The 70,041-nt window shown below is 41.7% G+C and overlaps 2 protein-coding genes across 6 annotated transcripts; one reads left to right on the top strand and one right to left on the bottom strand.

Annotated features, from left to right (window-relative positions):
- The first annotated feature begins 10,367 nt into the window (after nucleotides 1–10,367).
- Nucleotides 10,368–18,535, top strand: dnajc19 (DnaJ (Hsp40) homolog, subfamily C, member 19). Its single transcript, XM_080015337.1, has 6 exons — nucleotides 10,368–10,506; nucleotides 10,863–10,914; nucleotides 12,248–12,321; nucleotides 14,856–14,935; nucleotides 18,134–18,204; nucleotides 18,444–18,535. Exons 1-6 carry the CDS (start codon nucleotides 10,504–10,506, stop codon nucleotides 18,512–18,514), a joined length of 351 nt encoding a protein of 116 aa, XP_079871463.1. The 5' UTR covers nucleotides 10,368–10,503; the 3' UTR covers nucleotides 18,515–18,535.
- A 149-nt stretch (nucleotides 18,536–18,684) lies between these two features.
- On the bottom strand, nucleotides 18,685–51,460 carry fxr1 (FMR1 autosomal homolog 1; the record flags this gene model as incomplete). 5 transcript variants are annotated; one of them, XM_080015304.1, is made up of 18 exons in its annotated part: nucleotides 18,685–20,948; nucleotides 21,254–21,339; nucleotides 22,552–22,629; nucleotides 22,913–23,122; nucleotides 27,343–27,458; nucleotides 30,000–30,093; nucleotides 30,600–30,831; nucleotides 32,123–32,218; nucleotides 32,683–32,792; nucleotides 35,478–35,556; nucleotides 37,164–37,334; nucleotides 37,888–38,004; nucleotides 38,767–38,860; nucleotides 41,433–41,581; nucleotides 42,668–42,739; nucleotides 42,871–42,964; nucleotides 44,875–44,927; nucleotides 51,383–51,460. In XM_080015304.1, the coding sequence occupies 18 exons, from the start codon at nucleotides 51,449–51,451 to the stop codon at nucleotides 20,784–20,786; spliced, it is 2,085 nt and encodes a 694-aa protein (XP_079871430.1). In that variant the 3' UTR covers nucleotides 18,685–20,783. The 5 variants fall into 5 exon arrangements, with proteins under 5 accessions (XP_079871430.1, XP_079871427.1, XP_079871428.1 ...); XM_080015301.1 differs by having other exon boundaries at nucleotides 32,123–32,215; nucleotides 51,383–51,451; XM_080015302.1 differs by having other exon boundaries at nucleotides 32,123–32,209; nucleotides 51,383–51,451.
- Between the last annotated feature and the right edge of the window lie 18,581 nt (nucleotides 51,461–70,041).

Raw genomic sequence — 70,041 nt, 5'->3', positions numbered from 1 at the left:
TATACAGTAGAGGATCACATTCACAAAGAAAACACATTGAATGGCTGTTTCCCAAAAGCCATCTAGTTTAAAAGTATAAAATCTGTGATTAGCAATTATGATCTTTCAGTATGATTTTGTAATTTATTTGATTGCCCCATGAAATGTTAGTTTCGTAAACAAAAAATGGTACAGGCAGTATCATCAGAGCTGCTGTCAACACGTCCTTTTAGCAATTGATAATGATGTTGCAATCAAACTATACATAACTAAAACTCATAGCGAGTGGCGACATTAAAGGTATTGCAGTTGATGACAGTTGAGGAAAAAATGTTTTGTGATAATTCCCACAGAGCTGCTGTAGCAGGTTAAACACTTCTCAGCTCCTATAGAGGTCCACTCGTCACGAAAGGATTATATTGGCCCTTTAATGCATCCCACTAGAGCCAAGTGCACACTCACAGTAGCTCATGCACTCTCCCGCCTTTGGTTGTCACTCTCAAGATATAGAGCAGTAAAATGCTGACAGCAATGAAAATCATGCACACATCTACCACCCCGGAGATTTACCTACAGGCAGAAATGGCTGTCCGGTTTCCACATTACACATTGTGTCCTGCCTTCCCCTGCTCGCACAGCTTTGGAGACAGGCCCCCACAAAATGAAGAAAGGAAAAAAGGCCAATTTGAGTATTACTGATGAGGGCTGAGATTTTCTAATGTGGTCAGAAGACATCTTGGTAATCATCCCTAGGGATACCTCCTCCAACCTAAAGTAATTGTTGTCTCCAGATAAAGCATCATACGGGACAGTTTTTTTAAGAGTAGGAGGAAATAAACTACAGATAAAAATGACCTTAATAATATTTCACTCTCTGGGCTTCCCTCCCTCCTCCACCAATAAGAGTATTTCATCAGTAGGTTTGATAAAAGGATTATGCAGCCAGCTTTGTGCAGCTAGGGTCAAATCTGGATATGGAGGGAGAGCTGTTTGATTGAATAATTCTTGTTTCGCCTTCTGCAAAGCTAGCAGTCTTCTTAGGGTGGAGAAAAAAAAATGAAAAAATAAGCATTATTCCAGATTTATATATGAGCTCAGTCTGTGGTCTGTATGTCCTTTCCTGTCTCGCAGCCCCCCACCCCCTTCTGTTATCTGGTCCTGTACAGTGAGATAGAAAATAATGGCAACCCACACACAGGACTTAAGTAAGTTCTTTAAAAAAAGAAAAAAAAAACCCCCAAAGGTTAGTTTCACAATATCAACAACTTGTCTGTAACTCCCGGTGCGATGTGATCAACTGACCTATTTTATACACAGTACAACCACATTTGTTTGAGCCTCATTCATCTGAACTTACTGGCCAACCAAATCAGCTCTCTTACCCGAAAGCACTCAAAAATATATCTTTTGGAAAATGCTTCATTGACTATTGACTCTTGCACACACCGGCTAAAGTTAGAATTACAGATGTATTATCAGATGTTCAGATGTTTGTGTCTGACAAAGTGAAATGTATTGAGATTAAATAAACCACATGAAACCACTTCTGATAAACGAGGGTCTACTGTCATTTTGGACAGTGTCCAGTCTTTGACTTGTATACAGCTTTACCTACTGCACTGACAAACAAACAAACAAACAAAAAGACACTTATTTTAAGTTGCATACCTATATTTATTGTTATATTAACTATACATATGCATTTTTGGCTGCGCATGTTTTGCAATACTTTTTTCTTATTTTAACTTACAAACTTAACTAAACGATAAAATAAAGCTTTTTGGCTAAATCTGGAAATTGGTGAGTAAGCAGCAGAATAATATGCACCATTTTGCAGAGGTGATGTGGATTATTATTTCTCACAGTGTACAACCAATACTGTTGTTAATATATAACTGATTCTCGAGACTTGGATAAACAATTGTATAAATTGTCTGCATATTTTATTGTATGAAGTACAATATGTGTCCTCTTACAAGAAATGCTAATTTCAGTTTGATCTAAACATTCTTTAAGATATATAATATATATGTTGCAACTGATGGAGTACAGTGCATCTCTTGTGTCACAAGTTAATGTCTGCACCGTCTGATATTAATAAAAATGTTAAAAAATCAAGCAACCTTATGGTCACCTACATTTCAAAGGGGCCTTTTCTCTACCACACATTTGTGCTGAATGCATCAAGATCATAGAGGTTCTTGTAAGTTTTTGCTATTTTCAATCATTGTGTCACATCATATTGATGTTGGTGCTGGCAAAACCATGCTGGGTCATCAGCTTGTTATTAAATTATTAAATAAAAGCATATATTTTGAGGGATGGTAGCTCAGGAGGTAGAGCTGGTGGTCTAGTAATCTAAAGGTTGCTGGTTCGATCCCAGGCTCCTCCTGCTAGCATGCTGTAGTGTCCTTGAGCAAGACACTTAACCCCTAATTGCTCCTGATGGCTGCGTCCGTCGGTGTTTGAACAATTGTAAGTCGCTTTGGATAAAAGCGCTAAATGTAATGTAATATATTTTTGGTTCTGATGGCTAGAAAGCAGCTACCAGAAGAGTAACAAAGGTGAAGAAACTGGGAATATGAGAGAGGGAATTAAAGTCAGCCAAAGCTAAAGGATGAATTGTTGAGAATGGAAAGGGAAAGGTGGAAGAAGAGAGTACAGGATGCGAAGAAACTATCAGGGAATTCTATGAGAGGCAAAAGGGGAGAAAGTGAAAGGCTTGGAAACATATGCAGAATGAGTCAAGAGAGCTCAGGAGAAAGAGATGACAGCCAGAAACTCCCCCTGATAGTCTGCTGGATCAGAACACAGGAGCCAGGTTGCAGTAAGCAGTATTCAGCAGGGCAAAGGAAGAAGATGAAAACCAGAAAAGACGCTCAAGAGAGAGCAAATCTTTGAAATATCAACTTAAGAAGACAGCAAACAAACATAATCAAAAGCACACAGTGACCACCAAGAAAAAACGGAGAACATGGGACAGTAGTTTTACTCTTATTCAAGAATGTCAGGAACATTAGCATGAGATATTTTTTCTTGTAAAAGTTTTTGCATAAATTTCTGAGTGATAATTGAATTACCAATTTTAATGAGGTTAATTGTCACCACCGTCAGAGCTGTGTCGATACAGTATGTCAACTCCATCAGAGGGACTTTTCTGTCATTTTTAATTGATATGCATAGTTGATTTATTAAAGCAAGTAAACTAAAATGTCTTTAGAATGTAGTATACTAAATTAACAAATGTGAATATTTAACATTTCACATCACAAACATGTACCTATGTTCTAAAAACAATATTTTTTTAAGCCCTAAATGTACAAGACAAAATAAATAGGAATAATGTATTGTGGGGTTGCAAACTAAGTAAGGAACGGGAAGTGGGGGGGTAGGGGTGGGGGGTGCATTCCCTGTCAAGAATGCAAAGATCATGTGCAATAAGCGAAAGGCAGCTGTAGTGAATTTGATAAACCAGTGTAGCTGGTCGTTAAACTGTCGACATACATGAAAGAAAAAGAGCAAAAATATCTCCACCATTCTAATAACAAAATAACAACTATGTGGATCAGAAGAAATCATACTTTTCGAGAAAAGAATGATTTCTTCATCTTAAAAGGAAAGGTTTTCTGACAGCAATGTGAAAATACATAAAAAATAAATAAAATGCCGGAGTGGCAAAGTAGTTAGTGCTTCTGCAGTTTAAAGGACTGGCGATATCTCCCCTACAGGTGTATTCCACTCTATAGAAAGATAAGAAGCATGTAATAGAAATGTGTTTTTATCAGACAGAAACCTCAGAGAAAGCAAATGGCCTTTGGCCATTTGTCAACATGTCAAAGTTATTTGTCAACATTTAATTAAATATGATAATAAAAATGATAATAATAATAATAATAATAATAATAATAATAATAATAATAATAATAATAATAATAATAATATTAACCACCATGTCAGGAATACATGCATTGATGCATCATTAACAAGTTGTTGATGCATTGATGGATTGTTTATGCATTGTTAATTCATTGTTGATGCATTGATGCATTGGTGATGCACTGATGCATTGGTGATGTATTTGGAGCTCTTTCAGTCACTTAAACAAACATACCTTGTTAGACATTTTCGGGCTGCGACACCCTCCTGTGCCACAATAATATTAGGTAGCCTACATGAGAGGTGGCCTTAAAACAGGCTTGACTGTATTTTGTCAAATTGTTGGCTGTTTACAGGCTGGATGATTCAGGATGTTTCTTATTTCTGCTGGGCAAAAAAACTAACAAAAAAAAACGAAACAGGTGGTCTGCTCCAATGAATAACCTCCGGGTCTAACAGCTAACTCATACTTCGAATTTCAAGTTTTTGCAACATTTCAGTCGTCTGTGGGAAGCATAGAATAGAAACGGCAGTTACAGCAAATCAAAACCAAGATCAGTGCTTCTCGTCAAATTTATTTTCTTATGAGAAATCCAAAGCAACATGTTCTCTTTGGCTTCAGGAGACGATATTGATTTAATATTGACTTAACGCTCATCAATGACTGAATGCAAAGAGCACATTTTTAATTTCTACGTAGTTCTTCAGTGTTTGAGAGTAAATGGCAGCAAGAATAACTGTCGTCATGCCATTCTATTTAAATTGAAAAAGATTGTTTTAAGCCGAGAAGAGACATCTCTGAACTCTACTCTTTCCAGTCGAAAAGAGTTTTAAAAAGTATTGTTTACCAAATAGCTATTCTATCACAAAATCAAAGAAAAAGCAATGAACAACAGTTCCATAATTCTCAGGGAAACGGTCTGGGTGCTGATCAGAGACTCCCAAACTGGTGGATGAAATATGAGCAAGTGTCAAATGGCATGGATTAAAGCAAGAGTTCCACCCCCCCCAGCCCTAATCCTATTGGTAGAAATACATTCCTCTCATCGACTCGGTGCAGCGAGTCATTGGTCAGAAGAAATAATCCCCATGCGGCCGTGCGGGAAGTCACTGCACCCTCCGACACCCACGACTTGTTTTAACTTTTACAACTTTTTAGCATCAGCTAATTTGTGCAAGTGTCAGGCTTCTGTCAACCAACAACTACAGCAAGTTTCCGTGACAGCTTCTCGCCAACTTCTGATCGGCAAAGGTCAAAACTTTTCTCTTAAGGAATAATAATTACATACCGTCACTAACATGCGTTTTATCTTTTCTCTTTTATTTTATTTCTCTCTTTTTTATTTATTTTTTATTCTGATAACACTGTGAAGTGCAGGTCCACAACTCAGACCACTTCACACTTGAAATGCCACATTGCTGACGATCAAAAGTTAAGTCCTTCTCTCTTCATATCCTCCATCCTTTTCCCCCAAAGTGCATCGTTTGTCATCCCTAATCACCCCTCACAATCAAAAACAATCTCACAACTTTTTTTCTTTCTTCATATTCAGCCTCTCCTATTTATGCAGTTCCCAGCAGGCAGCCTCCTTTATGTTTCCCTCTCTTCAAACGGCAGATGGAGAAAAAAAAAGAAAGATGGCAGAAAACACATTATAACAATAGGCAAACAAAACAAAGTCTCCTCAAAATACCTTTGTGGAAGCCCAGAGGATGGTACTGGATGGACAGATGCGCAGATAGACTCTCCCTCTCTCTCCCTCTCAGGCTGCCTCCTCTCCTCTGCGTGTTGCAGAGAGTGACTGCACGGAGCTCGCCTGGCATATCTAATTAGAGTCAGGCTGTTGCCACTATCGCTGCTGAGGATCTACCTCTCCAATCTCTCCTGACTCAATCTCAGCCACCCCACCCCACCCCCCGCCCCCCATCTCTGATTTTCTTTTATATTTATGCCGGAATATTTAATTGTAGACAAAAGGTTACTCTGGGTGCTATTCATCACGCACAGGGAGAATAATCTGCTTTAAAAGGCTTGACATTTCAGGCTTTTCAAAAGGGGGCTGAAAAAAAAAATTATACCCCCCCCCCCCCTTTTGTTAATCAATGAAGTAGAACTCCCCTGAACAAAAGAATTAAATTGCTTGGTTGGGTTAATAAAACACACAGAAATAGCTGCTTCCTGTGGGCTTTTGTGCCCACAACTGCCCCCCCCCCCAACACACACACACACACACACACACACACACACACACAAGCGCGTGCACAACGGCACTGTAATTCCATATGATTTGGGGGAGAAACTCTCATTTCTCCACACAGTTGGCTTTTTAAATCCTATTGAATGGGCAGCCTGAGTGGCTGCCTGATTGGAAGCCTCTCGCATCGAGCTTGGCTTGGCTGGCCTTGGCTGGCTAACAGAGCGGACTCTTTCCATTTGAACTTGACTCCAGCTAAAGAAAGACAGGCAGGTCCACTACAATTTAAAATTTCTATACTGCCCCTGACTCAGGAAAAAGAAGAAAAAGAACACATTGTAATTATGCAAATGATAGGGGCAATAATTAGACGCTTTGCTGTCCCATTGTGTTAGCTGCTGCAATGTTCTGTTCCAGTGCAATAGGACAGACGCAGTGGGACGCGTTCTGTTTCAAATTGCTCCTTACAGATGCACTCACAGTTTGCAGACGTTAACGCCAACTTAGGTCTTGTGGTCTGTAGCATTTAAAAAAAGAGGGAAGCACGCAGCAATATTACTTGTTCCCTCTCGCTCTGGAGGACTCATCGCGGGCTTCTATAACTCAGTCTTATCTGCGTCAAAATCTCTCTAAGTGTCTCCAATATATTAAAGTCACTGTCAGCCACACATTTTAAGCTTCAAAAGCACATGACAATTTGGCTTTCTGCTAAATCATACAGATGCAAACATGCATGCATGCACACATATGCCATCTGCAGATGTCTGTGTGAATGTGGATGGTGCATACGCAATTATCCTAGATCCATTTTCTGAACAGGAGTGAATGTGATTTCTCTAAATAAATATTTAGGTTAAAGGAAACAGGAGTTGTATGAAGTACAATGGAATACCGCTAAAGAACTGCCTAATACAAAAAAAAATACGGCCCAATTGGGCAAAACTAGGTGGCAATAATATACAGTATATGGACTTAAATGGAGGTGAGGAATATTTACAAAAAAATGTTCTCCAAAACCTCAATGCTGCTTGATTATTTTTTTTATGAGCAAACAAGGTACTGCCTAAAAGCTGGGGCCACATTATTAGATTTTTTCAATGGGGAACGACAAGGAAAAGATTGAGCAGCGCACATTTAACGAAATTTGCAGATTTTCTGTCTCTTCTTCACATACACATAACAACTGCTGTCTTTGAGGAGCAAAAGTGTAAAGATGGAGAACAGACAAACTGAGTTTTGTGGTTCTCCAGCACTTGCTGGAGCTGTAAAATATCTTGCAATGTTTTTTTACACCGAAACAAACATGAATGCTATACAGCTCGTGACTACAGTTGTTTGTGAAGCGCACTTGCAGTGCTCCCCTCTACGTCGTCCTCAAACGAGCCTTCCATCGGCGTCTCCAGTCATCCCTGTTCTCCATACATCTGGCCAGCTCCTTTGTGCTTTCCGCACCAGCATCTTTCCTTAGCACGTCCACATAGGTAGATGCGTGACGTCCTCTTGATCGATGCCCGTGTGATGGTTCCCACAGTACAAGCTTTTTGGCCTGGAGTTCTCGGTGGCGGTGGCAATGGCCTGCTAGTCTCATCCTCCTTACTGCTATCTTCTCTGATACGCTGGTTAGTGCCCCAAACAGACTTTGGTTGGTAATGTGTTCATCCTGGTTGATGTTCAGTACCATACGTAACATTCTGGTGTAGCACCCATCCAGGGACTTCTGTAGGGCCTTTGTTAGTGTCCAGAACTCGCAGCCGTATAGGAAAACGGACTCCACGGTGACAGAGAAGAAACTGATCTTGATGTGTCAGGGGAGGTTGTATTTCCACACACTGGTCATGCCATCAAGTGCTCTCCAGGCAAGTGCTTTCCTCCCATTAAGGTCCTTTTCCGTGGAGCCGACCCACGCGCCCAGGTATTTAAAGTCATTGACCTCTTTAAGCACTGAGCCTTCTGTTGTTATTAGGGGTGGGTGTTCCTGGGGGATGTTGTAGGTCATGACCTCAGTTTTCTTTGCATTTAGCATGAGGCTGACCTTAGCACACTCTAGCTCAACTTTGGTCAGGAGATCCTGTGCCTGCTTCACATTGTTAGATAGCAGGCAGATGTCATCAGCGTAGTCCAGGTCTGTCAGGGTGTCTCGTGGACCTTCTGGGTGCGATAGTGAAGCCGAGCTCCGGCTCCCTTCCTTTGATGGCTTGTCTCAGAGCATAGTCCAATACTATAATGAAAAGGAAGGGGGCTAGGGTGTCTCCCTGCAGCACTCCGGTTTGGATGTTGAACTCCTCACTGTTACCGTCCGGCATTGTCACTTGGGCTCTCGTTCCCATGTACATGGTCCCTATGGCACGGAGTCGGTTGGGAGGAACATCGTAGGCCCTGAGTATTCTCAACATCATTCCTCTGTGGATGGTGTCGAAGGCCTTCTTGAAGTCGATGAAACACATCACCGCAGCCAGGTTGTTCCTCTTTACCTCTTCAATGATCCTCCTTAACGCAAGAATCTGGGCTAAGGTGGTTCTACCCTCTCGGAACCCGTTTTTGTTTTCCCTGAGGTGAGGGTCGATAGCACTCCGTATCCTGTTTAGTATCATGCGGTTGAACATTTTTGCAATGATACAGGTCAGGCTGATAGCACGGTAATTGTCAGGTCTTGAGAGATCTCCAGATTTTGGTACTGGGATGATGTGTGAGGGTGACCATATTTCCGGCATGACATTTTCCATTAGAGCCTGTAAGGTGTAACTGTCAACCCTGCAGTATTTGATGTCGATTTCGGCATGCACCCTTCTGTGCTCCTGGACTCCCAGGATCTCCACTCCTCTGCTCTCCACACAGTGTGAGAGTTGGAGAATTGGGGAGAGATAAATATTGGCTTTAACGGCTGAGGGGACTCTCCCAGCGGTGAACAAACGGAACGTTGTGAAACAAGCTGCTGCTTTTCAGCAGACCTACATAGTGCAGGTTTAATGTATAACTTTAAAATATAACTTTTGTTTGGAAAAATCCTATTGTATAACTGTGCAGGCTTTCAGAAAATCATCTCACCTCATCACCTCATCTGTAGTTGACAAATGAATTGTAGGGCTAAATGTCCACAAGTAGTTCAAAAGCCCTGTAAAACCAAGCCAATTATATGTACTAAAACTTTATGAAATACCCTTATTTTAAGCAGTGTTTATTATTCCCAAGCATGTGTTTGCTTCAGCAAATGGATACAACACATTTGATGATATATTGTGCATCCCGAATACCTGATAACATATATTGTATATATCTCACTGCTTCCAAAAGAAATGTCCTATGCCAATTTTAAAAATAAAAATAACTTGTTTGACCTTGTTGAAAGTCACCAGAATAGCACCAATATATCAATGATTTTTTAAATCAGATTCAGTAATTTTGCATTTTGGCGGGAAAAAATTAGACCATTGAAAATAACTATTCCATCAAATAAAATCTACAAATTATTATTTGTAGATTTTGTCTTACAACTTACTGAAGTGTTGAAATAGTATATATACACTGTATATATATATATATATATATATATATATATATATATATATATATATATATATATATATATATATATATATATAACTATGGCATATTTGTAATTAAAATTATCTTAATTAATTATAATATATATATATTTTTTGCTGTTTATTTTTCTGACAGCATTTCATAGTTCAGTTAACAAACTGGCTTGTCGCCACAGTTAGCTCTGTGCTGCATTCAAATACAATGGGAATTAAGGGCGAGAAACAAAGGTGGTTTGTATATAACTTCGAAGTCGTTTTACAGTGTAGACATGATAGCGGTCATCCGTTTTTACGTTTATATGAACATCCTACATATTAGGTAATATTTTATGACGCAATAATATGTTTTATTCAGGCTATTCTTTTTATTGTCCAGAAATAGACAGATGCTATTTCCACGTCCTTTTAAATGATAATATATATTTTTTAATTATTTCTAAATTTTGATAGAATTTCTACTTTCGGGATTATTCATAACTTTGACAACTAAACTTTGGAGAAATTCTTTAAATTCACAAATAAAACCAATAACATTGAGAATAATTTTGGTTGCTCTGCATTAGTCGATAAAATTTACCACATAAAATAAATATATTAACAAAATATTAAACACTATATTTATCATAAACAACGTATGTAATTAAATGCTTGCATTCAATCGTTATAGTGTAGTGACGTCACGAAGTTGCGGCGAACGTTATTTCCCAGTCGGAAGCTCGGAATTCCCTTCTCTCCAGTGTGACTTGAATGCCGCTGGAGAGCAGAGACGGTGGCCAACATTTGCGACAACGTGGCAACTTACGGCAAATTCGTCGGGACACGAGTGATCGTAACGTGAAAGGTCAGTCGTAACAATAACGCGACGAGCGACGACCGTCGGCTGCGTTTGAGACGGACCAACATAGGAAAACATGGTAAGCTAGCCTTCTTGTGTGCCTGGCCTCACTCTATGTTTTTGTCTTTCAAGGTAATGCCAAAAGTAAGGCAGTTGTGCCGAGGCTAGCCTGCTACCATTAGCCGGATAGGTGACTTGGTGAAATGGTGATTGCCTTGCTTTTACTTTTTTGTTGTCGTTCGAATGAGAAATTAAGCTACCCCACGTGCTTAATGTTGACTGTCATTTTCTATGGCGTTCTGTAACTTTTCAGTTAGAATACGTATGGCGATGACCACTATAGTGGTTGTGCATACAGCCAAAGCAGCTTAAGTGCTTGGATTTCCATGCTGATCATAAAGGTGTTTATATTATTATTTTTCTTCACCTCCATAGGCCAGTTCAATGGTGGCCGTAGGGTTAGCACTGGCAGCAGCAGGATTCGCAGGTAAATAATCCCATTGGCACCATATGTAATGTCTGCCTCTCAGTGGGCCTCATTTATGAACAGTGCGCCGCACAGATTTGTGCTTAAATCGTGCGTACGCACGGGTTAATCAAGAAAATCGTGATTCAACAATATTTCGTACTTCAATTTGTTCTTACTTTAGGGGCAAATTGAAAACTCCCTCGGACAGAGTCCTGCGAAATGATATTGCCGAACTTTAACTACATGCAAGTGGCTTATTAGAACCAAAATTAGAAAAATATTAGAAGTAAATATTCAATATTACACCATATCTAATATTAAAACATTTATTTACTACCAAAAATATTCCAACACCTAATATGTAGTGTGTGTGTTTGTTTAAGTCTAGGATCCTTAAATTAACTCAGTTGTCCGTGCAGTTAGTTAACTTTACACAAGCTGGCTATAAAGCTGTCATATTAATCTCCAAGCAGGTTTGAAAATAGATTATTTGGCTTTATGGATATTGATGTGTGGCTTTGGGAGAGAGCGCATCTATAGAGATCACCAGATCTGTTAACTGAGAGTGATCAATGGTTGATCACCTGGTTTCCACTGGTGATAGAAGCCCTTATTTTATTATTAATTATTTGTGTTTCGTTATATCATTATATAAGTAATAACCGCAACCAGACCAACCTTGGACCAACCAGGCCACCACATCCAAATCATCCATTGACTTCCTGGCTATAAGAACAAAACAGCCTCCATGCAATTAATGAATAGAGAAAAAAAAAACGTTTATATCAATCCACTGTTTTTATTTAACGCATTTAAGTGTGATATTCCGGAGAAACAGGCATTTAATGGCTCCGTCACTGCAGCGCAAAGCTCCGGCAGCCGCAGCAGACATGCGCAGTCGAGTTTGCTCCTCCTCTTTGTTTACCTCTGTACTGAAAGCAGGAAGTTCCTTATATTTGAGCACGCACCTGTCAATTTAGAATGGTTCAGATTTATCAACATACGCACATTTTGAGGAACAAATGTGGCCAATATTTACGGGTCATGAATCCGGTGTTGGCTTTGCCTATCCATTTCTACACACATATCATGAGGTCTACTGATGCCACCAGAAGAGTTAAGTGGAAATATACCCTTGTGTATGTATTGTAAGGCTTTTAAGGAAACTCATGAACGTGTTTTGCAACACTTAGTGATATGGTTTTACACACTGCCGTACTTGCAACAACTAGGTTTTAAAAAGGAAAAAAGAAAGAATTGTTGAATTGGAAAAGTTTAGGTGGGATTCCCTTATGCACAATGCTTATTTTATTCTTTGTTTTTTTAACGTGTTTCCTTCCTGTTTTTTCAGGCCGCTATGCTCTGCAGGCAGCAAAACACATGCAGCCCCAGATGAAACAAGCCCTACAGATCTTCCCTACGTCTGTAAGAATGAATATGCTTTCGCAAAACGCTCTATTTTGGCGACATTTCTTTAATTAAAATAGCTTTTTGTCCAATATAAATATTGTCACAAAGGTGGGAATAAAGGGCAGATTTTTCAGTACTTCTGAAGTAAAGAAATTTGCGAGAAGTATAAATACTCAAATTCACTTAAAAGAATGAATATTCCTAAATTCAGTGTTCTGCTGAGATACTTTAATTGATCCCCGAAGGGAAATTGCAGTGTCCCAGCAGCTCATATCAAAAACAATAGGCAGTAATAACAACAACAACCAAAGAATAAAATATGAGAAAGCCAGTGGCAATATGTGTGGAAACAATTTAAATATACAATAAAAACTCAGTTAACTGTACAAAAGAAATAAACATTTACATTTACATTTAGTCATTTAGCAGACGCTTTTATCCAAAGCGACTTACGAGGGAGAATAACATTCAAGCTACATTGCGACAGAGATTAGTGTAACAACAACATTAGTGTAACAATAAATACTGCAAGGTGGTGCTAAGTAATTGTAGGTTAGGACAGGAGGTACTCACTGAAGAGCTGGGTCTTCAAGTGCTTCTTAAAGACAGAGAGGGAGGTCCCTGCTCTGGTCATTTTACAAATAAAGTGAAGGAAATAATTATTTGATCCCTCACTGATTTTGTAAGTTTGCCCACTGACAAAAAAATGAACGGTCTATAATTTTAGTGGTAATTTTTGGTAGGTTTATTATAACAGTAAGAGACAGAATATCAAAAAGAAAATCCAGAAAATCACATAAGAAAAAGATATAAATTACTTTGTATTTGATCCCCTACCAACCCTAAAGAATTCTGGCTCCCACAGATTAGTCCTCTAGCTTTGAAAGTATTCCTAATCTCAACTCGTTACCTGTATAAAAGACACCTGTCCAGAGAATAAATCAATCAGACTCCAACTTCTCCATCATGGGCAAGACCAAAGAGCTGTCTAAGCACATCAGGGACAAGATTGTAGACCTGCACAAGGCCGGAATGGGCTACAAGACCATTGGCAAGAAGCTGGGTGAGAAGGAGACAACTGTTGATTATTCCAAAATGGAAGAAACACAAAATGACCGTCAATCTCCCTCGGTCTGGGGCTCCACGCAAGATCTCACCTCGTGGGGTATCAATGATCATGAGAAAGGTAAGGGATCAGCCCAGAACTACACAGGGGGAGCTTGTTAATGATCTCAAGGCAGCTGGGACCACAGTCACCAAGAAAACCATTGGTAACACACTACGCCGTAATGGATTAAAATCCTGCAGCGCCCGTAAGGTCCCCCTGCTCAAGAAGGGACATGTACAGGCCTGTCTGAAGTTTTCCAATGAACACCTGAATGATTCAGAGAATGCTTGGGAGGATGAGCCCAAAATCGAGCTCTTTGGTATCAATGCGACTCGCCGTGTTTGGAGGAAGAGGAATTCTGACTGACACCAAGATCACCATCCCCACCGTCAAGCATGAAGGTGGAAGCATTATGCATTATGCTTTACTGCATCGAGGAAAAGATGGATGGGGCCATATACCGTGAAATCCTGGGTGACAACCTCCTTCTCTCAGCCAGGACACTAAAAATGGGTGGTGGATGGGTCTTCCAGCACGACAATGACCCAAAACATACAGCCAAGGCAACAAAGGAGTGGCTCAAGAAGAAGAACATTAAGGTCATGGAGTGGCCTGGCCAGTCTCTGGACCTTAATCCTATAGAAAATCTGTGGAAGGAGCTGAAGCTTCCAAGTTGCCAAGCGACAGCCTTGAAACCTTAAAGATTTTGAGAGGATCTGCAAAGAGGAGTGGTCCAAAATTCCTCCTGAGATGTGTGAAAACCTGGTAATCAACTACAAGAAACGTCTGACCTTTGTACTTGCCAACAAGGGTTTCTCCACCGAGTACTAAGTCATGTTTTGAGAGGGGATCAAATACTTATTTCACTCAATGAAACGCAAAATAATTTATATCTTTTTCTTATGTGATTTTCTGTTTTTTCCTTTTGATATTCTGTCTCTCACTGTTATAATAAACCTACCAAAAATTACCACTAAAATTATTGACTGTTCATTTCTTTGTCAGTGGGCAAACTTACAAAATCAGTGAGGGATCAAATAATTATTTCCTCCACTGTATGGCAAGATAATGGAAGCAGTATAAATAGTATAAAAAAATGTAAAGTATTTAAGCAGTAAGAACAATGAATAAACCTAACAAAAATCAACATTGAAAAAGTCAAAAGTAAATCAAAGTAGTTAAGTACTTGATATTAAACTTGAGTGTCAAAAGTGAAACTTTTTCCTCTTGTTTCTTGTTACCAGCAAGTGCAAACTCAAAAGGTTTATAACCCTTTCAAGTAACTGTCCAAATTTGCCATCCAGTGTTTTTTCTGATTTTTTTTTTTTTTCTTGTTTTATTATTATTATTATCATACTTTGATTAAAATGGAATCAACTGAATTGGAGGTCCAAAAACATTATTGCAAATAATGTTTGTGCGGCCTTTTGTGCTGTTGCAGGCTTTTGGGAGTGGATACTATCGAGGTGGATTCGAACCGAAGATGACGAAGCGGGAAGCATTGCTTGTGTTAGGCATCAGGTACGTAGATGCTTGTTGCCATGTTCGGAGGGGGGGGGGGTGTGTCACAGTATCTTTATCCTATATTGTACCTGGATATTGATAATTTCACTTTATTTTGGGGATGACTGTTTGCGCTTTCATAAAATGTTTACACAACGACAAGAACATACAGTGGGGCAAAAAAGTACTTAGTCAGCCACCAATTGTGCAAGTTCTCCCACTTAAAAAGATGAGAGAGGCCTGTAATTTTCATCATAGGTTCCTCAACTATGAGGTGGCACGGTGGCGCATTGCACTGCTGCCTCACAGCAAGAAGGTCCTGGGTTCGATTCCCGCCTGGGGCGCTGTTGGCACCGTGCTCCGGCGGGTTATCTCCCAAATAGGAGCCTTTCTGTGTGGAGTTTGCATGTTCTCCCAGTGCTCACATGGGGTTTCCTCCACCTCACGTCAGTAAGGACCCCCCTCAAAAACATGCACACATCATCGTCTGACCAGCGATGGACACTCGTCACCAGGTCCCCGGGCGCGTCCACGTATGCTGCCCACTGCTCCTGGCTGTGGCCCCGGAGGAAGGACAAGCCAGGATGGGTTAAATGCAGAGGAACCATTTCACCGGCCACCATCCAAAGCATGTGCATGTGTGTGTGTGTGTGTGTGTGTGTGCAAGCATGTGTTGTAGTGTGGTGTGTTGCGTGATGAATAAAGACTGTTTCTTCTTCTCTTCTTCTATGAGGACATGAGAAAAAAAGAATCCAGAAAATCACATTGTCTTTTAAAGAATTTATTTGCAAATTATGGTGGAAAATAAGTATTTGGTCAATAACAAAAGTTCATCTCAATACTTTGTTATATACCCTTTGTTTGCAATGACAGAGGTCAAACGTTTTCTGTAAGTCTTCACAAGGTTTTCACACACTGTTGCTGGTATTTTGGCCCATTCCTCCATGCAGATCTCCTCTAGAGCAGTGATGTTTTGGGGCTGTCGCTGGGCAACACAGACTTTCAACTCCCTCCAAAGATTTTCTATGGGGTTGAGATCTGGAGACTGGCTAGGTCACTCCAGGACCTTGAAATGCTTCTTACGAAGCCACTCCTTCGTTGCCCGGGCGGTGTGTTTGGGATCATTGTCATGCTGAAAAACCCAGCCATGTTTCATCTTTAATGCCCTTGCTGATGGAAGGAGGTTTTCACTCAAAATCTCACGATACATGGCCCCATTCATTCTTTCCTTTACACGGATCAGTCGTCCTGGTCCCTTTGCAGGAAAACAGCCCCAAAGCATGATGTTTCCACCCCCATGCTTCACAGTAGGTATGGTGTTCTTTGGATGCAACTCAGCTTTCTTTCTCCTCCAAACACGACAAGTTGAGTTTTTACCAAAAAGTTCTATTTTGGTTTCATCTGACCATATGACATTCTCCCAGTCCTCTTCTGGATCATCCAAATGCTCTCTAGCAAACTTCAGACGGGCCTGGACATGTACTGGCTTAAGCAGGGGACACGTCTGGCACTGCAGGATTTGAGTCCCTGGCGGCGTAGTGTGTTACTGATGGTAGCCTTTGTTACTTTGGTCCCAGCTCTCTGCAGGTCATTCACTAGGTCCCCCCGTGTGGTTCTGGGATGTTTGTTCACCGTTCTTGTGATCATTTTGACCCCACGGGTGAGATCTTGCGTGGAGCCCCAGATCGAGGGAGATTATCAGTGGTCTTGTATGTCTTCCATTTTCTAATAATTGCTCCCACAGTTGATTTCTTCACAACAAGCTGCTTACCTATTGCAGATTCAGTCTTCCCAGCCTGGTGCAGGTCTACAATTTTGTTTCTGGTGTCCTTTGACAGCTCTTTGGTCTTGGCCATAGTGGAGTTTGGAGTGTGACTGTTTGAGGTTGTGGACAGGTGTCTTTTATACAGGTAACGAGTTCAAACAGGTGCCATTAATACAGGTAACGAGTGGAGGACAGAGGAGCCTCTTAAAGAAAAAGTTACAGGTCTGTGAAAGCCAGAAATCTTCCTTGTTTGTAGGTGACCAAATACTTATTTTACTGAGGAATTTAGCAATTAATTCATTAAAAATCCTACAATGCAATTTCCTGGATTATTTCCCCCATTCTGTCTCTCATAGTTGAGGTACCTATGATGAAGATTACAGGCCTCTCTCATCTTTTTAAGTGGGAGAACTTGCACAATTGGTGGCTGACTAAATACTTTTTTGCCCCACTGTACCTAGAAAGTTGCATTAGGGGCGTTCTCATGAAAACCACCAGAAAACATGTTCCAAATGAATTGATGCACATATTCAGAGTGTGAACTAATTTCTTTAAATATTAAAGTACACAACACCTAACTATGATATTATGAAACTAAATTATTTTAGTTTTTTTTTTTCTGTGGTTTTCTTATAAAACTGTATTACTGCAATATATCATGCAAAAATACATTTTTAAAGTATGTTCAGCGGTATTACTGTAACAATGTAATGTGTTCTGTTTTGGAAAGAAATATAAATTGTATTAATGTTGCATATGACATAGTAGTGTGGAGTATACATTTTTGCACTGTCATTGTGCCATTTTAAGCTGTGGTGTGGGGATGGTCTGGTTGAGCAGGCACACCTGACCTGGATCTGGGTTATTAGCATCAGAGTGGCTGCATACCTGTTGCTCGTTGGTTGGTCTAACGACCAGCAGGTAAGACCCCCATCCTCACACACACTCAGGATAGGAGCCCTTGTTAAACTATTTGCTCCTGGCTAATTCCAGCTAGCCCACTCTACAATAAACTGGTGTTTACAACCCCCCATCTTCTGTGTCTCTGTGCCGGAGGTCCCTGAACACCCCACTTGGCTGGCGCTTGGTAGGCGAAACGGTCACATAAGCTAAAGTGCGTTCATTACTGTAACAGCTAACAATTGTCTGGACGTGTTACAGTAATAATTTTTTTTTTTTAATAAGAAAAGTACAAGAAAAAACATTGAAATAATGTCATAGTTTAAAAACAACTAAGTGGGCCATATATTAGGCATTGTATTTAAATGAATTATTTCACATTCTGCATATTTGTATCAATTTTGGATATGTTACCATGGTGGTTTCATGAGCATGACCCATTACTGTCCTGTAATGCAGAATTAAACAGCAGGAAAAGGCACAATACCCAGCCTTACTTTCGCCCCCTCATCGGCAGTGTTGACGTGGGTTTTCATTTGGTCTTGTTTCAGTCCCATGGCCAACAAGAATAAGATCAGAGAAGCTCACAGAAAACTGATGATCCTGAACCACCCAGACAGAGGTAAAGAGACTTACAACCGCAACAGCTGTTCTTTCAATGCTGGATCAATTTAAACGATTCTGACACTGACCAGTTAAGTGGACTCCCGCTGATCGAAAAAAATTTAGTTTCGATTACAAATTAACTTTTTTGAAAGAATAGAAATTGAACTCAAGCACATTCATAAGAAAAATTATCTTCAGTCTGCATATCACAGATCAGAAATTGTTTCCATACAGTCTTTTGTTTTCTCCTTTCAGGTGGATCTCCTTACCTAGCAGCAAAGATAAACGAAGCAAAAGATTTAATGGATGGCCAGGTTAAGAAATAAACATTTGTGTGGTAACCTAAACCTGCATGTGTTGTTAATAATACATTTGGACTCTCTAGCTATCTATCGAGAGATATAGATGTCTATCTTTCATACAACTGTACAATAATACACTATTAGTTGCATTTGTTTTCTAACTCAATTCTTTGGTGCCTATTTTAAGAGGATGGAGGGGGTTGTAAGTAATGAGGAATACTGAACAAACATTTGTGGCAGTTTCTTAGAGATTCTTCTTCTTGGGTGGCAGCTGAGAGCATGTTCCTTTGCAGCTCAATGATTAAATAAAAATACTCCTATCAGTAATCTATATCAAAAATTGTCCCATGGAAGGATAGCATTCAAAGGATTAAAGATCATTGATCTCAGTAGGCAATATTTACACCATTTTTCCTGATGTCATTAAGAAAGCCAGAGTCAGATTATAGATCTATATGACCATGTTTATTAAGAACTACCTGCATACAAAACATATTGCACATCAACCAACCAGAACGATCCTTTAAAAAACAAAAAAAAAGGTACTGTAGTCATCCCAAAAGAAATGCTTGGGGAAGTCACAACTGTCAGTAGTTCCAAATTATATCTTTAAAAAAAGAAAGGGGAAAAAAAACCAAGCTTGTTTTATGCCAGTTTTAGTGTCGAGAAAAAACTGCCTTTTTTAAATTATTTTTTTAAATACTGTACATTTGTTTTTTTCTTAAATAAATAAACCAAATATACCTCCTTTCTCAATGAAAACAGTTGTGACTATTTCCCGCCAGCTGGCCAGTGGAAGAACCATGAAAAGTGACATCATCGTGACCAGGCCTCAGTTTCCCAGAAGCATTTTAATGCTGTGGGGGTTAGTTGTCTTTGGACAGAATGAAGAACATCTTATTAGAAAGGGAACGGTGCTTCCATGTTTGGGGGGGGGCGGAAAAAAGGCTTCCAGTGCACTTGGTTAAAAAAAACAAAACATATGAATTATTGAAAACAGCCCTTGAGCATCTCCATTGCCTAGCTTGTTAAACCGGAAGCGCTTTGCAGTCTATAGCGCTAAGATGTCTCGTTAGGGGAAACTCAGGCCCGGCGGCTACATATCTGTCCAGCGCACAAAAAATAAAAAATAATAATGGGCCAATATTTTGGACTTACTGACTAAAGTTATTCCAACAGTAACAAAAGAACAACAACAAATACAATTCAGTGCAAAGAAAATATAACTGTCTTATTGTTTGTTTCTTATTTCCAGTAAGTAACATTTCCTCCTATGACAGAAAGTGGTTGCATATAGAAAAACAAACAAAATGCAAGGGCAAAATAACAAGGTAAACAGAACGCAGCTAACATTGCACTCTTAAAACAGACATTTACAGTCAGGGCTGGGGTGGGGGTAACTGGACTTCTCTTTGCCCGTGAGTAATAAGAACACGCACCTGATTTTCAAAAGATATGCCTGCTGAAATCCTTTCAGTGCTGCTCTCGCCGTGCCAATTGGGTTTGTATTTGTGTGTCGGTGTGTTTAAAGGTCGGCGGTGTAATGCGGAGAACTGGAAGGATTTCAGACGGTACAGTATGACATGTAGCCAGGTAACGACATGTTGAAATCTACTCTGAAGGCACCGACAGCTGATCGCATGTATGTTGTAACATACCTCTAGAACGGGGATTCTGAAAAACCCTACCAGTACCGCGGTTTCAGTTTAATTTGTGTGTTTTGCGATTGGGGGTGGAGAAAGTTTCTGATAAAGGGTTCCAAGATGAACGACCTCTGTCCCAATAACCGTGGCACGGGTTTGAATCGTATCAAATCCTTATCTGAATCTCTTCATCTTTTTATTATTTTATTTATAATATATATGTTTTAAGTCTTGTCTTCAGTCCAAAAGAGGGAGGGGGACTGAAAAGCGCAGGAAGTGGAGATATCTGCAAGTTTGTTGGACTATCTTTGGCAAGCTTGTACAAGGAGAATAACGGTAATAAAACCAATGGGGTCGGACGTGGAGTGTCCGGGGGCGGAGTGTCCCTCTGCTAAATGTGTACGTGAATACATTTCAAATATTTCGAACAGACGAAAAAATGGAAAAAAGAATGACACCCCCCCCAAAAAAAAATTAAAATGTCATAACCCCAAAATGACGGTGCCAGCCATATTGTCAATGTCAAGTTCCTCTGCCGTGGGACCGTTTGAAGTGATTTAAGATGTTAAATCAACCATAGAAACCTAAAGAATGTTCCAACATTTGAAACCATTTTCTTTTCCATTTTGTTACTTTTGCCAAAATCCTGATTAGGAGAGTCCATTGACAACGGCCTGGGGTGTGGACTCTCCCTGGGGGCAGGTTTTGGCGACAGTCTCTCTGGCGGGGCTATCGGAGGCAGCGTTGCTGCTAGTGCCGTTGGCTGCTGCCGGGGACAACTGGGGGCTGTGCTCTGCAATGGCATCCACCTGAACCTGGGGGTGAGCAGGTTGACTTTATTATGCAGGAAAAGTCTCACTATGCATCTCTCTTCCCCTCTGTGTTTGATTGAACAGGTATAGGGGTTTGGTATTGGTATTAAATAACTATTACAATCTATTGCCACCCAAGGGGGAATTCAAGAAATAAGTTAGTAAAAGAAACAGACTTTAGGCCATCTCTAGTAGAAGCACATTTTAAAGATTAGTATTTCCCTCGTGTCAAGATTGGACTTTTTGATCCAAGAGAGGAAAACAGCTTCAAGGTTCCCTCAATCATCAGAAAACTATAAGATGCTCACCAAATCCTTGTTCTTGTTAGTGTCGTTGGTGGTCTCTTTCTGTCGGCTTTGGGACTCTGCTCTGGATATGTAGTCAGCCACGGTCACTAGAACAGGAGGAGGAACAAAGAGAAGCCAGTAGGGTCAAATGGAGAAGCTGAGTTTATTGACTGCCTGGGATTAGGGCTGGAGTATCAAAGAGTACAAACTGAATTACATGGAGAATTGATATATGTTATTATTATATTTTAGTGAATCACAGACCAACTTACAAGACTTGCATTGATGTTGGTAAAGACTGAGATGAACCGATGAATGAGCAAACAGTGCTCAGGTGGCAGTGAGACACGTGAGAAATTGAAGTACCGTATTTCCTTGGATAAAGACCGGGGGAAAAACTGATTGGAGCTGTGGCGCTGTTCCATTGCGGAGCTCCGCTTCGTAACAAAGCAAATAAAAACAGTGTTTTTATTGCAGATGTATTTAATTTATTCCATTTCCTACTGCTGCATAACAGATTGCTTCTTGCGGCAAATGCCACACTATGAGCACTCTCCCGCATGGAGTGGTCCTTTCAAGGCGAACTCGGAAAACTGTAATTCCCCCATGCACCGCAAGTGCAACTTTTAGGGTAGCTCCTAGCTCTCTCTTTTTTCCACCATACATGTGTTTGCTTGGCACCCAGACGGAAGTTTGATTTAAAATTCATACTAAAATATGATCAAATATAATTATTGAACAGAGGGAATTAGATATAAAAGCCTGCCTCAAATATAAGTCTGCTTCCAATAAAGGCCTGGTACCCTCTGCAGTTGAGGTAAATAGAAGCCCCGGTCACTATTTGAGGAAAGACGGTAGCTTGGCTGCTTCCGGAACATGCGGTTTCAGGGTTTTAGTTTGTTTTGTGGGGTCTTTTTGTCAGTAAAGAAGGAATGCAGCATCATGGACACATCAAGGAAGACTTGCTTATACATGCCATGAGATTTCATACCGCACAGGACTAAATTCTTTCGATGCCTAAATTAGGTTTAAGCTAGTTAGTAAAATAATACAAAGCCTGTGAAATTAACTAGGGAATGTACAATGCCCTTCATTAACAAAGTAAGAACTTCAACCATAACGTAGACAGATTGTGAGATTATGTTCCTTGTGAGGAGCCAAACTACAAATTTGCACTCCGTCATAAACGCAAGGCAACCTTGCAAGCCACACCCAACCAATAGCTTACAAATCAGGTAATTAAGTGCAGTATAGGGGGGACAGTTAGTCAAGTAGCACTTCTCTTGGGCGTGTTGTGGTTACCAGATTGCCGTGGTTACCTGGCTGCCTGCCCTCGGGAGGGCGTGCGCGGCGACGCCGGCTGCGGTTGCGGCGTTCAGTTTTAGCCTCTGGGTCATCTAGTGGGGTGGGCGGTCAGATAGGGGGATGGGGAGGTGTAAGGCAGCTCATACAACACAACCTTCACCTCACAACAGGAGCAAAGCACAGATAGTGGGAAAACTCTAGTACGCCAGTGTTTTCCCAACAACTGCGAACCAGATGAGATGTAGGATTTCCCTACATTCTGTGGTGAGACGCTTTCTTTTTCACTTTTTTTCCACTGGCTGTGAAAATTGGTGTGAAAAAACAAGGACGTGAACTTAGTGTCTTATATATAGATAGCTTTCTATAGATACTTACCTATTCCGTTCTCGCTCACGGAAGCATTGTCTGATTCGCTCATGCCGTCCATCATCGTGGTGTCCTCGTCCGTCCTGCGTCTCCGTGAACGACGGCGGCGATTGGCGGCCATGTTGGACTCGCTAGCGTCAGTGTCAGCCGTCTGGTCCGTCTCCGTGTTTGTCTCCAGGGTCGCGTAGCCATGGTTACTATCGTAGTCGCGTGGTCCAGCTGGAGGCGATTGGAAAAGATGGAACGATATCAATGCATTGCATCTTCTCAAATTAGTCACACTACAGGTGGAGCCTGGAAGTATGGCTGTATGTGTATGTGCGTGTTTATAACATAATAAAATGTGCTCTAACACTCATTTACATCAGTGAAGCGTGTCGAAGGTTTTAGAAGGAGTAGTAAAAATGGGACGCTCATCATTTAATTGTTCATAGCGCAACCTTACTGAATACTATTAGGCTATTAAAAAAAATGTAGCACCCTGCTGCAGCTCCTCACTGTGCTTAAATATAGTCCTATGGGGCAAATGTTTAAGCCTTGAAAATGACGTTAAATCTCTTAAAGGGGACCTAATATGCTTTTCGTTATTTTCTGTCATATATATATATATATATATATATATATATATATAATGTTACAATGTCGGATGTCAGAACTAAAATTTTAATTACGTCTTGTAGATTTAATACAAAGCAAGATTCAGCAAATGATTGCTTATTTCTCGCCTCAAATTTGTTCAGAAACAGATTTTAGTGTACCGATAACATGAAATCAATGAAAGTTTACAGAGTAAATAAAACGGAGCCCATAGTAAATCTCAAACTCCATTGGCTCACAGAAACCCGGAACTTGTCCTCAATACCATTAGTTCAGAACTAGGGGCTTAATTTACGATTAAAGATACACACTGAACCAGCCCCTTTTGGAACACTATCGTATATAGGCATGTCACAATGGCTCAAATGCATAATAGGCGATCGCTCGGAGGTAGCGCTTGCCGATTTACGATTCTATTGGGGCATAGAACGTAATGTAATGGGGCAGATGCTGGACACCCCGTTACAGAAGTACAGGATTTATTATTTACAAGTAAAGTATTTACACAAAACATCCAACCTTTTACTAAATTGAGTCTGATAGCAACAGAAGGCAACGGGGAGACGTGCTGATACGGCACAGGACAGTGGGGACAGTTTTTTTCTTGGGATGGAACCGTCCATCCATGGACAGTCCATGGACTCAGTCCTTAACTCAGTTGTGTTGGAAAAAAGTTTTATAAAAGGTGGAAACAAACGGAAATAAATAGATCCAAAATAAAAACACGCCTGTGCAAAAAACTCAACTCCAATTCTCTGATACCTTTTTTCCACTGCGTCGTCGGTGCGTAAATAGACAGGAGGGTCTCACGAAACCCCGCGGCGCAATGAAAGTGATGAACGATCCCATGAATCAGAATTAAAGATCAGCCTCAGCAGGCAAGCGTGGGGGCCCGCCACTGTGTCCGTCCGGTCTGTCGGTAGATTTACTAATTTCTATTTACATTTATTTATTTCAGGATTTATTTCAGAGGTATATTTATTTTTATTTGCGCGCTACGTCTACATACATCCTCTTTGTGCGCGCGGACCGAGACCGCACCGGGTGACTTCTGCTGGACTGTCCCCTGCCCCATCTATTCTGGCATTATCATTGCGTGTGTGAAAAGGTGCAAGACAGAAATTATCTGGAATGTAGCTGCATGTGTGAATAGTAAAATCGCTAGTGGTGCCGGAAAGGTTATTCCAGTAATTTACCGGGAACTGTGTGAAAGGTGCTCAAAACAGCTCTGAGCGGAGAGGGCAAGGTGCAAAGACAGAAAAGGTGCAAAAGGTGCAAGACAGAAATTATCTGGAATGTAGCTGCATGTGTGAATAGTAAAATCGCTAGTGGTGCCGGAAAGGTTATTCCAGTAATTTACCGGGAACTGTGTGAAAGGTGCTCAAAACAGCTCTGAGCGGAGAGGGCAAGGTGCAAAGACAGAAAAGGTGCAAAAGGTGCAAGACAGAAATTAACTGGAATGTAGCTGCATGTGTGAATAGTAAAATCGCTAGTGGTGCCGGAAAGGTTATTCCAGTAATTTACCGGGAACTGTGTGAAAGGTGCTCAAAACAGCTCTGAGCGGAGAGGGCAACCCAGAAGAAAGAAACAAGAAGAAACAGTCTTTATTAGTCACGCAACACACCACACTACAACACATGCTTGCACACACACACACACACACACACACACGCACACGCACACGCACATGCTTTGGATGGTGGCCGGTTAAATGAGGCCTCTGCATTTAACCCATCCTGGCTTGTCCTTCCTCCGGGGGCACAGCCAGGAGCAGTGGGCAGCATACGTGGACGCGCCCGGGGACCTGGTGATAATTGTCCATTGCTGGTCAGACCATGATGGGTGCATGTTTTTGAGGGGGGTCCTTACTGACGTGAGGTGGAGGAAACCCCATGTGAGCACGGGGAGAACATGCAAACTCCACACAGAAAGGCGCCTATTTGGAAGTTAACCCGCCGGAGCACGGTGCCAACAGCGCCCCAGGTGCGAATCGAACCCAGGACCTTCTTGCTGTGAGGCAGCAGTGCAATGCACTGCGCCACCGTGCCACCGGCAAGAGCTCTATCTCCGCCCTTTCTCTCCTTCTCCATTCCCGCAATCAGTTGCAGAACATGGTGAACTGCATTTACATGGTCAGAGTCAATGGCTGATTGACGATTTAATTGTCATTCTTCCCAAGCCTAATGTGTAAAGGAGCATTATCGGTTCCCTTTAAGCTCACATTATAGTCACATTTCAGGATTAAATTTTTTTTTTTAACATATTTTCAATAACAGTAATACCACATTTTAGCATATTTTTGCAATTGCTGAAGTACCTTCATAATGTAACGTTAGCTAAGTAGATTGTCAGTAGAAAGCAGAAAACTTCCTGTTTCTAGTCTCTAACATTAGCACAGATGTAATTAGGGATGCGCTGATCTGATACTATGTATTGGTCCGATACTGGCAAACATCATATGGAAGTATAATCCGATCCCAATACATTAGCCTCACATAAATGCCTAACTAAACTTTGAGCCACATGCTATAAAGAGGGATGAGTCACAACCGGCGCCACAGCCAGCGCACACTCCTCCGTGGAACATGGGAGAGCAGCGGCGCTCTTAACGCTGTGCTTCTGTGTCAATCTGGTGAAGTCCGACATCGCTGCTGACCCACACCACCACCCACTGTATCTACACACCACAACTAATAAAAGCAATACCCGTCACCAAAACAAATTGTAAACATAAAGGTAAAAAAAAGTTTTAAAGGCACAGACTCCGTAGATACAGCGACACACACGCACACGTCCCACCCCCATTCACTCAGAGAGGGGGGGGGGGGGGGGGGGGGGAATTCAACGTGCATAAAATAGATAAAAGGTCAACAGTATACAAAGATAAAGAAATTAGAAAAATTAAAAGACATAAAAATAATACAAAGTCAGTGTTTTAAGTGAGTTTGCATGCAGAACAATACATCCTTTTGGGTACTCCTAATTACATAATTTGCTTATATTAATGATTATGCCTACAATTAAACAGCAAATATCAAAATATATTATTGATATTTTTGACAGACAGTATTTAAATAGAAATTCTACATTGAACTTGTTTAACTGATCAACGGACCAATGTCTTTGAGGCTGGAAAATGAATTCTGTGTTAAGAATAGCAGTGGAAGTGGCAGATTTCACACCGCCTGTGTGTTCAGAGACGTAGTTTCAGGTCCCAGAGACCAGAAGCTGAATGAGAAGATAGGTACTCTGACTCTGCATAACTGAGTCGTGTGTTGTGGGATATGTATTTCTTCTTTTAGGGGAGTACAATAATTTGTGTCACAGTTTCAGCAGGATGTGTTTTTAGATGTCTAGGTTAAACGAAAAGCATCCAGACAAATTAATTATTAACAGCTTATTTGTTTAAGCCTGGGAAAATGATTGGTATTAGATTGGTAGATACTCAAGGTTGCGGTATCGGACATGAAAAAGTCGTATCGAGGCATCCCTAGTACTAATGCCTGATGAAATGCACAGTTTACGAATTTTCCTTTATTATTATTCATTTATGGGATTATAACATCTATTATTTTTAATATATAAAAAGTATGAAAATATTGTGAGTTTCCTGTTTTCGAAAAAGATTAAACATGCTCTAAACCTTTTAAGCTTAAACGTCTGCCCAATTGGACTACATTTAAGCAGAGGGAGAAGTTGCAGCAGAGTGGTAAGTTTCTCAATAGTAAAGTGCTGAGTGAGGTTGTGCTATGAACAATGGGAACAAACATTGTAATCATTTTATTTAGTCATTTTAAGACCTGGGTTAAAAAATGCCAAATCGTATTTAAAACATTTTTTACCAGAGCTGTTGTTGTATCCTCCTCTCCCTCCTCGTCCTCTCCCTCCGGGTCCCCCCCTGCCTCTGCCAGCCCCTGGCCTTCTGCGACTGTCCCTTTGGGACCGTGGGCCCCTCTCCCTGTCAATCAGGGAAAACATTAATAAATCGATACACTAATCGATATGCAGACAGGTGAGAAAACTAGATCAAGACTTTTAGTAGATGAAAAAATAAATCGATCGTACCGGGTGCTCAATGACGAGGATCGAGGCGACATCTACTGAGTTATAACGGAGGTAACATGATCATATAAAGTTTAAAAAATTCCAATATATTTCCAACTATTACTTACAACTAAATTAATAACACGTTGAAAGTTTTGCCATGAGATTAATTGCTTCTGTGATGAATACATTTTAAAACTTTTCATCTTGTCTATCTCCATCGCCAGCAACAGCAAGCCAATGTATAAAAGCATGCATGGTGAAGACCAGACATCAAAATGGGGAAGAAATGTGTGATATAAGTGACTTTGACCTGGAATGATCGTTGGTGCCAGATGGAAGTGAACCGCACGACTGGTTAAAGCTGACAGGAAGGCAACAGTCACTCAAATAATAACGCACTACAACATTGGTGTGCAGAGGAGCACCTTTGAACACGTTGGACCTTGAAGTGAATGGGCTACCGCAATAGAAGACCACAACCGCTTCCACTCCCTTCAGCTAACAGGAAAGTGAGGCTCCAGTGAGCACAGCATCGCCAAACCTTTACAGCATAAGATTGGAAAGACGTCTAACGAGTCAACATCTGCAACATGACGATGGTAGGGTCAGAAATTGGAATAAACTAGGGATGGGACGTCTGATATTGATGCACCAATGCTTGATTCACTCTGGGGAAGCGCGCTGGTTCTGCACAGTGCGTTGGAGCTTGTATCTGATTACCATTATCACGTGACTTAAGACATCAGAAGCTTTGAAAGCGAACGAACCGCTGATGAGGTGTGACTGGTTTTAAGTTTTGGCTCTATCCCGTACCGATAAAACACTATAAACGTGTATTACAGAACTTTAATAAGTGACGATTGAGCACATATGAAATTGTAACTGAAACTAACGGGCCATTGTATCAGAATTCCCGTTTGCAGTATACAGATTACGTGGCTGCTGTGACTTGTGCAAATCACCAGGTGTCACTGTGTTCTCAGCTTTGCCTCTTTTTCCGACACAAACCGGAAGAAAGCCCCAATGCTTCATAAGGCTTCATCTGCCCATCACTAGCACAAACCACATGAATGGATCCATCCTGCCTTGTATCAAAGGTTCAGGCCAAAGGTGGTGGCTTAATGGTGTGGAGAATGTGTTCTGAGAACACATTAGACCCCTTAATACCAATTGAATTGTTTTAATGCCACAGCCGGAGTATTGTTTTGACACTGGGAAAATATTGCATTTGGGGCTAATATTGTGATATTCGATTGCATCGAATATCGGCCCAAGTCTACTTCTAATGGCTACTTCCAACAGGATAATGGAACATGTCACATCACCTCAAACTAGTTTCACGACCATAACAATGAGTCGTGATCTCAATCCAGTAGAGCATTTTTGGGATGTGGTGGAACGCAGCATGACAAATGCAGCCAACAAATCTGCAGCAATTGTGTGATACTATAATTTCTACATGGACCAGAGTCTCTAAGAATCCATGCCACAAAGAATAATATAGTCTGTTGTGGGGGCAAAGTGTGACACACTCACTCTTTGGCATCTTTTATATATATTAGGGCTGCAGACATTCCTCTATAATCCCATTTGAATTTGTATGCTTTATTATTTTTAATATTCAAATATATTCAAATTTTTAAGGCTCAAATTTAGTACTATGGGGGGGGAAGGCTCTTTTCTCTAAACAAAGCAAATGAAAACTCCAGATGTATTTACTGTTTCTGCTGCGGAGCAGATCGCAGATCACTTCTGAAAAACGCCCGCGTTATCACGGCCCAGTATTTAATCAGACCGCTCTGATCCCTCTAAGACAGAGGTCCTGTTGGTGATGGTTGGGCGGCTTGGGACTGTGTACCTTGGCGGAAGCTCACAGATGAAATCTATAAATCACCCAAGATGGTGCCACGGATGGCTGCCCCGGTGTGTTTGTGCCGTGGTTTCAGTAAACAGTGTTTAGTCACACAGTACCCAGAGCTCCTTCACCAGAGAAGAGCTTGTGAACATCAGGGTTACAAACCCTGCGGATTTATTTCTCACTTTCATCGCCACATCTGTGAAATTACTGGACATTCTTGTCAAAGGCGCACTCTCCCTTGGACACAGTCAAATGCCGGAGGAGAGGGAGATGCCTGTGCGTCTCCGCCGACACAGACTTCGCTACAGGGAATATTTCTCTCAAATGTGCGTTCACTGTGCAACAAACTGGATTAACTTATATTCAACTTCATTGTTCATCACATGTGAATTGACTCACTAACGTGAGGCAAAACATTTATGATCAATTGTTTATTTATTTAAAAACAGCGAATGGCAATTTCAGTGTTCCAATAGTGCTATTTGTCGTTATATTCAAATTCTATTCGTATTTTTTTCCTGCAGCTCTATATATATATATAGAGGTATTTATATCTAGAAAAAAGTATCATGACAACATGTGGAGATGCCAGACCTGTCCTGATCCTCTCCAGCCAAGGACCAGTCGCTCAGCTCGTCCCTGCGCTCCGAGTCGGTCTCCGAGGCATTGGACTGCTCAGAGTTTGTGCCTGGACAAGGAGAGAAGAAAGAAGGACATAAGACACACAAAGAGGATGGATTTAAGCTACAGTTAGTCCTTCTTCCATCACCAGAGGGAGCACTAGTCTATCAAAGTAAAGATAAAGAGCAAATTCAACAAACCTCAGTGTTCGTTGAACTTTGGTGGCCAGAAAACTGACAGCAGGTTTTGTCAGTGATACTTCTGTAGGTTCCCGAATTTTTACAATTTTGTCCATAAAGGTGACTTTTTATCCTTATAAATCCATCCAGGGGATTATAATAATTAAACACCACTTAAAAAACATGTTTTGAAAAACACAATTATCACAGTGAAACACACTGAAGTTTAGGGGTAGCCTAAGTATGTAAAAAACAAAACAAAAAAAACAGCAGTGAAGGCAGTGAGCCCCACCGCCCCCACACACACGCACAGATACTACATTTGACAGGAAATACTGAATAATCACTTAAAATAGAGAAATGGTGTACAGACATCTTTAACATGTTTCCCTACCGTATCCAGAGGTGTAGTTGTGACCCCTGCGACCACGGCCCCGTCCAGTGTATGAGCGGCCACCGTGCAGAGAGGAACAGGAGGAGGCTGCGGCAGCAGCGGTGCCATCTGCGTTGTGCCCGCCTCCCCCTCCCCTTTCTCCCCTGTCCCTGTCGGAGGCTCGGTGGCCCTGGTTGATCTGCCGCAGCTGCTCATCGATGTGCAGGCGCTCCAGACGCAGCTGTTCCACCTCCTGGAGGAGGTGGCGCAGAAGAGACGAGAGGCTTCAACAACAGTGCAGAGAGGAAACCACATTTTGCATTATTTATATGTCCAATACATGCTTGTGAGGAATCTAGTCTCCATCATGATCAGACACCACACTCAATCACACACACACACGCACATGTATGTTCATCATACACACTTCTGTGCTTTGCCTGGAGTTGCATAATCTGTCTGGCAATGTCGTTACTCTGTGTAATCTTTCTTAGTTCCTCCTCTAACTGATGGCCCTTGACATGAAGCTGCAGTAAGACCTGCATACATGACAAGCAAAAAACACAAAACATACAAACTGCGACAGGGTGCCCAAAGATAAAGATGGGTAAACAAAAAAAAAACTAAAAACTACACACATTGGCAAGGCAGGCAATTAATGCTGATCTGAAAGTACTGTCGATTTCGGCAATACCAAAATAAATTGTTTGGTCAATTCTGTTTATCCTGTCACCATGTTTAATTTGCAGACAGCCAACTGAATGTCAGCTAAATGTCAAAGACAGAATGTGTACAATAAGGGGGCTGCCATAGACTGGTGGGAGGTGCAAAGATCAGTAAGTCAAGTAATTGATGACAGCAACTGTTCAGTGCCTTATCATAACCATTTTTTCATTTCATTTTCATTTTGATGTCTCGCTAATCTGAAAGTCAGAAAGCGAAAAATGCAAATGTGCTTGATGTTCACAGCTAACAAATTTTACTGGAACGCTGACCGGATGACTGGAGCGCTCCTGAGCAGCCTCTCCATACCGTGGAGCGATTTCGGAGTGGGAATTTTTCCTTCAGGAGCGCAGAACCAAATGTTTGTCTGGGGAAATTCCCATTCTGTGAACGCTGAACGAGATTTCTGTCGGCACAACTTGACTCACATGCTCCTGTCAGCAGTTGGTATGGTGATATTGAAGGCTGAAGCTTTCTGTGCTGTCTCATTAGAAAACACTGTATAGTTGATAAACCGACGGCATGCTGCATTCTGCCATTACATGAATGAGGAGTTACTATTTATAGTTAGTTTACTAGTTTACTAGTATACTAGTTATATTGTGTCATTTTCTATTTGTTAAAGAGATTGAACAAGCAGTATTTCAGGTCTAGAAAGAAAAAAAAATAAAAATAAAAAAATAAAAATAATAATAATAATATATATAAGTTTTTTTTTGTTTTGTTTGTTTTTTAAATCATCACACAACTGCTTGGTGCAGAGCAGACAGACACCACATGTTCCCAGCAGAGCATGCACGCAGTTAAAAGGGCATTCTCACGTTAAGGTAGGAGATGTGGTACTCCAACAGAACCTGGACGTTGCCGATGCTCTCCTTGGTGCCCACAAAGGTGAACGGAACCATTCCCTGTGTCAGCAACGCAAATAACACACAGCACACTAAGTTAGTATGACACAAACTTGGTCGAGGAAAAGCAAAGTGCGCATAAACAGGGGGCATTATTCTATTCTTGAAGCATCTAATATCTAACTGTAACAGCAGTAGTGATTGGTGTAGTAGCAATACAGCCATCCCACTCAGGGCTTCAACTTTCCCATGATTTTGCATGACCAAATCCAAAATGTATTGACTATTTACTCAATGTAAATTAGATATATAACTTATTGGCTTGGAGCCTTGCGGTACGAATCTAATCTAATCTAAATAAGTGAACACATCTAAAAGCAGATAAACTGTACGAATCTATTTATAGAATGCAGCATGAGAAACAAGGTACACAAAACCACTAATTTAAGATCTGTTCTAGTTCCCTGACTCTCCGGAGACATAGGAGCTGTGTAAAAAAAAAAAAAAGTGGCAGCTAGGCAGTTGATGCTTACTTCCACTCGAGGCTGCTTGTTGTCGTTGTCCCCCTCGATCCTGACTCGCACCACGCCGGACTTGTCCACGATCTCCTGGATTACCTTACCATTTTTACCGATGACCTTTCCTGTAATAATAAACACATACGCACGCACGCACACGCACACACCAGCCACATTAAAACCACCACTAATACCCTTTTCCCACTGCACCAAAAACTTGGTAACACCCGCTAACATCCAGCATTTGTCATCAGTGGGAAAGGAAGAACCCGGGTTTCTGTCCCTGGTCAAATGACCCTGCAATAGACAGGTTTTAATCAGCTCCACCTCTGATTGGCTCTGATGTGATCAGGACACCCCGGTTGATCAGCTAATTTTGGCCCCCTTATCGCTATGTGTTGAAGTTCCGGATGCTGGCGCATAGATAGACATCACCATCATTTCATATCCCATCTAGAATACAAAATCAGTGAAACACAGCATTTCTTCTGGCAATGGGAAAGGTGTCAATTGCCTATTTGTAACAGGTGTTCCCGGGTTTTAAAAACCCAGGTAACACCTCTGGACTTGAACACCTTGTTCCTTAAACCATTCCTGAACAAATTTTGCAGTGTGGCTGCGTGTATTACCCTGCTGAAAGAGGCCACTGCCATCAGGGAATACCGTTGCCATGAAGGGTTGTACCATGTCTGCAACAATGTTTAGGTAGGTGCGTGTCAAAATAATATCCACTTGAATGCCAGGACCCCAGGTTTCCCAGCAGAACCCCACCAGTTGTCCTTCCTTGTCCTTCCGCCGGTTGTCCTTCCTAGGTACTAACCACAGCCTGCCGGGAACACCCCACAAGACCTGACGTTTTAGAGATGGCAATTTTTCCTGCTCCCAACACATCATCTTCCAGAACTGACTGTTCACTTGCTGCCTAATATATCCCACCCCATGACAGATGCCATTCTAACAAAGCTTGCAATGTTATTCACTTCACCTGTCAGTGGTTTCAATGTTGTGGCTGTTCGTTGTACGCACCCACAATCTTGTATGTGCATACGTACGTTTTTTTGCTGAATCGGGCACTGTCTCTCTACATGCCGTCCAGAGTTGCAACTGGTAACACATTTGATCTGATCCCAACAGAATCAGATTAATATTAATATGACATTACATTATTATATTATATTATTATTATTATTATAATCATCATCGTTGTCATCATCATGACACACACACACACACACACACACACACACACACACACACACACACACACACACACACACACACACACACACACACACACACACACACACACACACATATATATATATATATATATATATATATATATACCACATTAGAGCTGATCCCAGGATAATATTAAGTTTATATTACTATATTTTTTTATTTTATTAAATATTATTATCATATTATTTAATTATCTAAATTATAATTACATTTAGATGATGTGGCCTTATCAGTTTCTCTGTCCAGCCAAGAGAGGTTCTCAAATCTCAAAAGAGTTTTTGTTGCAAAACATTAGAAAATCGAAAGTATCTGCTTTTCTAAATCTACTATTCAAATTCTCACAATGTAGGCATTTGCTGCACGCATATTTAGGAAGTCACGGCAGCATTAAAAGGGCTCACATACTTGTGAAATTATTTCAACTTTAAATTCCCAGCGTCTATAATCCCATTTTCACAACAAATTAGCAGGTTGACTCGTTTTTTTTTTTTTAAACACAGGTCAACCCACTACAAATTAGCGATTGACACCTTTCCCATTGCCAGGAGAAATGCAGTTTTTTTTTCTGGTGCATCATGTTCAACGTCATGCACACGTCCGAAAAGGGCCATGTGATGGTTCCTGTGTGATTGGAAATAAAACAGTAGAGGAAACAGAAAGAGCATACTTGAACTTGAACTTGAACAAGAACATGAACATGCACATAAAACTTGGAAAAAGTATTTTGAGCCGTTCAGAAGAATTGGATCGTTCATGAACGACCCAACACTACAGTAGAAACAGCATGGAGCACAGGCAGCATAGAGTATCCGTGCTGCCGGTGCTCTATGCTGACAGTGCACGCACCGGTCCTTTGGTGGCGGGGACAGGGACCGGCGTGGGCTGGTGCTGGAGTGACTTGGACCCCTGCGGGGAGCCTAGGGGTTCTACACTGTGGTCCCCATGGTGCGATCCCCACTCACAACGTTTCCGATCCCCCATGCACAAAAAAAAGTCAATAACATCTGATTTTGATTCTAAATGGGATATGAAATGATACACGGATATTCGCCAGCGTCCGGAATTTCAATGTGCATTGCATCGCGCAGGTAAAGGGGCCAAAATTAGCAGGTCAACCTGGGTGTCCTGTTCACATCAGAGCCGATGAGAGGTGGAGCCGACCTGTGTCCCGGACTGAGACCCGGTTTTTCTTTACGCACCGGTGAAAAATGCTGGGTGGGTGTTACCAGGTTTTTGGTGCAGTGAGAAAGGGGTATTATACGTGGGCCCCCGAGGTTCTAGTGTTAATGTATACAGGGTGACAACTACAACTTTAAGCCACAAAACAAGATGGTAAACATGTAAATGTTGCTCTGGTTATTTTCGATGGTGGTTAGAGCAAGTTGCCACCTCCTAACAATGGCTAACAGTTATTCTACCAATATATTTGGCTTTTTACAGGAATAGCGTTGACATGTAACAGTTACTGGTACTGATTTAATAATTGCTTTTTATATTAGAGGTTTTAGGTGTTGGTCAGCTGAAAATAAGGCTTAGGTTAAACTAGAGGCATGTCTGGATCTACACACCGACAAGGTTTCTGGGCACCTGGACGGAATCTTCTAGAAACTCCAGGTAGCTCCTGGCCTTCTTCACTGCCTCTGCTGTCTGAAAGACATCAGAGACACACCCTGTTTCCAAGCCTTCTGTGGAAAAAAGACTAATACAATGCATAATCATAAGGATATAACCGTATGAAATTTCAGATTAGGGTACAGTATCTTTCAAAATATCGCGGTATACGATATTCCACGGAATTAATTTTCCCCCCACTTTGCTCTCTGTTAATTCAATCACTAAATAGTTTGAATTAAAAAGAAAAGCACATGGTAAAGCCTCTGACGCGGCACAGCACGGGAAGGCGCCTGTCGGGGCTCTTAATTGACAGGAGAGGCAAAAAAAGGGAACATATATAACATACATATATATATACATAAAATCCCACTTATCTGCAAAATTGAAGATGTAAACTTGAATTCACCTCACCTTATGTTACCACTGCGGCAGACGGCCAAATGTTGTAATATTCCATCCAAGCACCGTGTTCCGCCATCTTTGTTTACACTTGCGCCCATGCACGGGCAAGTAACGTAAAGCACCGTGTTGTCAAATATTGGCATGAAGCAGTTCTGCTGCTGATTTGCAAATGTGGCGCTGGGCAAAATTAAAATTACTCATTGGATGGCTTATTACAACATTTGGCCATCTGCTACCAAGCAGCAGCAACATAAGGTAACGGTGAATTTAAGTTTACATCTTCAATTTTGCAACAAAACAAACAGGGAAAGGCTTACAGTTAAGAACTGTAGTTGCTTGATACCGTGGTATACCTAGTTGAGGCATGGACTCCACAAGACCTCTGAAGGTGTCCTGTGGTATCTGGCACCTTAAGTTAGCAGCAGAGCCTTTAAGTCCTGTAAGTTGCGAGGTGGGGCCCTCATGAATTGGGCTTGTTGCTCCAGCGCATCCCACAGATGCGCTGGAGCTTTTATGTTCAGTTTAGTTCAGTTTCTATTGTGCATAATCTCCGGGTGCGTTGTAAAGGCATTTCACTGCATACATGTATAAAAGTATGTATATGTATGTGACGAATAAACCTCTTGAACCTTTAATCTTGAGATGCTGATCTCGTAGATCGGATTGAGATCTGGAGAATTTGGAGCCCAAGTCAACACTTTTTTCCTCAAACCATTTATGAACAATTTTTTCAGTGTGACAGGGTGCATTATCCTGCTGAAAGAGGCCACCCGCCATCAGGGAATACTGTTGCCCTGAAGGGGTGTACTTAGTCTGAAACAATGTTTAGGTAGGTGGTATGGGTCAAAGTAACACATTTTTACACATGAATGCCAGGACCCAAGGTTTCCCAGCAGAACATTGCCCAGAGCTGTCTCTGCCGTCTTGCCTTCTTCCCATAGTACATTCCGGTGTCATCTCTTCCCCAGGTAAACGATGCAAATGTGCTCAGCCATACACATGATGTAAAAGAAAACTTGATTCATCAGACCAGGCTACCTTGGTCAGAGACCTGATCGGTGTACATATACAGTATACTGTATAATGTAATTAAAGATAGACTGTTAATAGTGTGGCAAAGCATCGGTGTGTCCAAGACAGAATCATTAATTAACACTACCAACAACGCTACCAGTTTAATGGAAAAACATACGCTTGGGCGTGCACACGCACCCCCCCCCCCACACACACACACTGACCTCCCCGTATATTCTGAAAGTGCCCGTCTCTTCATCCAGCTCAATCGCAGTGACACTGGGGATTTTCCGTGCCTGCTGGATGTTACTGCCGTGGCTACCGATGGCCAATCCCATCAGGTCTGGTCGTACTGTAAACTCTTCCTGGAAGGACGATGCCAGCTGCTTGGAGCTCTGGAAAGACACACACATCAAAGTCATTACGTTGATTCAGAATACGCATGACAGCAGACAATGGACAGCAGCACTTTTTCAAAGGCAAGTTCATTTCTATTTTTTTGGGCTTTGCTCGGTGAGATGCTCTTTCGAGTTTGTTGAAAGGTAAAAATATAATTTTTAAATGGGTAAATCCAGTAGCGGACAAACTGTTCGCATCTCTATTTACATCACATAGAAGATCATAGTAGATAAGTCACAAAGCAGGAAAGACGTGAGCTCGCAACATAAGATAATTTATTAACCCTGCACACTCCTTAGTTATTATAGCCATATTTTGACCATCCAAGTAGCAGGGAAAAAATCTGCCAATGTGATTATTTTGCACTATCTTCATCAATATAATTTACACAAATATTTGAAGATGACCTACGAGGACGGCTATTACAAGCATTAAAGTGTGAAATTCTACAATGTTCCCAGTGATTGGGGCCAAAGTTGGTTTATGGCTGACTGACAGCATACAGCTAACTGTCAGCTTGCTAACGGTTTGGTGTGATTAGTGACTTACCTCCAAATGCTTTGTGGCTTCCTGGTTGCGTGACATGAGCAGCAGTTTGGTTCTGATGCTGCGAAGGTGCATGTCACTCAGTAAGGACACACGCTTCACTGTGGACTCATTGGTTGACTGCAGACATACACGCACACAGACAGACACACAAAGAAAACAAGGCTCATGCAGTTAAAATTAGATGAAATTCAACACTTTGATGTCTTCTATATAATGCATCACATTTGTTAACTTTCTCACAAGGGTTATTAAATCGATGTTAATAAAATGTTAATTAATTTGTATCTCTTTCATCGTTTATTTGTGCTTAGTAAATTTATGTAAAACAAATTCATCAAAAAAATGTTATCTTGTTCACTCATATCATAATTCCTAATTGCACTAATTTGCATCCCAGTGCTTCCACTACTGCAGAGCTTCCACTACCACAGGTGTTAGTGAGTGGTCGTCATCACCACTGCCCACCCACAAATATACCACCCCAAATAACAGAGTAAATGAGTGCCTGTATCTGTATCTGTATCTGTGAATCCCTGATTTGTTTATTTTTTTCCATGAAACGCGTCTTTATATCCAGAGAAATCCATCTAGGAGAGTTGCAGCCCTGTTGAGAGTGTAGACATAATATCCGGCTTATAACACCGTAGCTCTGACTTGACATTACGTTCCAACAATTTGAGAGGTGACGTATGGTTTTTCATTTGTTAAACATTGAATCCTGTTTATAAGCAACATAGTGATGCGGACTACTCTCAGGTGGAGGAAGGCCACCACGGTATGTCAAAAACACAAAGTGACGACAATGAGCCAGTCCATGAATAGAAGCATTTCTAGTGGGATAGGGTTGAGTAGGAGAACAGTACATTAGAGAACACTCACCATGATGACTAGCTGGCTAGTCTCAGCACAGTAGGAGATGTGACATGCTCCCACAGCTTTCTTAAAGTCCTTGTGGGCCTGATCATTTTGGCACCTAGAATACAAGAAAAGTTGACTGTCTTCAAAAGCTTCATGCTTAACTCCAGAATTGCTTCTGCTCACTTACTTATTACAACAACACCCACGCCAGTGGGTGTTGTTATAATAATGCTTTTCAAAAGTAAGTCCTGGTCAATATTGATACTAAAAGATTTGTCGTGCACCACTTAACTTGGCTTGCACTTCCGTTCTGTGGGTTCAGCTGACCAACATGAATTTAACATTTCTGTTTACCTGACCTAATATTGGCTAGCGAGCTTTCATCTACAACTCTCTCATACAAACTACTGGTTGGTTACACCTCCACAGACTGGGGTGGACAGCAGAGTCTTGAGGGCTCTGTTTTCCCAATTACACCATGCGCCTTTAAAGTCCAAGTGAAATTGGTAATCTTGTCATATTTCAAAAAAGTGTTTTTGGGGTTCTCGATTCAAGCTACAGAGGGGTCCACTCGCTGTTACGTAGAAAGCAGCCGTTGCTGGGGGCCACACTGTAAAATACACTACTCAAAAAAATAAAGGGAACACTTAAACGACATCCTAGATCTTGATGAATGAAATATTCCAGTTGAAAATCTTTATTCATTACATAGTGGAATGGGTTGAGAACAAAATAACATAACAATGATCAATGGAAATCAAAATCATTAACCCATGGAGGTCTGGATTCTGAATCATACTCAAAATAAAAGTGGAAAAATCAGATCACAGGCTGATCCACCTTCTGTGGGAATTCCTCAAGACAATTCAAAATGAGGCTCAGTAGTGTGTGTAGCCTCCACGTGCCTGTATGCACTCCCTACAACATCTTGGCATGCTCCTGGTGAGACGACGAATGATCTCCTGAGGGATCTCCTCCCAGACCTGGATCAGGGCATCACTCAGCTCCTGGACAGTCTGTGGTGTGACGTGGAGTTGCTGGATGGAACAAGACATGATGTCCCAGAGGTGCTCGATTAGATTCAGGTCTGAGGAAAGGGCAGGCCAGTCCATAGCATCAATGCCTTCATCATGCAGGAACTGCTGACACACTCTAGCCACAGTAGGCCCAGCATTGTCATGCATCAGAAGGAACCCAGGGACCACTGCACCAGCATATGATCTGACAATGGGTCTGAGGATCTCATCCCGGTACCTAATGGCAGTGAGGGTACCTCTGGCTAGCACATGGAGGTCTAAGCAGCCCTCCAAGGATATGCCTCCTCAGACCATTACTGACACACTGCCAAACCGGTCATGCTGGAGGATGTGCTCAGTGTGAACCTGCTTTCATCTGTGAAGAGCACAGGGCGCCAATGGCGAATCTGCCAATCCTAGTGTTCTCTGGAGATGCCAATCAGGTTGCACGGTGTTGGGCCGTGAGCACAGGCTCCACTTGTGGACATCGGGCCCTCATACCACCCTCATGGAGTCTGTTTCTGACAGTTTGAGCGGAAACATGCACATTAGTGGCCTGCTGGAGGTCATTTTGTAGGGCTCTGGCAGTGCTCCTCCTGTTCCTCCTTGCACAAAGGAGCAGATAGCAGTCCTGCTGCTGGGTTGTTGTCCTCCAACGGCCCCCTCCAGGTCTCCTGGTGTACTGGCCTGTCTCCTGGTATCTCCTCCATGCTCTTGACCCTGTGCTGGGAGACACAGCAAACCTTCTCGCCACAGTGTGCGTTGATGTGCCATCCTGGATGAGCTGCACTACCTGAGCAACTTCTGTGGGTTGCAGACACCGCCTCTTGCTACCTCTAGTGGTGAGGGCACTGGCAAAATGCAAAAGTGACCAAAAATCAGCCAGGAAAGATGAGGACAGGGAAATGGTCTGTGGCCATCACCTGCAGAACCATTCCTTTATAGGGGTTGTCTTGCTCATTGCCTCTCAATTCCACCCGTTGTCTGTTCCATTTGCACAACAGCAGGTTAAATAAATTCACAATCAGTGTTGCTTCCTAACTGGACAGGTTGATATCCCAGAAGTGTGATTGACTTGGAGTTACATTGTAATGATTATGTGTTCCCTTTATTTTTTTGAGCAGTGTACATTCCCTGTGTAATAATTTCAGGAAAATAAAATAAACCAACCAGTAAGAAATCATAATGACTACACAGCTGAGACCATTTAAAAAGAAGATGTATATACTGTAAATATGAATGTGGCAGACCAAGGGGGGTGGTCAAGCACCAGCTGCAAACGACAGCACAGCTCCCTTTCTCGCGGCAACCAAGCTGCCTCGAATTGGCAGAATCAGCGCCCAGGTGGCGCTGATTCTGTTGGAGTCCACGAGTGACTGGTCTAGTCCTATCATGCTGGTGCATCGATGAACTTGCCATCATCATTATTATAATTATTATTATTTATACTTCTGGCCAGCGAGCCTTTTGTTCATCTGTACAATAAAAACTACCACAGCAAGAAAGACTCCAACTCCCTCCCTAAAATCCTACCTGTGGGCAGAGACTCCCACAATTAATCTTATCTTTTACAAAATTGCATTTAATTTTGACTTTGACTTTAACACAATAAAATTCCATTGAAGGCACATGTATGGCGCTACAGATGTATGTGTGTCTGTTTGTACGTACGCTTCTTGCAAGTCGTGAGGAACGGGCACAGTGCACTTGTAGAAGGAGCTTTTGGTGATGGCCTTGTTGGTGTTGACGGGACGCAGGCGCTCATGGGTCACTATCTCGTTGTAGGTGGCGTCACAGGCCGCGTACTCGATCACATAGAACTGGGCGGGCAGATACAGAGATGAGAGTTCCCAGTGTAAATTATTTTAAAAGGTGGGAACCATAATTTTCTCAATGTACTGGTCTGCATTAATGGCCACTTCTCACAATATACACTCGGTTACTATGACAGGAGCTCCTTACCTAACAACCTACTTACTGAACGACTGTTGAGACTTACGACCAGCTCTCCGACCAGTCTGTATCTGTACAATACTCTGAGTACAATACCAGTCGCTATTGTACTCAGAGTACAATAGCGACTGGTACTGACTCCAGCTGTCTGAATTGGGTTTCTCGTACTTCCAATTAAGAGATGTCATTATGCTGTTTACATGACAATTTGTATGGACCATTAGCCAAAAATCAGGGAGTCATGAATGGAATATTTCAGTAGAAGCTTCTTCTGACTATTTGTCCAACTAAATAGCAAATAACTAGCAAATAACAGAAATAGCTAGCATCTAATTCACAAAGCATCCAAAAATGGTGAAATGCACCGCTAACTGCACTGCCACCCTAACAGTCTCAGTACTGTAATCAGAAATTCCATTTATTTTTATCTTGTCAAGATCCATGTCGGACAATATTATCCCTATAAATTTGATTTTGAAGTTCAAAATCAAACGCTCATTTAGATTTTGAAACGGAATTGTGACACCCCTACACAAAATAAATTTAAATTTAATAAATTGTTTTATGGTCTTGGAAGAGTACATGGAGTAAGATATTGAAAGTCTGGTGTTGATGGGTCAGAGGCTTGAAAAATCACTTCCTTAAAGTGCCATCCAACCAAACAACAAAACTGGTGCCTAATTTTAACGTAATAGTAATTTCTCCAAATACTTTGGGTTACCTGAAAAGTGCGGTCTATATGAATGAAAATGTTTTTTATTTCAGTTAATAAAACCAATATCCATGCAAATACTCTCAAATCAAAGCTGATAATCTGTACTTTAGGCTCATATGAATAGTTTGATTGTAAATCAAAACATTTAGAGTACAAAGCCAAAAGAACAAAAATGTGTTACCATCCGATAACTTGGTCTGTATATGTTAGGAACTTCTTGTCAATGAATGATACTCACATCTCCCTTCATCATGCGGACTTTAGCCAGCCACCAGCCGCAGGGCTCCTGCTCATTGGCTCGGGAGAAGATCTGACTCGACAAAATGGATAGAGAAAGACAGCGGACAGATAAATGAATCAAGAGGAAAACCATTTTACAAATAGTTGAAAAAAATATCTCAGTGTGTTGTGTGCATATGTGAGCGAGAGTCCCAGCCTCACCTCCACCTCTTCACCCTCTCCGATCTCTGTCTTAGCATCGTCTGGAGGTGGCATCCTGACGTCACTGAAGGGCACTTGGCGTTCTGGCTGCCAACTGGAATCAGCGATCGGTGATTAATGCAAATGCATATAATTTGATTAATTCATGTTGAGCTCTGAAGTACTGAACTAAAGCACTGGGTACCATGAGAATGGACAGTGTGAGCTACAGGGTCAGAGTACCGACGCAGATACTGAAAAGTTAAGTTTTTTTTATCATCGACAACCACATTAATTTAAAAAATGTTTTTACGATTTAAAATATCTCTCTCTCTCTCTCTCTCCCTCCCCCTCCCTCCCTCCCCTAATCTGAGCACTAAAAATATATCGCAGAGTAAGATATTAAAACAATATATACCCATGTGTGCCACAGGAAACCATCTTTCTTGGCTCCTAAACTGGACAGCAATTAATTGCTTGTGAAAGCTGAATTTGAGCTCTCGGTTTTTAACCAACTTGGTGACTCTGGGCTTTAAACTAGTAGCACAAAGACAAATCCAACAAAAACAAATCAAAATAAAATGTTTCCCATCAGACCTGTTTGTGCATGGTTTCAGTGCGTAAATCAATTCAGACCTGGTAGGCAGTGGAATTAAGTAACCCCTGGGTGACCTGCCCGGGTATGGTATTATTGTATGCTATGAGCATACATAGAATACAGACACCTTAATGACCTTGGTAAACAATCAATCGATCCCAGGCTCCTCCTGCTAGCATGCTGTAGTGTCCTTGAGCAAGACACTTAACCCCTAATTGCTCCTGATGGCAGCGTCCGTCGGTGTTTGAATAATTGTAAGTCGCTTTGGATAAAAGCGTCTGCTAAATGCAATGTAATGTAGAGAAACAAAGCAGGGACCCCAAAGATTTTTTTATGATGCTTACGGTTCCTGAGTGTTTTTAATTTTAATGTACATTTTTTTCTGTTAGTTTCCTGCTTGTTATGAAATCCCCAAAAAATCCCACACCGACTTGGAGAGATTAACTGGTTTGTGTAGAAAAATACAGTGAAATCTACCTTTTTCTTGTTTTTACAAAGAGAATAAAGGTTTCACAAATCTGGAATAGGGTTTGAAATGCTGTTATGTTTGACTACTTTAAGTACAGTAGTTTTTTTTGTATCCAGACCTGGTCTTAAATGGCCCCTGTGTAGAAAACAAACTGTGAAATCCACCTTTTCTGTTTTACTGAATAAAGTAAAGTTTTCACGAGTCTGAAAGAGGTTTTGAATGCTGTTTAATAACAATACAATGATCCAAACCATTTACCATGTGTTTTTATTGAAGTTCAGCCATGCATAAGTTATGTCGGTGAGAGGCACACTACATTACTCACAACTTAGAGGTTTTTAAACATTACTCAAAAATCTGAGGTTTTTGAGCGCCCATAAGGTCAGAAACTGCGACTCGACAGGTTCTGCAGAGCCATCGATACCTGCCCCTCCTCCCTCCACTCTGCGTGTTTCTGATGGCCCATTAGTCTGAACAGTAGAAACTCAGACCCAGGACAGAATCTCTTTTTTCAAGCTAGTTAATGCAGCTGTTCTAGTGTTAATGGCTGGAGTTTACTCATTACATTTTTGTTTCAAAACTTTAAACTTTTTACCCCCCCCCCCCCCCCCAAAAAAAGTACAAAAAGAATTTGGCGCACCCACTGCAGTGCCTCAGATTGAAGACCACTAGACTAGGGTGTTGGAACCTGGTTAAAACCCCATATATTTTATTCTATAAAATGGGTTGCAGAGTACAAGGGGGAAGTGACACATTTTTAAAGCTACCAGTCTGGTCTAACGGTAGAAAATCAACTTGTTTAACTTGCTTTCACTACTAACCAGTAAGTCATTTTCACAAAGGTTACACATTTCCTTTTAGAGGTAAATTATCTGTCTGCTTGTTAGACAGACAAACAACAAAAACTCATGCGACGTTGTTCACTCACACTGCAAAGAAAACAGAAACAAAAACTTACTTGTTTTCAAAGGCAATAGTGAGGGAGTCATCGTGGACATCTTTGACAAAGCCCTGCACAGAGAGAAAGAAATGGTGAGTGAAGCTGTTGGCACATGGCTGGAGGAGGATGCGTATGACAGAGAGATCACTATGAGAGCCGAAACACTTGTTGCGCGCTATTACTTATCCTAAAAGTGAACCTAAAACATGGCTGTCTACTACCTGTCCTCAAATAAATGCAAGTCCAAAGAGTACTGCCTCATTTTGTCTCTGTGGAAGGAAATCACTCATTTGTTGGAAGTTCCCAGCAGCAAGGTTCCATTCAAACAGACAAAACACTGCATGTGCCTTGCATGTGCCCTCACTGCCCTGACATGAAATTTAATCAGCTTTATAAACTAAAATGACACGATTCGGACCCGTTTCTCTGGAGCTGCAAATGAACTCCATGTGTGAGGACACACAGACAGAATATATTTTTGACTGACTTGGGGGTGAGTAAGGAAAAAAAATAATTTTAGGGCTAAAACCCGAGCAGGGACGAATATAATGTTATAGAAGGCCTATCTCCGCAGTCTCTGCTAGCTTCAAGATTCAAGATTCAAGAGGTTTATTCGTCACATACATATACATACTTTCATACATATATGCAGTGAAATGTAATGCAACGCACCCGGTGATAACACACAATATGTCCTAGGAAAAATTTCTTTCTAATAGACCAACTAACTGACTCCTAAAACGTAATACAGTAAGTCGAATACTTATAGAATAAAAATAAAAATATATAGAATAAAATAAAATACAATAAAATAAAATGAGATAAAATGGAATAGAGGGAATATGCTTATGTATATGGAATAGGCAATTATGTATATACCGATATGTGCATTAAAGTGGCATGTGAATTAAAGTGGCATGTGAATAAAGTGAGGTAGTGTTTGGGATAATACAGCACAGTATACAACAGTACAGCGCAGCAATACGGCATCACGAACAACCCTGAACAGTGACACAGTATGCGGTACAGTATGCTACATAAAGTACAGTAAGGTAGTGGAGCCTATGTGTGTGGCTCAGTGAGGACCCCTGGTGAGGTCAGCATTGACAGTTCTAATGACTTGCGGGAAAAAACTCTGTCTCAGTCTCTCTGTTCTCGCTGTGTGACTGCGGAGGCTCTGCTACTACAACTCCTGGTGTATAACTCCTGCAAGGGGGGGAGGGTAGTTCCAGTGGTACGTTCAGCTGAACGCACCACCCTCTGCAGGGCCCGCCTGTCCTGAGCAGTACAGCTCCCAAACCAGGAAGTGATGTTGCCTGTCAGGATGCTCTCCACTGCTCCATAGTAGAAGGACTTGAGGATCCTCACCGAGACCCGGAATTTCCTCAGCTGCCTGAGGTGGTAAAGACGCTGCCTCGCCTTTCTCACCAGAGTGTCTGTATGTACAGTCCATGTTAAGTCCTCTGTGATGTGGACTCCCAGGTATTTGAAGCTGCTCACCCTGTCGACAGAAGTCCCATTAATCACCAAGGGTGCGTGCGTCCTCGATTGTGATCCACGCCTAAAGTCCACAATCAGCTCCTTAGTTTTGCTGACGTTCAGGTGTAGGCTGTTGTCCTGGCACCAGAGTGACAGGTCAGCCACCTCCTCGCGGTAGGCCTTCTCATCGCAGTCGGTGATCAGGCCTACGACCACGGTGTCGTCAGCAAACTTCATGATGGTATTGGAGCTGGACCTGGCCACACAGTCATGTGTGTACAGGGAGTACAGTAGGGGGCTGAGGACGCAACCCTGGGGGGGATCCTGTGTTCAGGGTGAGGGAGCTTGACATGTGCTTCCCCACCCTGACCACCTGGGGGTGGGCTGTGAGGAAGTCCAGGATTACTTACTATCGAGACTGATAGTCCTTTAATGGTAATTTATTCTCCAACGTTACATTTAATGTTCTCTAAAATTAAATGTCCACCGACGAATATTGACTTCATTCAGCATTTTGTTAAGCGATGGAAACTTATACGAACATTTAGAAATGTATTTACTACTACTCGTGGCATCTGAATCTGTTCATGCGTAGTATGGCCATCGGTAGGATATAACCTTTACTGGCACATTATCGGTGAAACTTCAACCAATACCGACCATTCTTCCAAACCAAAATATTGGCCGATATCGTCGGCCTACTGATATATCGGTCGGGCCCTAGATGCGATATGCACCTTAATTTTTTTGCGATACAATAATAAAGAAATAAAAAAAGAGACTTGAAATGCATGGTGGGTAAAATGTGGTCTGAAATGACCGCATGTACACTTCAGATTTGTTCACTTTGCAGTCCACTTTGTCGCTCCCTAAGGTTTGGAACCCACCCTACTGGACAATCGGAATACATCAACTGCAGGTCTACCCAGGAGAAGGGAAACCTTCTCTGTTCTCTCACCTCCAATACAGCCACCCATCAGAGCAGTGATTCACTAACCTTCAATCAAATTCCACACACAACCACCTGTCCATACAGTGGAAACACAGAGGCTGAAACACACTACAAAAAAAACATTACATTTTTAAAGCAGAAGGGAATTGTTTTCATTGCTAATAAAGGGCAAAATATGTGACGTTTAAGAAGACAGCACCAACTTTGGGTTGACTTGGTTGGAAAGTTGTCAGAAAACACTCTTCACACTTGACAACTTTCAAGATGACCAACTAGACAGGCATTTTAGGGCCATTTTTGGCATCCTGTATTAGAACGGTTTGTCATCAATAGCCCTCTGTATACCAAAACGTACACTGATCAGCCACAACATAAAGCCACTAACAGGTGAAGTGAACAACATTGTTTATCTGGTTCCAATGGCACCTGTCAAGGGGTGGGATATATTAGGCAGCAAATGAACAGTCAGTTCTTGAAGTTGATTTGTTGGAAGCAGGAAAAATTAGCAAGCATAAGGATCTGAGCGACTTTGACAAGGGCCAAACTGTGATGGCAAGACTACTGGGCCAGAGCAAAAGGGCAGGTCTTGTGGGGTGTTTTCCCAGTATGCAATGGTTAGTTGTTCCTATTAAGACTGCAGGAACAAAATTCATATAGAATTTTGATGTATAAAACAAAGAAAAAAAGAAAAATCACTATTCAAATGCTGAAATTGCCATTCAATTGTGTATTTTTTTTATAAAGAAATAATTTATTAAAAATGTTTTGGCTAACATTATCTAATCAATTCACATGTGATGAGCAATAAAGTTCAATATAAGTTCATCCAGTTTGTTGCCGAGTGAACGCACATTCGAGAGAAATATTCCCGGTTACAGTGTGTGAAGTCCCTGTTGGCGGAGACACACAAGCGCGTTTCCTTCTCATCTGGCGTTTCACTATGTGCACAAGGGAGAGTGCGCCTTTGACCAGAATGTCCAGTAAATCCACAGATGTGGCGATGAAAGTGGGAAATAAACCTGACCATCACTGACAGAATGTCCTCTAGTACGGACATCCCGAACCGCCATCTGGCGGACTGTGCTGGGCCGTGGGGCATTTGCCATCAGACCGTGAGAAGATGGTTAGGATTTTTTCAGGAGTGATCTGTGATCTGCAGCAGCACAAAACAGGGTAAATTAAATACATCAAGTTTTGTTTTTGCTTTGTTTGGAGAAAAGATCCCTCTGATCGGAGCTGCGGAACCTTGCGTAACAACCTGTACTAAATTTGATCATTACAAATTTGAATATTAAAAATAATAAAGCATACAAATTTCAATGTGATTAGCGAGGAATATCTGCAGCCCTAGTACTAGGGATGCCATGGTGACAAGTTTTTCCCTGTCATGAGTTTTGGTGTCGGGTAACACCAGACATTTTACAACTCCAAATTACACTTGGAGATTACGCATGGAGGGAAACAGGTGCCAATCTAGGCCCAATAGAGCTAGAGCCTTCTTCTCCTCCCATGGTAAGTGAAATGTGACTCCGCAGACTGTTCTGCAACTCTGCTGTTCACGCAAGAAGCAGACAGTTTCACTTTCAGCTTTTTAGTGTCCAACTAAGTATTGATAACACGCTTAGTATTTTACAAATTAGAATTTTTTGATTTAATGCACTTTGGCGCTGATATGTGAAAAATAAAATAAACTAAATGGGTTTTATTTCTATAGAAAAAAATTAGCAAAACAACAATGGGGCGGGGGCAGTGGGCAAGAAATGTAATCGGTGAATGCCCGATTACATTACACCGGTAACCGCAGCAATGCTACATAGTACCTACCAAAAGTGGTCCAAGGAAGGACAACCAGTGAACTGACAACAGGGTCATGGGCGCCCAATGCTCATTGATGCGAGTGGGGAGTAAAGACTAGTCCGTCTGGTCTGATCCCACGGAAGAGCTACTGAAGAACAAATTGCTGAAAAAGTTAATGCTGCCTATGATAGAAAGGTGTCAGAACACACAGTGCATCGCAGCTTGCTGCGTATGGGGCTGCATAGCTGCAGACCAGTCGGACAGCCCAAATTGACCACTGTCCACCGGCGAAAGTGCCTACAATGAACATGTGAAGCAAGTCAGAACTGGACCATGGAGCAATGGCAGAAGGTGGCCTGGTCTGAGGAATCACGTTATTTTTTTTACATCATATGGATATGCGTTGTTTACCTGGGGAAGAGATGGCACCAGGATACACTACTGGAAAAAGGCAAGATGGCAGAGGCAGTGTGATAATCTTGTCAATGTTCTGCTGGGAAATCTTGGATCAGGGCATTAATGTGGATGTTACTTTGACACATACCACCTACCTAAATATAGTTGCATACCAAGGACCGGCCTTTTATGACAACGGTATTCCCCGATGGCAGTGGCCTCTTTCAGCAGGATAATGCACCCAGCCACACGGAAAAAAATTGTTCAGGAATGGTTTGAGGAACATGACAAAGAGTTCAAGGTGTTGACTTGGCCTCCAAATTCTCCAGATCTGAATACAATCAGGCATCTGTTGGATGAGCTGGAACAACAAGACAGATCCATGGAGGCCCCACCTCGCAACTTACAGGACTTAAAGGATCTGCTGCTAACGTCTTGATGCCAGATACCACAGGACACCTTCAGAGGTCTTGTGGTCTTGTCATGCCTTGATGGGTCAGAGCTGTTCTGGCGGCACGAGGGGGATCTACACAATATTAAGCAGGTGGTTTTAATGTTGTGGCTGACTGGTATATAATCACAGAGACTAGTGTCTCAGGAATTCTGCTTGAGCAACTGACAAAAGAGGGGTAAAAAGCCCCCACAGGGTCAGTCATTTTTCTAGGAATGGAATATAGTATGCAGGATTCTTTTTATTTAGTAAGTAAGTTACAAAAAAACACTGGCAAACAATACAGTGAGGGAATATGAGGTGAGGGGGGCTTGTTTTAGTAACTTTTTGGTTAAACATGCCTTCTCAAAAAGTTCAAAGACAATAGGAGAATGAAGGGAGTAACACGAAACATTGGAGGAACGGGGTAAAATAAATAAAACAATGGAAATTATCTCTTGTGTTCCTGGATTTAAATCATCAACTCCAGCCAGAATACCAGCACCATCCTCACGAGAACAAGCTCAAGTTCTACACTGAAAGTGTGAACTGTTAGTAGGCCATAACAATAACCACAGCTATACATGGCGTTTGTAGTGGCTAACAGGATAGTGGTGTGCAGTGGTATGGGGTTATCGCATTGTTAAAAGTGTAAGGTGGCAGAAACAAGGTTGGGAAACGCTGGTGTAGATTATACAGAGGTTGAGAAGAGTATCTGTGCAGTGGGTCTGGAAATAGCTCTTCAAGAGTATCACTGAACCTTTTTTGACATGACAGCTGCGACAGACTGACAAGGAACAGCTGACTTACCCCCACCCCCACACACACATACTTTGAGCATGATGCAGTGTGAACTAATAGACTGCGATAGTCGTTCGTCTGGCAAATTGGATCACAAAAACGTCCCAATCACGCAATAGCTGATGTTTGTGCTATTTCCCACTTGCCGCACACTTCGACATTAAGAATAACTATTTATCTCACGAACGTGATTTGTTGTAAATAAACAGTCCACCATTTAGGCCATTAAACCCGATGTTACTGTCAACATTGCGTCATTCATTGATTTATTAAAAAAAAAACAAAAAAAACACAACAGTTAGCCCCAAAACAGTTAGCTAACGTTTAGCCTAGGTCAACCGAATCTGAACACGCGTCTAGACAACGAATGACAGCCGCTACCGGGTAAATCATTCAGTTATGCGTATAATACTTCATGTTCACTCTTCAGCTGAGAACTTGAGAGACCACAGCTTCCAGGTGACCGTTGTTGCGGACCTGCGAAGCAACGCTAAATTAGCCCAGACGGCTAACTTCAGCTAGCATAGATTAGCGAAGCTTGAGGGCAGTGCATGAACCGGGTTGAGGTTGCGTAGCGTCCTAAATTATGTCACCGTGGCTCCCTCTGCTTAACTGTGTCTCGTCTTGTAGACGGTTATATGGTTTTTCGCGCATGATAGACCGGTATTTACCTTGTAATAAGCCCCGTTGGAGCCACGGACCTCCACCGACAGTTCCGCCATATTGGAAACGCAAAGCATGACGGGAGAACAGGTGCCTCTCGGAGATTGAACTGGAAAGGTTTGGGGGTGAAGGTAACAAACTTTAGATTATTTTGTCCATGGTGATAAAGTTTGTGAGATTTGTCCTTGTACTTTTTTAGCTTAGTGACTAAGTCCGGTTACAGAACTTTCCAGACGTGTGTGTGTGTGTGTGTGCGGGCGCGCGCGCGCGTTCGATAAACTGTGTGTGTGTGAGTGTGTGTGTGTATATATATATATATATATATATATATATATATGTATATATATATCACACAGTTCTCAGTGATAATAAAAATCTTCAACTGGTGTTAATTTATGATTTGCATCTACATTTCAACGCAGCAGAGAGCTCCTCCGCCCACTTACTGTGAGCAAACAACACAACTAATAATAACTAATGATAACAACTAATTTATGTACATTTTTAAGTGAGCTATTGGATCCTTGGCTAAGATATTTGGTTCTATTGCAGCAATGCAGTGGAGATAACATACATGTGCATGGAGTGTACCTACCACTTTCTCGTGCCATTTACAGTATAATTCTAGCCCAATATTGGAATATTCAGGGTATTATACCCTGCAATCCACCCCCTTCAAAACCTTAATATTCACCATATATGTGTATATGTCTTTTTTTTTAGGTATATTAAACCTGTCACTTTGATTGATTTGTGAGGGGGAGGAGAGGTGGGGGCTGGGCAAGGTGGGCACAGCTGTGAGAGGATGTGGGGGGGGTTGATCGTTCGGGAGGGGTTCACACTGGGATTGTGTTTGATGCGTATCCGAATGAGGGGTTCATTGTTGATGGTATAGTCTGATCTGATAAAAATATATATATGAATATCGATATAAGTAGTGCTCGGAAGAAGCACACCAAGTAATCTCCTCAAGGGCTACACTACAGACAACACTGCAGTCAAAAAAACAGAGAAGAGAAAAATGGATATGTGATATGAACAGCAAAGCACGTATGTGTTTTGTTGTATTGCTTATTTGCTTGTTTTAATTACCGATATATGTATTTATTATTCTTGTAGATTGTGTTCTGTTTTATTAGCAGCATCCTGGACATCTATGATGATTTTACTGTGAGTTCTACGACGAGTTAAGTAACACGTTGGATACTGACATCGTATGCTACAAGTTTAGTGAGGATCGCAAACAGAGAATTCAAAAAAAAAGTGTTTTATTTTTTAGGTGATGCATTGTTCAAGCTCAACAAGCTTTTGTGAGGAACTACTCTATACTAGCAATGTAACATATGCACCCAAAAAGAAAGCTTTGTATATAAATAATTTGTATAATTAATAAATACATAGATAGTCAAAGGTATGTCTTCTTTCACTAACAGTGTAATTTGTTCATTAGGTAACAGTAGGAAGCGTGTTGTCCAATACAGCGTGGAGAAAAATAATTGTACACAGTAGATGGAAAAAGTAAGGATCTAAAAATAAGTCAACGCATTTGAATATGGTTTCTCAAAGTTTTTCAGTCTTTCTAAAAGTGCTGTGTCTTTACATCTAGACATAATTTTCACAAGCTATTCAACAACACAGCTAGTTAATCACACAAAAATAACGGTAGATATAGCATATGCGCCGACATTGTGGGGCTAAACAGGATTTTTTTCAAAGGGTGCAGAAGAAGAAGCTACGGGGCCGATGTGCAGCAGGTACTATGGCATGAAGAGGGGTGCATTGCTCAAATCATAACTATTAAAGGGTCAAAAGAGCTGTTGCGAGGTATCAGGTGTAAATACTAATAGTGATGACAGAAATGCAGCGGATAATGCTGTTTTACATCCAGGGTTGTTGTCTGGTGATTTTTCACTACATGGTGGTGACGAGGAATTTGCAGTGATGATTACCTGCCCGCCCGCAGCTGATCATAAGGCCTGGTATGGGGCCATTACGACAAGATTACAAGGTTGGTCATTGTGCAGACATTTCAGATCCTAGGGATCTGTGCACTGGGGGTAGTTTATCAAAGTTTTCTCTGATTCTCATCTCTCATCCCTTGCTAACTGCTGAGAGCCTATCTTAAGTCAAGTCAAATAAAGTTACTTTATATAGCCCTTAATCTCATTACAGTCTCAACAGGCTTCACAGACTCACATTTCACATCAAGATCATTAGTATCCTGTAGTGTTAACCCCCACACAAGCAAGAAATACCCCTTGGGGAAATTAGGAATCCCTCTTCCAGGATGACCAGGCTTCAATGGAGTAGACAACGTTAATGAAATTATATGACAATATACATAATATGCAGTGTTTAACAAGACCAGGGGTCTTGAAACTTTTTTAGCCCAAGGACAAGGGGTCCCTGTGCTGGGTTTCTCTGTCCACCAAGGAGGTGGATAGGGAAACATAGCAGGGACCCGTATATATTTTTATCAGTTATGATGCTTACGGTTCCTGTGTGTTTCTATTTTATATTCAGATTTATTTCAGTTAGTTTAGTTACGTTAGTAGTAGTCGTGTAGCAGTAGTCCGTGTGGAAAAAAATACAGTGAAATCCCCCCTTTTCTTGTTCTCACAAATAGAATAAAGCTGTCATAAATCTTAAATAGGGTTTGAAATGCTGTTTAGGCTTTTTATTACCATCTAGTCCAGGTTTGACTACTATAAGTACAGTAATTTTCTATCTAGACTTGGTCTTAAATGGCCTATGTGTAGAAAAAATGGTGAAATCCACCTTTTCTGTTTCAGAATAAAATTATGTTTTCACGAATCTGAAATAGGGTTTTACATGCTGTTTAATATCAATACAATAATACAAACCATTTACCATGTGTTTTCATTGAAGTTCAGCCATACACTAGTTATGTCTGAAAATTCTGAGTTACTCAAAAATCTAAGGATTTTGATAGCTTTACTGAAATAAAGAAAATGCTGCTGTTCTTCTGTTAATGGTCGGAGTTTACTCAATATTTCTTCTGGTCTAAAATACATATTTATGAAAATTTTTGCGCATAAACATAATTTGACAAATAAAAAATTGGCGGACCTCCTTGCAGTACCACTGCGGTTGAAAACCACTGAACTCGAAGAATGAGAACCTATTTTTCTGGTGCATGGCTTCGCAGGTTAACGGCTTCAGTAGAGCATTGGTCAGCCTCAGGACCAGTCAAGTTCCAGTTCAAGAGATTATTTGTCACATACATATCCAGGGTGGTAAGAGACTCCAGGGTGTCACCTGAGATCTGACATGCATCCATGTCTACGCCACATGGTACGTAAGGGACCTGGTACCACTAAGCCACCTAGTTAGGAAGGTGCTAGTCCGTGCAGTATTTCATTGTTAAGCATCAGAACCTTAATGTCAAATCTGAGGTGAATTGGGAGCCAGTGCAAGGTGGCCAGTTCAGGGGTATTAATATTTCCCCTGAACTGGCCACTTTGCACTGGCTCCCAGCATATTATGGCAAACGTTCTAGTCAGGATTCTTGCCGCAGCCTTTTGTAGCAACTGGGCGCTTTTTAAACCAGTTTATTTGTATCGCGGGTCCTATATTTGTAATGTGTGATTAGAGCATATTTTCCCAGTATTTGTGTGGGTTTCCTGCTGGTGTCCTGGTTTCCTTGCACCTCTAAAGCCCACAATTGGAGGGAGAGAGAGAGAGAGAGAGAGCGATCCCATTCAATTACTCTCAGTGATATATGCTATGGCTTGGAAATAGTTTATTCCGCCACCTTTAAAACGTAGGTATAGAAAATGAATGAGGTCATGCAGCACATGCTTGTCTAAACTATTCTTTAGTCCAAGAAAATAATATCAACCAACCTACAGTACAATGCTACAGTGCCAATACAGCTAGTTAGCACATAGTAATAATGACATTTATAATGTATATCCCTCAACAATAATTTATCCTGTACATAGTATCACTTTTGGTATATTTGTATATCTTTATATATATATTTGATATTTTTGTTTTGTATTTTATTTTTTTATTTTCTTGGCTATTTGTTAATAATTGACTATTTTAAAATGTGTTCATATTTTTTACTTCACTTTTTTTATTCTATTATATTTTACAATTATTTTATGCTAATGGTCTGCAGTGTAACGCACCGCACATCACAAGAACACATTCCTTTATATGTACATGTACCTGGCTTTGGGATCACACTGTGAGTAAATTACCAAGAATTTTCATATGTATGTTTCTGGCAGAGTTCAAATAATTCACATATCATTTCAATAATTTATATTCATTCATGTTTCGGTCAACCAAACTCCAAATTGAGTCTCCTGAATTGACCGTGGGGGTTTGGATGGTTCTACTTAAGTCTTTAATCAAAGGCAGGTGGAACGATTGTGGCTGGTCTCTCTGGAAGTCTTATTTTGCAAACAGCCACTGTGACACCTAGTGGCCAATAGTAGGCCTCCTAATAAGGAATTACCATTTACTGTAAAAGCCACCATTCTCACGTTTTTAAAACTTGAAATGTATGTCAAATTCTGCATATCTTGAAAAGATTGATGTCAAGCTGCCCCCAGCTTCAAATTAAAACTGCATTTAGACGTATAGTCAATAGATGATATCTGTCAAACAGTAAATATAGCTCCTTATTTGTTTTGTCAGTTTTTGCCACTCTTAGTACACCATATAAGTAATTGCAATAATATCATTATAAGGCTTATTATAATAATGACATAATTAGTTATAATGCACAAATTAATGCTGGGGGAGACTCACTAGTGATTCTCACGGTAATGTCATGGATTCATATTTTTGCAAAGGAGATTCATGTACAAATCATGACATGCCTGTTTTATTATTTTATTAAACTTCACAATCACATTTATTTTTATTTTTATTTTCTTTTGGGGGGGGGGGGGGGGGGTTCTGAGTGTGCCGATGTTGTGATGACTCCCAAATAAATGACATTATGAAATAAAAGCTGCCTGTACTACTAACATACTCCTACTATGTGTGTGTCTATGTGGGGGATGTTGTATTCTGGCTGTGTGGAAATAGTGTGAAGCTAATAATATTCTGCTGGGTTTTTGAAGCAGACCCTAACGGTTGGCCTGATAGTCAGTCCTCACGTTCTGATTTAAACCAGTTTACCAATTCCATTATGCTAAGCCTGAACACTGGTTGGGGGAAATGATGAACGATTATGTGAAATACATAATCTACCCCTTCCTCTGCGCCATCATTGCAAATATGACAGCCAAATTTCATTCATCCTATCCAATTTCTTCCTTATTTAAGGCAAGAAAATGACTGGGCCCAGTAATCAGATATGTAACAAGGCTGTGTGTAAGAGTTAAGCCCAATGCCATTAGGTTTTCCGCCTTTCTTGTAGTTTAGTGCAGTGCACACGCACACGCACGCACACACACACACACACACACAGAAAGACATGCGTGCCTGCCTTTGCTCCCGTCTTCCAACCCCTTGCGCCCATTTCAAGGACTATTATTTCTGCCATGATATACTCTGTAAAACACCCTCGGTTAGCAAAGCCCATTTGGAACACAGTGTGGCCTGCATGGTTTACAGAGCGGAATACAGGCATGTGTCTCTCTCTCTTTCCTCCTCACACAAATTATATTAGAATTTAGGCCGTGTAAGATCAAAGTGGGTTTTTTTTTTACTTCTTCTCTTTTGCCATGATTATGCTCTCCGACAAGAAATCAAATGCAACAATGAGAGACACACACAAACATATAAAGCGAGAGGGAGAGAGTGCAGGAGGGAGCAACGTGTTTTGAGTCATCGTGACTGTTTGTTCCCCTCTGTGCATGTCCAATTTCTCCCTCCAATTGGGGAATGCATTATAGGTGTAATTGAAAATTAGTAGTACATCTTTTTTTTCTCTCTCTCTTGCTGCCAAGGGTAATTTATCAGGCCTCATTGTTCCTGCGTGACACCTCCTCCAGGGCCCGCTTCTAACGAGGAGGGAGCTGGAGCACCTAGAGGGGCTCTCCGCTTTGCCCGAGCGCCCTGCCGCCCGTTCTGCCTGCTTTGTCGCTAATTGTGGCCTCCTCTCCACTGAATTGTGCGGTCGGGTTAAAAAAAAAAGGAGGCTTGGCTCTACGCAATGGAAGCGCCGACGACGCTCTCGCCATTATCAAAAGATACTCTTGATCTTTTCAAAGGCAGGAAATAGATTTTTTTTTCCTCTCTCCCCTTCCCCCGCCAGCCCCTTGTTCAATCATAGCGAGGGTTGGAGGGTGGTGGAAAAAAAACTAATTTGCAATGCATCCATTAGTTCTTCATTAAAGCAAGATTAAATTGCACCTCAAATCACATCTGCCTTTTCTAGAGTAAAGGGTGGCAGTTTTAGGGGCAAAACTAATTACTAGTGCCAATGAATGAGAGAGTGAAAACAGGGCTGTTTTTACATGAGATAGTGTGGGCCCGTCATTATATTCAGACTAATTCCACTCTGCCTGCTCTCCTAATGAGACGGGAGCGTCCTCATCTCTCGCTTTCTCCCTCTCTCTCCCCCTCTCTCTCCAAATGTATAATTTTGATAGCAATTGGCGCATTAATTCATTTTTTCCCTCTAACAGGCTCGCTACAAGTGCCAAATCTGTGACGTTTTGAATTATCATTCGGAGAGAAAGGGAAAGATAAACAGACAGACAGACGGGCAGAGAGACAGGCGGCTAGACAGATAAGCACAATAGACATTAGGTGTGGGAGGGGGTAACAAGTTACATACAGTATAGGCCTGATTAAGTAGTCCTTTGAAGAAACTGTACTCTTCTAAGTAGATTTTGGATATTTTTGGGATAGATTATTTGACTTGAATATTTGCAAAGCAGTTAATGCACCTTTCTTTTCTCATGACAATTCAAATCTACTTTGAAACCTATAGCATCTGCTACTAGTACCAATAACGACTGGCAATGGAAAGCTCACTCCCCACTGACTTTCTTTTATTCAAGTAGCTTTTTGGAAACCAAACTAATAAACTACTTGCACTTACTTGAATAACATTTTTGAATATAACTCTATTCACTTCTGCTGATCCGACCCATTATCTTAGTGCAAGTAGTGGTAACGCACAAGCACCACTAATCAACGTGACATACTGATGCCTGTGAAAAAAACAAGACAAAATGACTGAATAATGGAACATTTGTATTTTGTTTTATCATCTCTTTATATTGACAGTGTTAGCCTTAACAGCCTCATCTTCCTCACCAGTTCCCTGTGGAGTAAAAGTAGAGGTTAAGTAGAGGTAGAGGTAGAGTAGAGTAGAGGTAGAGGAAATTAGAGGTACAGCTGAGGTAGAACAGAGGTAGGTAGCATAAAGGAAGAGTAGAGGTAGGGTAAAGGAAGAGTCGAGGTAGGGTAGAGGTAGAAAAGATTAGAGGTAGTGTAAAGGAATAGTAGAGACAGAGTAGAGGAAGGTAGTGTAGAGCCTTTCCATTCTCTTCTTGAGGAACACAAAATAAAAACATCTACAATAAAAATTCACCCTTTTTATTTGTTTTGTTTGGAGACATGCAGCGTGCAGAGTTTGGAGATCCCTCTGAGTGCCACCCCTTGCCACTCCCTGGACACGCCAATGCTCAAGGCTTGACATTCGTTATTTTGTTATTTTGTCAATTTGTGATAGCAATAGATGGCTCCGTCCATCGAACCCAGTTAGGTAACGAGTTTGTCTTTCACTGCTTTAAGATATGCAGTCAACAGTTGATTATCATCTTGTCCTCCTCTTCTGCAAATTCTATCACAGCAAGTGTTTCTTGAAGAGTAGTGGTGTGCACTATATGTGACAAGAGCATCACGCAGTACCTGTATCTGTTCATCGGTAATCCAAGCTTCAGAGCAAACTGTAATCAATTATTCCAATCACAAGTGTTTTCTTTTTCATATTTCAGAGACTCGGGCAAAAACCTTGCGCCCCAGGAAGATTTCATCAGTTTTCCTGGGTTGAAAGACGTAGTGCTGACGACAACAACTCAAGGTGGTATCCAATTCAATTAAATTCTGATTTGCTTTATTGGCATGACAACAATACTTACATGGCCTAAGCATAACAAGACATGTATACAACAATTATAATATTGCACAAAATATACAGTATGTGCTGAAGACATTAAGACAATAAATAAATCAATTAATAAATAATAGCTATAACAACTATATAAATGACCTGAACACAACAATACATGAAAACAACAATAAAATGAAAGCTGAAGGCAGCAATACACGGGGGCCAGTTTACTCAGTTTAGGTATGTATTACAATTTTACAGGTTCTTTGAAATGCAGCACGGTTTTTCTAGTTTACATTGAACGCCACATCAGTTCCCCCAGTCTGTTGTCTTCTTGTTGCTCGTCCATTGGAGTCCCGTGTACAACTAATCAAGGTACCCCAAAATTCTTCAACCTCTGGTTAGTCTTTTGTTGGTTTTTCACCAATTCCTGCTCCAAATGTAGATCGATATGGATAAAACTTGAACCATGAGATGTCTAAGATGTCCCAGTTAGAACGAGACCTCAACCATGTCCGTGGGTTCAGGTTGTTGTGTTTAGACACTTCTCGCCCGAAAAATGTATATTGGAGTTATTATTGATTTGAGTGCATAGTTCTAACCTTACCCTTTATTCTAAGTCCACGCTGTTCCCGTCTTGCCTCGTCACGCCTGGCTCCCTGTCCTCCTGTCCAGGACCCGGATCCTTTCTTTAACGTCCACGCTGTTCCTGTCCTGCCTCGTCCCATCTGGTTACCTGCCCTCCAGTCCAGTGTCTGGTATTCCTGCCATCCTGTACCTGTCCACCCGATCCAGCCCGACTGGGTCTCTCCCAAACTCCCCACACCCAGTGACTTCAAATAAACTCCCTTTGTTGGACTTCTATCTGCCAGCTGTCTGCCTGCCGTCTCTGTGTTGTCCTCTTGAGTCCCCGTAGCCCTGGTCGTAACAAAAACTATCTGGTACAGAACAAAGGCAGAAGCTACAAACATGGTGTACGACTTGTTGGAACGGGGATGTCGAAAAAATGTTGTGGTTCAAGTTTCATCCAAATCCATCCACATAGAGCAGAAATTTGTGAAAAACCCGGCGAAATCTGACACAAAGTTGCAGGACAGTTGTGTGTCACCGACACGCCAACGTTCAAAAACAAATGGAACAAATCAGTTATAGAGTAACACGCTTTGTGACATCATCATTGTATGTACAGTACTATAATGTCAAAATGTACCGACCCCCGCCGCCCCCCCTTCAAGCACAGAACAAAAAAAAGAAAAAATACACCTAAAATACAGACTGTGACACAGGGTTACTATACCTAAAAATACAGACTCTGACACAGAGTTACTATACCTAAAATAAATAAAATGCTGGATTCTGAAACAGGGTTCCCATACCTCAAACCAACAAATGTCAAAAATCTAAAATTTACTGTTCCCCTTCCAGGGGAGCTGGTTCTGTTGTGGTTAATTATTAACCCCCACATGACAAGAAACGGATTACATGTTGTACTAAACCGCAAATATTCAAGGTATATGTATTAAAAAAACATTAAAAAAATGTTATGCTATGAAACCCAAAATGAAGGGAGTCATAAAAATAATAAAGAACTTAGTGTCCTATAAAAACATGCCTGGACAGAACACCAGCCAGACACAGTTAAAACAAGGGAACATGTCCAAACGTTGAAATATGAGGCCATTAGTTCAGAGACCCGGAAAAACTCCCTAGTAACAAGACTGTGATTGGTTCCTTGGGACACACCCCCAAGACTGTGATTGGTTGCTTGCACTTAAAGGGGCAGAACATGTACTAGGAGGAGGGAACACCCTGGTTATATAAAGAGGTCCAAAAGAATGGTTTGTCAGTCATTTTTTTTTTTCACTTTTATTACTGTACTTTACTCTCAGATACACAATAAACTTTTTCGAATCAGACACTTTGCTTGGTTTCTGTGTTTTTTCTTCCAAGGTTTTGAGGCCAGAACAGATAGAAACATCGTCCAGAGATCCAGACTATTTACTTGTCCAGGTCTGGACCTTCTTGGTCACAGTTCCCTGAAACAGCACAGTCCATCGGCTTCCTACCCCCAGGGAGACTGACTGGCCTCTCCTCCCTTCGCGGGGCCTCGGGCTGCTGTGCTTGCTGGTGAAGGCGTGGCTGGACTTGGCTGTTGCAGGGGCTGCTTGGAGGGGGGGGCTGGCTGCTGGGCTGCTGGTCAGTCCCTGTGGTGGTTGCTGTGGCTGCTTCTCCCCCGGTCCTCAGCGGAAAACCTTGGGTGCTGCTGCTGTCAGTCGGGAGATGATTTCTGCTGTGTCCCTTCCCCGTGCTGGACAGTCCCCGTTCAGGTGCCAGTGTTGCAGTTTTGCCTACCACACACCACTCAAGTGACGTTTTCAGGTACCTCCGACACAGAGACACAGACGATGGGGTTTCAGACACACAATTAATTGTAGAGAGTGGGCTAGTTGGAATAAGCCCGGAGCAGATGGTCATGACAAGGGCTTCTTTCCTGAGTATGTGGGAATGGAGGTTTTACCTGTTGATCGTTAGACCAACCAAATAGCAACAGGTATGCAGCCACTCTGATCCTGGGCCCCCAATTATCTAGACCCAGGTCCAGTGTGGCTTCCAAACCACACCATCCCCACACCACAAACATTAATCCACAGAAACTCTTGACCACGTTGAGTCAAGTCCACTCGACTGTGTGACCGAGTGATACATTCGTGTACAAGAAACCAGTCTGAAAAATAGAACCTGTGAAATTTTAATTAGTCACAGAAATACGCCAACGCTTTTAGTATTTCATTGAAATGTAAAAAATGGAAAATTGAATCAAAAGAAAGAAGTCACCACTAAAATTACGTAAATTTGATTTCCTTCATAAACCTCTGTAAATACGTAAACCTCCGTAAATGCGTCACTTCAAACATGTGACACGAACTACCAATTGTACAGCAGGCGCGCCAGTGCTTCCTCCCCTCTCTCCCTGGCCAGACAGCACACGGCAGGGATGAGACCCCCCGGTGGGTCTTCCTGAAACGCCAATTTGAACTCAAACTCACACTCCTCCCAACCCGAGCCTGCCGCAGCTCCTGTTCCCACAAAAGGAGAGCAATTAAAGAAAGAATCTGCTGTAGGAGAGAGTCCCTCGGTCTGCTCCAAACGGCACTGCAATTAATCACAGAGCGCAGATTCGGGAACCTCGGAACCTCTGAAACCTGTAATACATACCTAACATGACTAAATTAGACCCTGTGTACTGCTGCCTGCAACTATACTTATTATTATTATTCTCCTTGGCATTTTTCGGGCTAAAGTGTCCGGCCCACGACAACCACTGGAACCACAGACATGGTGAATTTGGGTTGCGAAACGAAATGAGTTTGTTGAGTAGGACTCTGTGTGAGACTCTTGTGGGACGGTAGCTCAGGAGGTAGCTGGTCGTCTAGTAATCTAAAGGTTACTGGTTCGATCCCAGGCTCCTCCTGCTAGCATGCTGTAGTGTCCTTGAGCAAGACACTTAGACCCCTGATGGCTGCGTCCGTCGGTGTTTGGATAATTGTAAGTCGCTTTGGATAAAAGCGTCTGCTAAATGTAATGTAATGACTCTGTGGCGGACAAAGGTGCTTGATCAAGCACCGCCATGGTTCCAAGCTGCCTCGAATCGGCCCAATTAGCGCCCGCACGGCTCTGATTGGTCCGACTCAAGGCAGGGATTTTTCTTAATGTTTGTCTGTCTTACAGAGGGGATTGGCGCACAGGCTCCTCAGCCGCCAATAAATAACTCCCACCATGTTGCGGCACCACGGCCAGAAAGATTCCGTCTCCCTCCCTCAACCCTGACCTGTGGGCAGGAACTCCCACAAGTTACTAACAGTAACAAGTAACAACTAACATTTATACTAAAGTATAAATGACAAAGCGATAATCATTATAATTTTGAGGTGGATAATAATCATCTCGGGTGAAGGAGGAATGGCATTCCGTTTCTGGGCTGCTGACGAGCCCGTGCGCCGATCCCCTCTGTCTACAAACATTAAGAAAACTCCCTGCCCCAGGTCAGACCAATCGGCACCAATTCGAGGCAGCTTGGTGGCACGGGAAAGGCAACCGTGCTGTCGTCCGTAGCCGGCGCTTGACCACCGCCCTTTGTCTGCCACAGACGCTTTGTGACATAATCATCCAATTCGTTAAACATATGCAGTGTGGCTCCGGACGTCCATTTGTATCGTGCAAGGTGCGTGGTGTTAAACTCCAGTGCTCTGTAGTGGTTACAAACTGCACGTGTGTCGGTGTCTGTGTATCGTCTTACCTGCTTGATATTGGTAGGGCTTTTCGTTTGATATTTTATCTTTTTTGCTCTTTTTGTAAATAAAGGCATTCTGTTCATTGTGTCCCTCCTTACTTTGCAGGATTCAACTGTATGAGTCCATGATGCCTTTTAATGGACTCATACAGTATCAGAAAACTAGGACCCGGAAAACTATTAATAACCACAGAAAGCCGTCACCGCGTCATTACGTTACTCCGTCATCATTGCCCAACACGGCATTAAATGGTTACCTGTCTGTCACTGAAAGTGCAGCTCTATTTCCACAGATAACACGTGAGTTACAACAATGATAAGTTCTGGTTTACAGGCAAACATACAGACGGTTGTGTGTGTGTGTGTGTGTGTGTGTGTGTGTGTGTGTGTGTGTGTGTGTGTGAGAGCGTATGTGTGTCGCCTTACCTGCTTGACGTTTGCGGGGCATTTCGTTTGATATTTTAATCTCCTTGGCCCTTTTTGTAAATCGACACATTCTGTTCGCATCTAACCCAGTGCCGTGATCCTCCTTATTTGGCTACATTTGAGCCAGTCGTAACACAAACTGAAAGAGACAAAAAAAGTCAGAAAAATATTCTGTGTTTGTGTCCTCACACAAGGAGTTTGCTTACAGCTCTATAGGTCCAAAGTGGTCCATTTGAATGTATTCACAAAAGTTTAAAAAGTTGATGAAATGTCTCTGTGAGGGACATACAGTGTTTAATCCGTTTGAATGGAACGGTGTTGTTGAAACTGTAAAATTGTAACTCGTTTTAGACGTAATGCTGATGTAAAGACGAGTGACAGCACAAACTGATACTATGTTCCATGGGAACTTGAAAATTGTTGTCGATAATAGACCCTGTGTATTATTATTATTATGATTATTTTTATTATTATTATTATTATTATTATTACTCGTACTCCTACTGAAATATCTGTAATATTTGATAAATCCAAATTTTCGTGATCTTCTCTACTCTAGAACATCCATTCACAATGGGGTAGGCGAACATTGAAATCGATGATCCCCCAGTAGCACCTGTATTCAAAAGGAAATACCTCTTGTGTACACCAATCAGCCTCAACATTAAAACCACAACTAATAACTAGTAATATTGTGTAGCTCCCCTCAAGCTGCCAAAACAGTTCTGACCTGTCGAGGCATGGGCTCCACAAGACCTCTGAAGGGGTACTGGGGTATCTCGCACAAAGATATTAGCAGCAGATTCTTCAAGCCCTTTAAGTTGCAAGGTGGGGCCTCCATGGATCGGGCTAGTTGTTCCAGCACATTGCACAGATGCTCGATCGGATCGGTCTCGAACCCCAGCCATCTACATGATGTAGAAGAAAACGTGATTCATCAGACCAGGTCACCTTCTTCAAATTCTCCATGGTCCAGTTCTGACGCATTGTGGCTGCTTTCGGCAGTGGACAGGGATCAGCATGGGCACTCTGAATGGTCTGCAGCCACGCAGCCCCATAGGCAGCAAGCTGCGATACACTGTGTGTTCTGACACCTTTCTATCATATAGCCAGCATTAATGTTTTCAGCAATTTCTGCTACTGTAGCTCTTCTGTGAGATTGGACCGGATGGGCTAGCCTTCACTCCCCAGGCACATCAATGAGCCTTGGGCGCCCATGACCCTGTCGCAGATACACCGGTTGTTCTTTCTTGGACCACTTTTGGTGCAGTAGGTACTAACCACTGCATACCGGGAAGACCCCACAAGAGCTGCCGGTTTGGAGATGCTCCGACCCAGTCGTCTAGCCATCACAATTTGTTCCTTTTCAAAGTCGCTCAGATCCTTACGCTCCATTTTCCCTGCTTCCTTCCTGCTTTCCTGCTTAAAGAACTGACTGTTCACTTGCTGCCTAATGTATCCCACCCTTTGACAGGTGCCATTGGAATAAGATGAGCAATATTATTCACTTTACCTGTCTGTGGCTTTAATTTTGTGGCTAATTGTTGTATATTATAGTAAAAAATCTCATTGTGGCAGTTTCACCACCACAAGCCACCCTAGTAGTGTGTTCAGGGCCCTCCGGCACAGAGACACAGACGACGGGGGGGTGTTAACACCAGTTTATTGTAGAGAGAAGGCTAGGTGGAATTAGCCAGGAGCTGATTGAACATGTGATGACAGGGCTCCTATCCTGAGTGTCTGTGTGGATGGGGTTTTGAAAACTGCCGCTCGTTAGCCCAACCAACGAGTGTCAGTTGTGGCTGCTCAAGTCATCACACTCATAGTCACCACACTCATATTCGGTTTTGGGTCTGAAACTGATTTTAAACAGAGTAGTAGTAGTAATTGCAGTGTAGTAATTTCATTTTATACTCCACCGCTAACTTTTAATGGTAAATGAGGTGTAATATTTGTAATAGGTATTGCCACTTTACACCACACGGTTGCAAAATGTCCGACGTTCTTTCCACCTCTGATCTAAACTTCCCCCCTGTTCACCATCGCCCTTCCAGCCTTATGATTGAGGGTACATGCTACAGGGGTTGAAGGCAGCAAGATAAGCCCAAGAGCTGAGCGTAGACGACGGCGCACACAAACAGGATTTGGAGTGTTGTCACAAGGCGGCGGCCCTTCCAGGGGTGCACGTAACTCGAGGGAACTGATGAGCCCCGCGACATAACACGCTTATGGCAGATACATTCTAATTTACACAGAAGGGAGAATTGTTAGAGTGTGCCAAACTAACATGGCTACGTTTGTTAGCACCGTACAAATTTGAGGAGCCGGCGCCTTTATGTGTATGCGGTGTGTCTTTCCCTCAGCACTGTGAGTAAGCTCTTAATGCTCATTCAAGTATTTTTTTCTTCAAAGTTCCCAGCTGATTAACCTTCTCAAGAATGTTTTTTCCCTTATCCTGATTATGTACTGTATGTGACAAATAATCGAACTTGAACTTGATTTAAAAATAATAATACTTATTATAATATATATATATATATATATATATATATATATATATATATATATATATATATATATATATATGCGCCACTTGTCTCACGCTATACTTGTCTTACTATACTCTGTCTGTGTGTGTGTCTGTGTGTGTGTATATACTGTATGTATATATGTGTATATCATTTTTTTACATACAGTGCATTTTTTACAGCCTCTCAAAGTACCAAACCTCCTATCCTTGCAAAAAATAAAAAATAAATACACTAGCACAAATTTTTAAGCGCAGGAATCATCACCCCACTGGTTTCTGCTGAAGTGAGATTTGGCAGCAGGGACCACGCCGGCTCCATAAATTCACGTCTTATACCATTCTGGGTCCAGGCTTATCCTAAGCTTGTTAGTATGTACGATGGAAGGACAGATAGGAGCCTCTACATTACCATAACGCTGCTGAATTAACTATGATCTTCCACTGCACCCGGGAAAAAAACTGGAACTCGCAGAAGTTTTGCAATATGCTGTGCGGGATATTGTGATAACATGCCGTAATAAATGTTTATAATCTACTTACCAGAGGACCAGGGTTCAAATATGTTTCTATATTAGGTTTTATTAATGCCATGATTTATGAGAAATTGTTACACTGTCCGAATGTGCAGGAGCCAGAAATGTAAAAACAAGACTGTGGTTAATTAGAATCACAATGCATGCCATGGTTAAACAAGGATAATATTTTCATTATTATTCATTATATTTTTCAATATAATTAAAGGCCAACTACTTGCACTCCTTTCTGGGTATGTGTGCATGTGTGTGTGTGTGTGGGGGGGGGGGTTCTCTTTTGTTGTTTGCCTCAAAAAAGACGGATGCAAGGACGACGCTACCCGTTCTGATTCTTGCCCCCTGAAATCTGAATCATCAAATTAAATATTGTGGATATTTAATTGTTATTTGTGATTTTACTTCGCGACACCCCCATCGATTATTCATCATTAGGTGTGTTTTTTTTTCAACAACCCCCCTTTTCTTTTGCAGCAATCTCACCATTGTGTGTGTGTGTGTGTGTGTGTGTGTGTGTGTGTGTGTGTGTGTGTGTGTGTGTGTGTGTGTGTGTGTGTGTGTGTGTGTGTGTGCGTGCGTTTGTGTGTGAGCATGCGCGCACGTACGCGTGGGTGAATGGGGGTCTTTTCTTTTTCGCAAAGCCTTCATCGCGTCCCCCTGACACATCTGCAAGGCATTAGGGCTGCAAATTCCCCAAAGAGGACGTATTATGTCACCTCGTCTTATTTTGATAAACAGTCATTTGGCGTTGGGGAGGACAGTGAGCAGTGAAAAGGGACCTGTCTGTGACCTGTGTATCTGTCATTTGCACAATTTTCTGTGAGGTTAGAACTCCTCTAAGTCTCCTATCCCACCCCTCCCTCTCTCTCTTTCTTTCTCTTATTCTCTCTTGCTCTCTCTCTCTCTTTCTCTCTGTCTGTTTCTCTCTTGTGTTGACACATATACATATCACACACCGGGATTAGCATGACATTGACTGTAACAAACCTCTTTGGAGGAAAGAAAACCCTCCCCGTTCTATAGTGGAGGTGCCCAGCCAGAAAATAGCATACTTAGACAACAATGGCGTGGTAAGTACCTTAGCAAGGATCAGCTCTGGCAGACTGAAACACATTACAAAACAATGGGCTGACTGACTGACTGACTGACTGGCTGACTGGCTGCCTGCCTGGCTTCTCTGGATCCTTGGCTTGCCGTCAGAGAGAGAGAAGAGGGGAAAGCGCGCACGTGTGGCCCCGCTCCACTGTTGTGGTAAACACTGCGAACTAAATGGTCACACCAAATCTAATCCCTCACAGCCTCCCTCACATCTCCCTGTCATCCCTCCTTTTTTTCACAGGCCCTATGTGTGATGTTGTTCCACAAACATCGCAAACAACATGCCCTCCCCCGCCCGACACACATACAAAGTGACAGTGGAGATGGCAGAGCAGAATCAAAAATGTGACACAGAGGTGGATGAAATAAAAACATATTATTGGTATTTGGACAGATTTTGCTAGCGGATAGTGGTTGGATTGGGCTTTTTTATATTTTAGCGACTAGACATCAGATATTTTGATACTATTTTAGACCGTTATTTTTTCACACACAAAAAACATTCAAAAATAATATAAAAAGGCAATAAAATTTAAAAAATGTAACAATCTGTAACAGATTAAAACATAAAATCCTAATTAAAACATTACCAATTATCCCAGTCAGTGAATTTATGCTAAAATAACATATGCGAGTATCTCGCAATTATTCACATTAATATCATGCATTGGACATTAATGCATTTACATTCCAATATTTTGATAGGATCTTAATAAGGAAGTCAAATATATTCTAGTTTTATTATTGGGCTAATAATGAGTAGAGATTGTTAAATGGCTGTTAAAATAGGAGAAAAAAAGTGTGTGTGTGTGTGTGGGGGGGGGGTGGGCATTACTAATGATATGAGAGAATGTTGGAAGCATCTTCTGAAAATCTGGCAGAAATCCTAATGTCGCTCCTGTCCCCCTTTTAATGCAAACCAAATGAGCCTGCACTGTAATAAGACGCTTCCCGGAATTAGTTTCTGTCTGCAGAAAATGTGAGGGGAGAAAAAAAGGAAAAAGCCCTAGTACTTTTATCTATGAATTTCACTCTGGCATAAGCAAAAAAAAAAAAAAAAAAAAAATGGTCGACCCTCCTCCGACATTATTTGGACGGCGTTCCATCAGTGGGAGCTGCGAGAAATAACACTGTGCAAATTCTATGCATGTTAATGATAAATAGGCATCCACCTGCTCGCAGATAAAATGTGTTTAATCCCCCCCCCCCACACACACACACACCAATACCGGTTCCCCCAAGTACCTCACTGGCCTTTTAGAAATTACTTATGCACAGCTATTATTAAAATAGGGTCAGAGCAAATGAGAAAGAGCTGCTATCTCTAGAGAGAGAGAGAGACTGGCTTGGGTTTAGACTGCGCAAGCTAGGACTCTCCTCTGCTTCCCATAGTCAGCGTTTCTCACGCGCACACACACACACACACACACACACACTTACCGCACACATCTTACCTCTCCACAGCTCCTGCAGCGGTGGCATCCCTGACCCTCGTGTTTACTAAATTAACCTAAATCTTTTTTGGTGTGTAATGGAATTTTGCTAAACTTTGCGAATGTGCTGGTTCACTTGTAATGTGTGTGTGTGTGTGTGTGTGTGTGTGTGTGTGTGTGTGTGTGTGTGTGTGTGTGCATGCGCATGCGCACGTGTGTGTGTGTGTGTGTGAAATGTTGTGGCTGGGAGGACATTTTTTCCACAATGTGCTCATCTCCTACTTTTCAGAAGCAGTTGAGGTTATAACA

The sequence above is a fragment of the Zeus faber genome (genome assembly GCF_960531495.2).
Source record: "Zeus faber genome assembly, chromosome: 1".
Classification (NCBI taxonomy): Eukaryota; Metazoa; Chordata; class Actinopteri; order Zeiformes; family Zeidae; genus Zeus; species Zeus faber.
The sequence above is the reverse complement of the archived record's forward strand: the minus strand, read 5'-3'. Positions and strand labels throughout refer to the sequence as shown.

Bases quoted from the DNA above. Each gene is read 5' to 3' on its own strand.
- dnajc19 (XM_080015337.1), top strand. The intron at 12,322-14,855 runs GTAAGAATGAAT...GTGCTGTTGCAG, and splicing joins TACAGATCTTCCCTACGTCT to GCTTTTGGGAGTGGATACTA. The intron at 18,205-18,443 runs GTAAAGAGACTT...TTCTCCTTTCAG, and splicing joins CCTGAACCACCCAGACAGAG to GTGGATCTCCTTACCTAGCA.